Source organism: Protomyctophum parallelum (genome assembly GCF_964188405.1).
Source record: "Protomyctophum parallelum genome assembly, chromosome: 1".
In the NCBI taxonomy this organism is placed as follows: domain Eukaryota; kingdom Metazoa; phylum Chordata; class Actinopteri; order Myctophiformes; family Myctophidae; genus Protomyctophum; species Protomyctophum parallelum.
This window is the reverse complement of record NC_139697.1, coordinates 4,552,132-4,624,220: the sequence shown is the minus strand read 5'-3', so window position 1 is coordinate 4,624,220 and position 72,089 is coordinate 4,552,132. Positions and strand designations below refer to the sequence as shown.

Genomic DNA, 72,089 nt, shown 5'->3' with positions numbered 1-72,089 from the left:
GTAGCTGTGTACCTGTTTGTGATGTCCCTCTGTACCTGTGTGAGCACGAGTGGTGTGCGCATGCGTGAAATTGGAACGAGAGAAGTATGTGACATGGCTGCCACCTGCTGGACGCAAACGATACAGAGAAGAAATTGGAACGATACAGAGAAGAAATTGGAATGATACAAATTGGAACGATACAGAGAACCAATAGACGGGAGTTGCACCACTTGGTTCACACTGGTGTGATTTTGATTTACACACTGCAGCCACATCTAGTTACACGTATCTTTATTTTTACCTAAGTCACGTGATGCAAGGCAGCAGGTATAGATCAACTCCCACTGGAGGAAAAAAGGGGTGGGGGGGGCTCTGGTGATTGACAGCTGTGACAGCCAATCGCCGGGTCAACTCGTGTAATAGTGGAACCGTCATTTCTCATTTCACTTTTAGATATCGGACCTGAGCCCAGAGACATACGGTATAGTGGTTCCGATCCGGCCCCCGGAGTCACTTATTGAAAATGGGAAATGAATGATGCATTTATATAGCACCTGTATCCAATTAAGGTGCTTTACATAGTTTGTGCATTAACATTCACCCCTTCACACTACTGTGGGGCGACTGTGGCTCAAGAGGTAGAGCAGGTCGTCCAATGATCCATGGGTCGGCGGTTCGAATCCCGGCTCCTCCTGTCTACATGTCGAAATGTCCTTGGGCAAGACACTGAACCCCCAATTGCTCCCGATGTGCTGGTTGGTGCCTTGCATGGCTCCGCAATCGGTGTATGAATGTGTGTGTGAATGGGTGAATGTAATGCACAATCTATGTAAAGCGCCTTGGATAAAAGTGCTATATAAATGCACCATTTACCACACACCGATGGCGGAGGAAACCAAGCAAGGCACCAACCTGAACATGGGGAGAAGTTTACAGTTCAGACTCTTGCTCAAGGACACTTTGACACTAACTCTGCATGGGGGAGCCCGGAATTGAACTGGGAACGCCACGGTTGCCATCCATCGGGTCGCATTACCGGCCACTCTACCCCTGAGCCACTGCCCGGCCCGGGTCAGATCCTGGGTCAGATCCTGGGTCAGATCCTGGGTATTTTAGTGTCTTGGGTTTACCGAAAGACCTCTAGCCCATTCTGACTGGGCACCAATTTTGGTGTTAGCATCATGTTATGCTTTAGCTATTTAAAAATAGCAGATCTACAAGCTCATATCGCGCCACCGAGTGGCGCGATATGAGTTTGTAGGTCTGCTATTTTTGAAAAATCGAAGAACGACTGACATTTTTAGAATCTGATCTCAGGTCAGAATGGGTTAATCAGACCAGTGTGTGTCCAGTGGAAACCTCGTATGAATCTGATCTCAGGTCAGAATGGGCTAGATTATACTTTATCCAGCCTGCACGGTTCAGCTCTATTTATTTTATTTGTTTAATTACATTTGACATCACAGTGTAATCACAACACACACCAATGACTTTCTGTAGGACTGGAGACATTGTTTGTGTGACACAGACGCACACACACACACACACGCACACGCACACGCACACACACACACACACACACACACACACACACACACACACACACACACACACACACACACACACACACACACACACACACACACACACACACACACACACACACACACACGATTTAAAGACAGATTGCTGCTCAGTGCTGGCACTGAGTCTCATCCACTTCCCCAGAGAGAGACAGAGAGAGAGAGAGGGGGGGGGGGAGGGGAGGGGGGCAATGAGAGATTGTTGATGATGTCACAGGAAAATAAGTCATTGGCTTTAATATTATCATATTAGATTAGCATTATAGTGTATAGCAGTGGCTCAGCGCCTTTGCCTGATGACCTCAAAAGTCTAATATCTCCCCCGGTCCATATAGCAATATCCATTTGGTCTAGTGACTACTAGTGGTTCAGATATTGGACTTTCATCATGCGGGAGACCCGAGAGTTCGAATCCCGGGCGTTACAGTACATTGGTGCCGTGACATGGGGTTTCCTTGTGGGGAGGAGGTCAAAGGGCAGTGAGTGTAGCAGAGTGGCTCAGAGCCTCTGCCTGATAGCCTCAAAAGTCTAATACAGGGGTCCTCAACTGGCGGACCGCGGTCCACGACCGGACCGCGGACCACCTCTCTGCGGACCCTAGGCAAAAAAATAAAATAAAAATCAGGTCAGGTCAGGTCAGGCCAGCAAAAAAAAAATCTCTCCTAAGCTCAGGCCAGGCCAGCCACAGTCAATTTCAATTCAATTCAGGCAGTGTTGCTGCAGCACAACTACATTGTGTGTCTTATGTTAATGGAGGGAAGAAAAGTTAATAATATAAATAACATCAGATGGTACATTTGAATGTGAAATTGCTGCAAAGGCCCCCAAAATGTCCCCCAAGGGCCCCCAAAATTATGGTGCGTGCTATGCGCGCGCGCAGTGTGATTTGGATTTGGAGTTCCACTCCGGGCCTGCACTCTGCACCCCATTATTGGTTGGTTGGAAGGGGATCTGATTTGTATAAGCTTGGCTTGACCATACTAAACGGGCATAGAGCCCCGCTCTCCGATGGGGCATGAGGCCGGACCTCGGTCTTATTCAAAAAAATATTTGTGGACCTTCATAATTTCTAGTTGAGGACCCCTGGTCTGATATCTCCCCCTGTCCATAGGGATATCACTTTAGTCTAGTGGTTAAGACTTTGGACTTTCATGCGGGAGATGTGAGTTCAAAAACAGGCCGTTACATTAGCGTAGCATTGTCATGTATATGCAGTGGTGTACCACAATGTAGAAATACCCTTTACATTAGCATAGCATTGTCATGTATATGCAGTGGTTTATACCACAATGTAGAAATACCCTTTACATTAGCATAGCATTGTCATGTGTATGCAGTGGTGTACCACAATGTAGAAATACCCTTTACATTAGCATAGCATTGTCATGTATATGCAGTGGTGTACCACAATGTAGAAATACCCTTTTATAAGTCGTATACTTTAATTTAGAACATCTGGTTAACTTCTTCCACCGCTGCCTGTTCAGGAAAGTTGGAGAACTAATTGGTTAACATGCAGGAGTTAAAGGTATATTCAGTGATTTCACTTAATTCAAATATCACTTATTCTTTTGTTTTGTTGTGATAATCCTCCCTACTATAGAGTGTGCTGGCCATATAAGGAGTTCCTCCCTGTCCCCAGTTAACCCCTGGGGGGTCAAAAAACCTTAGGTTTCGTTTTTGACTCTCTATCCTGATTGGACGAAAGGCTGGGTCCCACAGCCAAAAACGAAACCTACGGTTTTTTGAGTGAAATCACTGAATATACCTTTAACATTTCTGAACCATGGAGTGGAGTGGGCACACTTCATTAAATGGATCTTCCTTATAGGCCTGTTGTCAAACTATAACCCTGCAATTAACTAGCCTGATTTAGACTCATCCTAGATGTATTTGATCGATTCTGACATTTTCAATCTGTCAGAATCGATTAAATACATCTACGAGTCTAACTCTTATAGGCTGCAATTAAATTACAAAACTTGGGAGAAAAAAGAGGAACATTTCAAAGAGCGACATTTCTCTCTCATTCTCTGTATTTTCTGTGTACTATCCAATTTCACATACAAATATACACATATACGTGCACATGCATGTGCATGGGTGAGTGTGCACACAGAAACACACACATACACACTCGCTCACACACACACACACACACACACACACACACACACACACACACACACACACACACACGCACGCACACACGCATGCACGCAGGCACACGCACACACACACATACACACACACACACACACACACAGATCGGTTGATAGTGCAGCAGTAAATGTCTTTTTGTCATTTACAATTTCAGCCACACAGCTTGTCAGGTCTAGACATCTGTGTGCGTGCGTGTGTGTGCATGCATTGATCAGTAATGGATAATATTCCAGGAAGATTACAATTATATTATGCTACTCTCTTTGTCTTTGTATGTCTGTCTGTCTCCTCTCTCTCTCTCTCTCTCTCTCTCTCTCTCTCTCTCTCTCTCTCTCTCTCTCTCTCTCTCTCTCTCTCTCTCTCTCTCTCTCAGTCTCTCTGTCTCAGAATCAATTACTAGTGCTGCTAGTTCGTCCATGATTAGAAAGGACGTTGGGTGAATTAATGTAGTTCTTAAAGGGACACTTCACCCTTTTTGCAAAACAATATATGTTAATGACATTTAGAAGATTTAGAACACTGGGGGTCTTTATGTGTGTAAAATGTGGTTTTAGATATTTTAGATTTTAGCAGTGAGCTGCAGTGCACTTCCTTCCTGGACTACAATTTCCGATAATGCTTTGGTGCACTGCTCCTCCTTGTGGATAGGGGGAGGGGCTGTCTTAAGCCAAATTCCAATACCCAAAATATCGGCCACTCGCTCACTCACACTCGATCACTCTATGGGTCATTCCAGCTTGACCCGGAAATGGTCCATTGTTAATTGGTAATTGTTAATGTGCTCCATCGAGGCATGACCAGTGTATGGAACTCCAATCTCCCCCGACAAATCAAACTCAGCTTCTTCTACGCAACAGTGGAGTCTGTTCTCCTATACGGCAGTGAATGCTGGACCCTGAAGCCAACCCTGCAGAAGTCCCTTGACGGGTGCTACAACAGAATGCTTAACATCAGCAAGACTGTACATGTCACTAACAAGACTCTGTATGAGGGATTACCAAGAGTGTGCCAGAAAATAGCAGCCAGGAGAATGAGACTAGCAGGACACTGCCAAAGGCATCAAGAACTGCCAGCCAGCAAACTGGTGCTCTGGGAACCAACACACGGGCATCGATCACGATGCCCGTGTGTCTGCATAGACTCCATATTTGGGCATGCCTGACAAAAATCACCATGGGCATAAAAGGGACACAGTCACAGACATAGTATCTGGGTGGGACATGCATTTCCAACTTGCATCGTTCCAAGTAGGCGAGTGCCCAATGGGCACCGCTGTAGAGGCCCTATGGGTACCACTCTAGTTAATAGTAAACGTTTGGGGGCATGGGGCGGGCGACCTCATCTGATTGTTGTTGTTTGTGTCTCTACAGGCGACAGCCTCCTATTGGACAAAGGATATAGCTTGGATCTAATGGCATCACAGTGACATCACAAGCCACCCTGCCGACATCTACCACACCTGCCGCTCAGACATCTTCTACAATCATACAGCCCCTCCGCGAGAGCAGCAGCGAGGTTAAATATTCTCCCTCCCACCGAACGAACCCCTCACCCCCCACCCCCCCCACCAAGATGGCCGAAGACTTCCTCCTGAGCAGCACAGACCTGTCTGAGCTTTCTTCAGCCTCGTCGTCCTCGTCATCCTCGTCCTTCCTGGCGTCCTTCCCCTTCATCTTCGTCCTGCTCCTCTTCGTGTTCCTGGGTCTGCTGATCGTGCGCTGCTTCCGGATCCTCCTGGACCCGTACCGCAGCATGCCCAGCTCCACCTGGACCGACGAGAAAGACACCTTCGACTACCGGATTAGCTGACAGGCAGCGTGAGAGACAGCTATCATCCCTGACAGACACACACACACACACACACACACGCAAGGAAGCGGAAAGCACAATACTTGTTCCTATACCAACATCCAAACTTTTGTGTCGGAAAGAGAGGTGCGATAAATACTATTTTAACATCATTCAGAACTTTTGACAAAGTCGTATCAAAATGGGGGTCTGTGGCATTGACTTAAACTGTGCCCCTAACACACGGATGTATGAACTGAGTTTAACAAGGTGTTTAAACGAGGTGTTAAAACGAGCTGCTGCTCATTAGGGATGCTGTCTCTCACAGATCAACCTATTCTTTTTTATTGATTCATTGATTAATGCTTTTATTTGTTGAATTTTCTTCTTCACAGTGTCTTAATGACTGTTAGTGACTGAACATGGAATCAATGACAACATAATGACTCAGTGAATCACCCTGGCTGAACACTGAATCACTATGAACACTGAATCACTATGAACACTGAATCACTATGAACACTGAATCACTATGAACACTGAATCACTATGAACACTGAATCACTCTGGCTGAACACTGAATCACTATGAACACTGAATCACTCTGAACACTGAATCACTATGAACACTGAATCACTATGAACACTGAATCTCTATGAACACTGAATCACTATGAACACTGAATCACTATGAACACTGAATCACTATGAACACTGAATCACTATGAACACTGAATCTCTATGAACACTGAATCACTATGAACACTGAATCACTATGAACACTGAATCACTATGAACACTGAATCACTATGAACACTGAATCACCCTGGCTGAACACTGAATCACTATGAACACTGAATCACTATGAACACTGAATCACTATGAACACTGAATCACTATGAACACTGAATCACTATGAACACTGAATCACTATGAACACTGAATCACTATGAACACTGAATCACCCTGGCTGAACACTGAATCACTCTGAACACTGAATCACTATGAACACTGAATCACCCTGGCTGAACACTGAATCACTATGAACACTGAATCACTATGAACACTGAATCACTATGAACACTGAATCACTATGAACACTGAATCACTCTGGCTGAACACTGAATCACTATGAACACTGAATCACTCTGGCTGAACACTGAATCACTATGAACACTGAATCACTCTGGCTGAACACTGAATCACTATGAACACTGAATCACTCTGGCTGAACACTGAATCACTATGAACACTGAATCACTATGAACACTGAATCACTCTGGCTGAACACTGAATCACTATGAACACTGAATCACTATGAACACTGAATCACTCTGGCTGAACACTGAATCACTATGAACACTGAATCACTCTGGCTGAACACTGAATCACTATGAACACTGAATCACTATGAACACTGAATCACTCTGGCTGAACACTGAATCACTATGAACACTGAATCACTCTGGCTGAACACTGAATCACTATGAACACTGAATCACTATGAACACTGAATCACTCTGGCTGAACACTGAATCACTCTGAACACTGAATCACTCTGGCTGAACACTGAATCACTATGAACACTGAATCACTATGAACACTGAATCACTCTGGCTGAACACTGAATCACTATGAACACTGAATCACTATGAACACTGAATCACTATGAACACTGAATCACTATGAACACTGAATCACTATGAACACTGAATCACTATGAACACTGAATCACTATGAACACTGAATCACCCTGGCTGAACACTGAATCACTATGAACACTGAATCACTATGAACACTGAATCACTATGAACACTGAATCACCCTGGCTGAACACTGAATCACTATGAACACTGAATCACTATGAACACTGAATCACTCTGGCTGAACACTGAATCACTATGAACACTGAATCACTATGAACACTGAATCACTATGAACACTGAATCACTCTGGCTGAACACTGAATCACTATGAACACTGAATCACTATGAACACTGAATCACTATGACTGAACACTGAATCACTCTGGCTGAACACTGAATCACTCTGAACACTGAATCACTCTGGCTGAACACTGAATCACTCTGAACACTGAATCACTATGAACACTGAATCACTATGAACACTGAATCACTATGAACACTGAATCACTCTGGCTGAACACTGAATCACTCTGAACACTGAATCACTCTGAACACTGAATCACTATGAACACTGAATCACTCTGAACACTGAATCACTATGAACACTGAATCACTCTGACTGAACACTGAATCACTCTGGCTGAACACTGAATCACTCTGAACACTGAATCACTCTGGCTGAACACTGAATCACTCTGAACACTGAATCACTATGAACACTGAATCACTCTGAACACTGAATCACTATGAACACTGAATCACTCTGGCTGAACACTGAATCACTCTGAACACTGAATCACTCTGGCTGAACACTGAATCACTCTGAACACTGAATCACTCTCACTGAACACTGAATCATTCGGTACAACGGCATGCACCATGGAATAATTAACTGTAACATATAGTCAACGTAGATGGGTTGGGTTAAATACATGTCACTGCACGCACGCACGCACGCACACACACACACACACACACACACACACACACACACACACACACACACACACACACACACACACACACACACACACACACTTGAATTATTTTATTTGGTCCACACTTTAAAAGGAAAATGCATAAGGACACAAACAGTATGGGTGCAGTTATGTTACAATCACAAGCCTATGACACATGTTTGGAATCATGATACAGCATGCAAGAATGTCACTCAGCAGCGTCTCTGATAGCCATATTCGTTCACACGACGGTGCTCAGGACTAGGCTTAGTCTCATATGGTGGCATAGACAGTACAACAGGGACAGTACAACACCTCGCAAGTCCTTCTGCCTCATCCTATGGACACTCCAAGCTGTCGAGAGTTCGAAACGCTCCCACAAACGCTCCCACGCTGTGGGCATGTCCCAGGCTGGACCATCAGAGAGAACGGAGCCGTCTCACACCGCCGCCCGGTGACAACACGCGGCGTCCGCTTGCCGTATGGAAGTTGCAGACTCACCGGGTCTCTCCCGGTGACGCTGCACCCCCCATACTCCCTAGCCGCTCTCATGGGCCTGGAAGTCCACACACCGCTGCCCCGATGGCGGACCGACACACCGTGGGGAAGTCACCGGGTCCACTGCCTCTCCTCCCGGCACCTGTTGTTCACGGGAGGGACCAACAGGCAGCGTAGTAGACTACGTCGCTGGGTACATCTTGACGTGATATCCTGACACACAGCCACCGCCACAGGAGTTGCAGAAGTTCCAAATGCTGTACCCACTACATTAACGATCGTAGTTAGAACGGGTGCGGTTGTTAGATGTTAAAGAACAAGCAAAGTTGGCGTCCACCGGCGTTTCCACCGTGCCGCCATTGCTGCGCGTGCGCACACACACACACACACACACACACACTCCACAGGTGGTGCCAATCACTCAATCAAGCTGTAGGCAGTGTTGACTTTGACAGCAAATCTTGGTTTTAGTTTTAGGCCCAGGCCACACGTATATATGGAGCTTCTCAGCCACACGCAGACGGAGGTTTTTGGAAACGGATTAAATAAGTGAATATTTCCGAAAATATCCGGATCAGTGGAGCTGTGTAGTCATGTGATCAGTGGAGCTGTGTAGTCATGTGATCAGTGGAGCTGTGTAGTCATGTGATCAGTGGAGCTGTGTAGTCATGTGATCAGTGGAGCTGTGTAGTCATGTGATCAGTGGAGCTGTGTAGTCATGCGAAACAGAGCTTTTGAGAAACGATGATATCACCGCTTATTAGGGCATATCATTTTTACTATAATTAGGTGAGAAATGCAGCTTAATTGTGCCTGCATGTGGAAACTCTGATATCTATCCAATTGTTCATGTTTATATATCACTGTTTTAGTCGACTACCGTACATATCATAAGATTTTAGTCTACTAAATCTACAGTCGACTCAACTGTGTTTTGGCGGGCCTTGATGCCGTCGTAATGGCTGATTTTACACTTGCTGAAAATAGCAGATCTGCAAGCTCACAACGCGATGCGAGCTTGCAGATCTGCTATTTTCAGCATACAATCAAGTGTAAAATGACTTGTGTCTTTAACTTACACTGGATCTCTTTTCCACTAGTCCCTTCCAAACATTTTAGTCTAGTTTTTATGTGTTGATGAAATCGTCGTTTATAGTTTATAAGTGAAAAAGAACACAAAATATATTTTTTGTTACACCATCACTGAACACGGGTATATTTTACCCAATATAAAATATTCCATAAATAATATTTCTCATCAAGATATATTGAAGTACAGCAATACATGGCAACTTGACTTACTCTTGTTTAATATTGGTGACAAATTTTGACTGAGTGTCAAAGCAGGGAATCATAGCTTCAAATCGACATATTGGTTGTTCAGTTTGACCCACCAGTTTTGGAGATATGGCTTATAGAGAAATGTCTTGCAGAGAAACAGCGAGTTGAGAAAACAGGCCTAACTGAAAGGTCCACTTCTGTGGTCTTTTAACATTTACACCTATAGCTACATGTTTAAGCATTTATTTCATATTACATGTATTCTGTGGTATAACATTACACCTAGCTACATGTTTAAGCATTTATTTCATTACATGTCTTCTGTGGTCTATAACATTACACCTATAGCTACATGTTTAAGCATTTATTGCATATTTACATGTCTTCTGTGGTCTCTAACATTACACCTATAGCTACATGTTTAAGCATTTATTTCATATTTACATGTCTTCTGTGGACTCTAACATTACACCTATAGCTACATGTTTAAGCATTTATTTCATATTTACATGTCTTCTGTGGTCTATAACATTACACCTATAGCTACATGTTTAAGCATTTATTTCATATTTGCATGTCTTCTGTGGACTCTAACATTACACTGTGACCTAGCTACATGTTTAAGCATGTATTTCATATTTACATTTCAATTTCAGCTCTGGCACTTATTTCAGACATGCTCTAGTATCTGAAGAGTCTGCCTGTGATATGAACTCATTTTGGGGAAAAACTAAAATTTCTCAAATCTGGTCACATTTCATCATGACTTTTCACAGAAAAGCAAAACGATAGATTTAATGAGGGGGGGGGGGGGCAATTATATATTATCATATACTCCACAGAGACAAATATTGCACGTTTTACTACAACAACACGTGATCTAATCTGGCCTCAGCGCTCTGACTCAGACGACACCACGCTGCATAAAGCATATTGATAACCATGACATGATGATTGTCTAACCCATTCTGGCCGGGCACCCATTTTGGTGTCGGCATCATGTCGTGCTTTAGCTATTGAAAAATAGCAGATCTACAAGCTCATATCGCGCCACCGAGTGGCGCGATACGAGCTTGTAGGTCTGCTATTTTTGAAAAATCAAAGACACTTTTAGAATCTGATCTCAGGTCAGAATGGATTCATAATGAAACTGTCAGGATGTAATAGACATTTCTAGAATCTGATCTCAGGTCAGAATGGGCTAATACTGTACGTACAGTATGATATGAGATGCAAGCGTGTTCCTGCTCATTGTGTTCTTCTCATGGTTTCCATAATCTATAGATCTACTGTCATACTGCATATTGTTGTGTTAGCATGTGTTCTCCTTCACCCTTCACCACCTAAAGGCTTCTACATGCCTTAGAGACGGTCGCCCTTTAACCCATTCTGACCTGAGATCAGATTCATACGAGGTTTCCACTGGACACACACTGGTCTGATTAACCCATTCTGACCTGAGATCAGATTCATTCGAGGTTTCCACTGGTCTGATTAACACAAACACACAGCCCAGGGCGGGGCTTAGAATAGTATAAAAAGGGGCTGTCCAAGTACTTTGTTGTATCACTTCAAACCACCACCCGAGGCCAGACGGACACTGAACCACCAGAGAGGATCTCCTGAACACTGAATCCATCCCCACCACCAGAGAGAGAGGATCTCCTGAACACTGAATCCATCCCCACCACCAGAGAGAGAGGATCTCCTGAACACTGAATCCATCCCCACCACCAGAGAGAGAGGATCTCCTGAACACTGAATCCATCCCCACCACCAGAGAGAGAGGATCTCCTGAACACTGAATCCATCCCCACCACCAGAGAGAGAGGATCTCCTGAACACTGAATCCATCCCCACCACCAGAGAGAGAGGATCTCCTGAACACTGAATCCATCCCCACCACCAGAGAGAGAGGATCTCCTGAACACTGAATACATCCCCACCACCAGAGAGAGAGGATCTCCTGAACACTGAATCCATCCCCACCACCAGAGAGAGAGGATCTCCTGAACACTGAATCCATCCCCACCACCAGAGAGAGAGGATCTCCTGAACACTGAATCCATCCCCACCACCAGAGAGAGAGGATCTCCTGAACACTGAATACATCCCCACCACCAGAGAGAGAGGATCTCCTGAACACTGAATCCATCCCCACCACCAGAGAGAGAGGATCTCCTGAACACAGAGGAGCTGATCATGTTCCTGCTTCTCACTCTCCTCGCTGGGTTCGCCCTGGACGGCGGACAGTGTTCATGGACCGTGAAGTATTGTGACGGAGGCTTGGAGGTCAACGGACAGTGCCTCCCGTGTTGGTATTGGATCGGTGCAGAGTTGGACGCCGATGGACATTGCTCGTGTTTCGGAGGCAAAGTGATAACGGGTGAAGTGTGCGAGTGTCCCTATGGCCAAATGGAGGTCGGTGGACAGTGCGTGCCGTGTTCAGATGTGACCGACGCATACATGAACACGAAATATAGATTGTGCGAGTGTCCCACTAACACAATGCTGATCGGTGCACAGTGCGTGCCGTGTTCAAATGTGAACGGCGCATTTATGGCCACGGTATATAGTCTGTGGTGCAAGTGTCCCGGTAACAAAAGGCCGATCGGTACACAGTGCGTGCAGTGTTCAGATGTGCCTGGCGCAGAGCTGGTCATGATTGGCAGTGCACTGTATGTCGATGGATGGTGCCGGTGTCCCGGAGCCACAGTGCTGATCGGTGGAGAGTGCAAGTGTCCCGGAGTCAAAGAGCTGATGGGTGGACAGTGCGAGTGTCCCAAAGGCACGCTGCTGATCCTTGGAGAGTGCAAGTGTACCGGAGGCAAAGAGCTGATCGGTGGAGAGTGCAAGTGTCCCGGAGGCAAAGAGCTGATGGGTGGACAGTGCGAGTGTCCCAAAGGCACGCTGCTGATCCTTGGAGAGTGCAAGTGTACCGGAGGCAAAGAGCTGATCGGTGGAGAGTGCGAGTGTCCCGAAGGCAAACTGATGTTCTATGAACAGTGCGAGCCGTGTTCAAATGTGTACGGCACGGAGGTGGACGCCGTCAATGGACGGTGCGTGTGTCGAGGAGAGGTACAGCTGAGCGGTGAACAGTGCTACCCGTGTCCATATGTGAAGGGCGCAGTGTTGGTCGAAGGACAGTGCGCGTGTCCTGGAGGCAAAGAGCTGAACGACGGACAGTGCGTCTGTCCCAAAGGCAAGCTGCTGATGGGTGGACAGTGCGAGCCGTGTTCAGATGTGAAGGGCGCAGAGTTGGACAATGGACACTGCGTGCCGTGTCTCACGGAGCTCGTGGGTGGAGCGTGCACCGGCAGGTGTCCCCTCGTTGTGGACGGGAAATGCATCCAGAGAAAGTGTCTGGGAGGAGTGCACATCAACGGGAAGTGCTGCGATCTCATCTCTCTTGATGCATGTAGGTATTATTATTATTTGTTTTTAGGTCTATGATGTGAGTTTGTTTGATTTCACACAGCTAGTCTTCATCATTATGGCCTGTGGTCTAAAGTAACTAAGTGCATGTGCTCGAGTACTGTAGCCTACTTAAGTACAATTTTGAGGTACTTGTATTCAGTGGTGGAAAAAATACTCAATTGTTTTACTTAAGTAAGAGTACCTATACTGCAATTTAGAAGTACTTCGTTTAAAGTAAAAGTACGGAATTGAAAATGTAATTGAGTAAAAGTATTGGCATCAAAATGTACTTAAATCTGTTTGCGAGGCCCTTTATTGGCATTGTAGGAATTCAGCAATCCAGTCAAACCCTCTATAGTCAAACCCTCTATAGTCAAACCCTCTATAGTCAAACCCTCTCTAGTCAAACCCTCTATAGTCAAACCCTCTCTAGTCAAACCCTCTATAGTCAAACCCTCTATAGTCAAAGCCTCTATAGTCAAAGCCTCTCTAGTCAAACCCTCTCTAGTCAAACACACAGACTTCATCATGTTTCTGGCCATTGGTGGTGCACATTTCTAATTGTGATTAGCCTACTGATATCTATTACAAATACTCTTAACATTGAGTTTCTACCAGCGGTGAAATGTCCCAAAATAAATATAAAATATAATAATGGTGACACTGATTTGAAGCCCTATAACTAAACCTTGACACATTCTCCCTCCTCGCCTCTCCTGTCTCTCTCTCTCTCTCTCTCTCTCTCTCTCTCTCTCTCTCTCTCTCTCTCTCTCTCAGCTCTGGGCTCTCAGGTTAATATTATAGCGATAACTACTGACCTGCAGTACGGGTACGGTAACATGACGGAAGATGAAAAGAGCATTTGCAACACCATTAGGAATATACATGGAACGAGATGCAGTGAAATGCAGGTAAGGCAAAGCGCAACACACAGTCAGTGGTGGGAAAATCAGATAAAAGTTCTGTACTTTTTACTTTTAAGATGGAGTGCCGTGATTGCACTAATATTTAAAAAATAGTGTGGTGTCACTATATTACCGTTTACTTCATTGGCCCGTTTGACTGTCAAGGGTTTATTCTCCAGGAAGAAGAACCCTAAATACAAAGTTAATACACCATTGCACATAAAAACGACTCCAGGTTGTCTAATGAAGTACTGTCACCTCACAGACACATGCAAAACTGGAAAAATACAAAAATTGTGGCACTCCATCTTTAAGTTAAAAAAATCTGAACTATCCCTTTAATCAACCAGTGTCTTTGGCCACATACAAAAACAATAGTACCTGATGATCATGTTTTAGGGGCGAAAAACCATGGCACTCCATATTTAAGTACAATTGTGAGGTATTTGTAGTTTACTTGAGTATTTCCAATTTCCAATACTTTTACTTCTACTCCACTAACATCTCAGAGCCAAATATTGTACTTTTACTTCACTATATGTTTACTTGAGTTACTGTAGATTTATTTTATTATTATCACAAAACATACGGGAGGACTAACCATTTCAGCCGATCAACAAGCTCGCAATGCAACTCATTGTGAGCTTGTAGATCTGCTATTTTCAAAAGATTGTTTGAAAACTTTGAAAATTTGAAATTATGACTTTCTGCACAATGAGTGAAACCTGTCCACCAGTGACATCATCGATGTGGACTTTCAAGCTAATAGAAATGGCAGGCTTTATATTCCTGAAAAGTTGTTCTCACGATAATACAAATCTAAATATATATATTTTGTAATCTCTGCCTAACGATGATGTCACTGGTGGGACGGGTTTCTGAACCTCCGAAAATGCAGTCAACACAGCCAGGTTAAAGGAGAATTCCATGCTAGAATGCTTTCTTATCTTTCTTACCTTTCTTTGTAGTTGTTACGTCCCCACCAAAGAGGTCCAGGTGTTATTTGTAGTTGTTACGTCCCCACCAAAGAGGTCCAGGTGTTTCTTTGTAGTTGTTACGTCCCCACCAAAGAGGTCCAGGTGTTTCTTTGTAGTTGTTACGTCCCCACCAAAGAGGTCCAGGTGTTTTTTTGTGTAAAAAGTCCTTATTGGCTATTTCCTCTACCATAAGCCCTCAATGAATTGCATTGCATTGAATGGGAATTGAATGGGGCTATGGGGTGTTATGCTAGTTCGCTTATTTCCATTGAAAGAAGTAGTAAAGTGTGCCGCTTAATAATAAATAAATAATATTTACATTATGAAGAGAGGATATATACAAAGAAATTATAATTTTGAGCAATGGAAACACCCCATAGCCCCATTCAATTCCCATTCAATTCAATGCAATTCATTGAGGGCTTATGGTAGGGGAAATAGCCAATAAGGAGCTTTTGCACAAAATAACACCTGGACCTCTTTGGTGGGGACGTAACAACTACAAATAACACCTGGACCTCTTTGGTGGGGACGTAACAACTACAAATAAAGGTAAGAAAGCCTTTTAGTATGGAATTCTCCTTTAATGTGAAGTTGTGAACTATGAACTAAGGCAGACTATGAACCAATGCGTACGTCGTGACGGAGAAGGAATGAAAGGCTTTACGGTGTTGTATGTATGAGGTACATACTAAAAGTTTACCAAAGTTTGACCACCCGAAAGGTGTTATTTTCAAGATGGCCGCCGCCAGTTCTTAAAATACCATTACTCCTCCATTATTCATCCTAGAATTTTTTTTTTGATGTCTAACCCTATGTCTTGGTTATCTAGGAATCCAATTAGCATATATAAATTATATAAAAGTACAATGATATATTAAAGCAATTGTTTATAAGGTTATAACAGTGTAATAGGACATTTCTCTTTTCTATAATGCCGTACTGCTGTATAGGTGAATTCATCACCTATACACAATTCACATTCTGTTGAAGCTTTCAGGAGATTTATTTTGATACCATAACAATAAGGAATATATTCATTATTACTGGGTGGTACTGTCATGTGACATTTGTAAAAGCATGGCTGCCAAGTGATAGACTGCATGGGAATATTACACAAATCATGGAATAAATTTACAGAGAAATGTCTGCCCTTTTTTTGGTAAGGGTGTCTGGCAATAATAATAATACAAATAAGTCCCCTATAAGGGTAGTGTTTCCCAAACTGTGGGCCGGGACAAACATTGTAAAAATAGGCAATCTATAAAAGCTCACAACGCTGAGTGTCTTTGCAGCAAACACACTCAGTCAGTAGAACCAAATGGCCACTTGTCTGGTCTATGGGGAAGATGGACTCCTCAGTGGGGATACAGTGGAGAGAAATGGCCCCTCATGGGCCTAGAGCAGGGGTGTCGAACTCAACTTGGGGCGAGGGCCGCATTGGTCAAAAGGTCACTTGATGGGGGCCACAACCAGTTGCGGACGCACGCTCGATGACTCAGTCAGTCACTGCTATAATATCTATCTATCTATCTATGCTCAGACCCAGCCAGCCAGCCAGCCAGCCACACACATAGTGCTCAGACCCAGCCAGCCAGCCAGCCACACACATAGTGCTCAGACCCAGCCAGCCACACACATAGTGCTCAGACCCAGCCAGCCAGCAAGCCACACACATAGTGCTCAGACCCAGCAAGCCACACACATAGTGCTCAGACCCAGCCAGCCACACACATAGCTCCGTAAGGGAGTGGTTGCACCACTCAAAACATCTTCAAAAAACTGAAGAGGCTACTGGAGATTGGAGAACCTGATTTGGACATGATCTGATGCAGGACAATATTATGTCACTATGACAGAAAGAGAAGATGGGTCTGGCCACATTCATTCACCCCATAATCTCAGTGGAAATTGGGGAATATGTTGACAATAGTCGACACTCGACAGCTCTGCCGATTAATAATCGATTAATTGAACCCACCCCCCATATTAATCAATATCACAACATGGAGGTCTTAGAACTACCACCACAGGGACAGACAAGCCCCAATCTCTCAAGCTCTCAAGTGCCCCATAGCTTTAATGGGACATGTACTGTATGAGCCACCTATACACAATTCACATTCTGTTGAAGCTTTCAGGAGATTTATTTTGATACCATAACAATAAGGAATATATTCATTATTAGTGCCCCATAGCTTTAATGGGACATGTACTGTATGAGCCACCTCGGACATGCATAGAGGAGAAGACCATGAGGGTCTTCTTAACTTTGCTCTTCTGTACTCCAAGTCCCCAGGGAGAAATCCAGTGACACCTCACTCCCCATACTCCCCTGTACCCACCTGAGGGGAACCCTAGGCCCACTAAACTCTAGACCGGACCCCCCTTTACCTTCTCACCCAACCCCACCTATCATACTCCCCTCTGCACCCGGTAGAGACTTAGGTTCTGACTACTCTGCACTAAGAGTAAGTAGAGCGTCGCAGTCCCGCCCCCTCGAGAGAGACGGAGAAGAAATCACCGTTCATTTTGCTCATAGACTTTTCAAAAAGTATTTATTTAAAGACGTTTACGCTGTGGACAAAGCCAACTCTTGTCGTGACAAATCATGATATTAAACACAATGTTTTGGGCCAAACAAAGAATTAGAAAGTAGAAAAGAACAGCAGATTACAACACTTGTTGTTTTTCTTCTTTGTAATTATTTGTTTGGTCCAAAATATTGTGTTTGTTGTCATGATTTGTCACGACAAGAGTTGGCTTTGTACGACGCTTATAATGTCTTTCAATAAATACGTTTCGAAATGTCTATGGGAAAAATGCATTGGGAATTATTTCCTGGGCCTGGCGTCGTCATGAAAGGGGGCGGGACTGCGACGCTCTATAATGCAAGAAATTAGTTTTGGGTGGGGTGTATAATGATGAATTATTTACAGTAGTTTGAGCCAAAGTTTATCCACCAAGCTATCCAAAACGTTTCAATATTGCAATCATGTAGGCTATTATCTATCAACTGACAATATTCTCTGCCACAACCTTCTGAATTACTGAAAATTGTGACTATTAGTTTTGTTGTGTTTTGAGGATATCTTGAAACCTTATTCCAAAAAATATATAAATATTCAGACATTTATTAAATATTTAGTTTAGTTAACTTGAAACTGGTGACTATTTCAGAGGGTTTTAACAGAGTCACAAACACAATATTGGATTTCACAATTATCTAATTGTATCTCTGCAATTTGAACAAGTTCAATGGACTCCTAGACCCCAAAAACATAGGGTTAGACACAAAAAGTACATGTCTAGGATGAATAATGAAGGAGTTAGGCTATTTGAATGGTTTTTAGGCCATCTTGGACGCCATCTTGAAAATAACACCTTTCGGGTGATCAAACTTTGGTAAACTTTTAGTATGTTATTAGGGACATCTAATACTACAAAAATCTGTTGAGAAACCTTTTGTTGCAATTTCTTTAGGGTAAGGTGCTTTTTTTTCATAGATTTACTCGCCTATATAGCAAATAAAGGTTATGGATTAGTTCAGCATTCCAAAAATAAAAAGTATGATTTTTATAGTAATGATTTATATAAAAGTAAAGTCAATTCTTGTCTTTCATATATTTTATTTATTCTATGAATATTTTTCATCACAGGCACCCACTGAGACGACACCCACTGTGACGGCAGCCACTGATACGACAGCCACTGATACGACAGCCACCGATACGACAGCCACCGATACGACAGCCACCGATACGACAGCCACCGATACGACAGCCACCGATACGACAGCCACCGATACGACAGCCACCGATACGACAGCCACCGATACGACAGCCACCGATACGACAGCCACCGATACGACAGCCACCGATACGACAGCCACCGATACGACAGCCACTGAGACGGCAGCCACCGATACGACAGCCACCGATACGACAGCCACCGATACGACAGCCACCGATACGACAGCCACCGATACGACAGCCACCGATACGACAGCCACCGATACGACAGCCACCGATACGACAGCCACCGATACGACAGCCACCGATACGACAGCCACTGAGACGGCAGCCACTGATACGACAGCCACCGATACGACAGCCACCGATACGACAGCCACCGATACGACAGCCACCGATACGACAGCCACCGATACGACAGCCACCGATACGACAGCCACCGATACGACAGCCACCGATACGACAGCCACTGATACGACAGCCACCGATACGACAGCCACCGATACGACAGCCACCGATACGACAGCCACCGATACGACAGCCACCGATACGACAGCCACCGATACGACAGCCACCGATACGACAGCCACCGATACGACAGCCACTGATACGACAGCCACCGATACGACAGCCACCGATACGACAGCCACTGATACGACAGCCACCGATACGACAGCCACCGATACGACAGCCACCGATACGACAGCCACTGAGACGACAGCCACTGATACGACAGCCACCGATACGACAGCCACCGATACGACAGCCACCGATACGACAGCCACCGATACGACAGCCACCGATACGACAGCCACTGATACGACAGCCACCGATACGACAGCCACCGATACGACAGCCACTGATGCGACAGCCACCGATACGACAGCCACTGATACGACAGCCACCGATACGACAGCCACCGATACGACAGCCACCGATACGACAGCCACCGATACGACAGCCACCGATACGACAGCCACCGATACGACAGCCACCGATACGACAGCCACCGATACGACAGCCACTGAGACGGCAGCCACCGATACGACAGCCACCGATACGACAGCCACCGATACGACAGCCACCGATACGACAGCCACCGATACGACAGCCACCGATACGACAGCCACCGATACGACAGCCACCGATACGACAGCCACCGATACGACAGCCACCGATACGACAGCCACTGAGACGGCAGCCACTGATACGACAGCCACCGATACGACAGCCACCGATACGACAGCCACCGATACGACAGCCACCGATACGACAGCCACCGATACGACAGCCACCGATACGACAGCCACCGATACGACAGCCACCGATACGACAGCCACCGATACGACAGCCACCGATACGACAGCCACCGATACGACAGCCACCGATACGACAGCCACCGATACGACAGCCACCGATACGACAGCCACCGATACGACAGCCACCGATACGACAGCCACCGATACGACAGCCACCGATACGACAGCCACCGATACGACAGCCACTGATACGACAGCCACCGATACGACAGCCACCGATACGACAGCCACCGATACGACAGCCACTGAGACGACAGCCACTGATACGACAGCCACCGATACGACAGCCACCGATACGACAGCCACCGATACGACAGCCACCGATACGACAGCCACCGATACGACAGCCACTGTGACGGCAGCCACTGATACGACAGCCACTGTGACGGCAGCCACTGAGACGACAGCCACCGATACGACAGCCACCGATACGACAGCCACTGATACGACAGCCACTGATACGACAGCCACCGATACGACAGCCACCGATACGACAGCCACTGATACGACAGCCACTGTGACGGCAGCCACTGAGACGACAGCCACCGATACGACAGCCACTGATACGACAGCCACTGAGACGACAGCCACTGATACGACAGCCACTGATACGACAGCCACCGATACGACAGCCACCGATACGACAGCCACCGATACGACAGCCACCGATACGACAGCCACTGATACGACAGCCACTGATACGACAGCCACTGATACGACAGCCACTGATACGACAGCCACTGATACGACAGCCACTGATACGACAGCCACTGATACGACAGCCACTGTGACGGCAGCCACCGATACGACAGCCACCGATACGACAGCCACTGATACGACAGCCACTGTGACGGCAGCCACTGAGACGACAGCCACCGAGACGACAGCCACCGATACGACAGCCACCGATACGACAGCCACCGATACGACAGCCACTGAGACGACAGCCACTGATACGACAGCCACTGATACGACAGCCACTGTGACGGCAGCCACTGATACGACAGCCACTGATACGACAGCCACCGATACGACAGCCACCGATACGACAGCCACTGATACGACAGCCACTGATACGACAGCCACTGAGACGACAGCCACTGATACGACAGCCACCGATACGACAGCCACTGATACGACAGCCACTGATACGACAGCCACTGAGACGACAGCCACCGATACGACAGCCACCGATACGACAGCCACTGAGACGACAGCCACCGATACGACAGCCACTGAGACGACAGCCACCGATACGACAGCCACTGATACGACAGCCACCGATACGACAGCCACTGAGACGACAGCCACTGATACGACAGCCACTGAGACGACAGCCACTGATACGACAGCCACTGTGACGGCAGCCACTGAGACGACAGCCACTGATACGACAGCCACCGATACGACAGCCACCGATACGACAGCCACCGATACGACAGCCACCGATACGACAGCCACTGAGACGACAGCCACCGATACGACAGCCACCGATACGACAGCCACCGATACGACAGCCACCGATACGACAGCCACTGAGACGACAGCCACTGATACGACAGCCACCGATACGACAGCCACCGATACGACAGCCACTGAGACGACAGCCACTGATACGACAGCCACCGATACGACAGCCACTGAGACGGCAGCCACCGATACGACAGCCACCGATACGACAGCCACCGATACGACAGCCACTGAGACGACAGCCACCGATACGACAGCCACCGATACGACAGCCACTGATACGACAGCCACCGATACGACAGCCACCGATACGACAGCCACCGATACGACAGCCACTGAGACGACAGCCACCGATACGACAGCCACCGATACGACAGCCACCGATACGACAGCCACCGATACGACAGCCACTGAGACGACAGCCACTGATACGACAGCCACCGATACGACAGCCACCGATACGACAGCCACTGAGACGACAGCCACTGATACGACAGCCACCGATACGACAGCCACTGAGACGGCAGCCACCGATACGACAGCCACCGATACGACAGCCACCGATACGACAGCCACTGAGACGACAGCCACCGATACGACAGCCACCGATACGACAGCCACTGATACGACAGCCACCGATACGACAGCCACCGAGACGACAGCCACCGATACGACAGCCACTGAGACGACAGCCACTGATACGACAGCCACTGAGGGGGGGCGGCGGTGGCTCAGGGGTAGAGTGAGACACTGAACCCCTAATTGCTCCCGATGTGCTAGTTGGTGCCTTGCATGGTTTCCGCTGCCATCGGTGTATGAATGTGTGTGTGTGAATGGGTGAATGTAATGCACAATCTCTGTAAAGCGCCTTGGATAAAGGCGCTATATAAATGCACCATTTACCATTTACCATCTACCACTGAGACGGCAGCCACTGAGACGACAGCCACTGAGACGACAGCCACTGAGACGACAGCCACTGAGTCACTGAGACTGTCCTCCTGAAGCCAGAGAGGGAGTCGACTCAACAACGCCTCCAACCCTCCTGTTCTCCTGAAGCCAGAGAGGGAGTCGACTCAACAACACCTCCAACCCTCCTGTTCTCCTGAAGCCAGAGAGGGAGTCGACTCAACAACACCTCCAACCCTCCTGTTCTCCTGAAGCCAGAGAGGGAGTCGACTCAACAACGCCTCCAACCCTCCTGTTCTCCTGAAGCCAGAGAGGGAGTCGACTCAACAACACCTCCAACCCTCCTGTTCTCCTGAAGCCAGAGAGGGAGTCGACTCAACAACACCTCCAACCCTCCTGTTCTCCTGAAGCCAGAGAGGGAGTCGACTCAACAACACCTCCAACCCTCCTGTTCTCCTGAAGCCAGAGAGGGAGTCGACTCAACAACACCTCCAACCCTCCTGTTCTCCTGAAGCCAGAGAGGGAGTCGACTCAACAACGCCTCCAACCCTCCTGTTCTCCTGAAGCCAGAGAGGGAGTCGACTCAACAACACCTCCAACCCTCCTGTTCTCCTGAAGCCAGAGAGGGAGTCGACTCAACAACACCTCCAACCCTCCTGTTCTCCTGAAGCCAGAGAGGGAGTCGACTCAACAACACCTCCAACCCTCCCCGATAAGTCTTGATGAATTGAATACATATACTGTAGGACCACAACAGTGTTATCCTTTTCTTTTTTAGCATTGTTGTACAGTAACTTCACCGCTGTAGCCTAGTGTTTTGCAAGCTGTTATTAAAGTATTCAACCAATCAAAGCATCCGTCTACCACGTCATAGAATTGATTCCAAGACATCACTGTTGGTTTATATTGAATGGTTATAGGTCGTTGGTTTATTGAATGCTTATATATATATATATATATATATATATATATATATATATATATATATATATATATATATATAATTAATTGCATTTTTATAGCGCTTTTCCAAGTGCTCAAAGCTACGAGCTTGTAGATCTGCTATTTTTCAATAGCGAAAGTATAACATAATGCTTAAAACACCCAAATGAGTTCCCGCCCAGAACATTTTAAGCCTTGTTTAAAGCCAACTCGGACGGTACAAATCATGACAATAAACACAATTCTTTGTTCTTTGTAATTAGAAAGAAGAAAAACAACAAAAAGTGTGTTGTACCCTGCCATTTTCTTCTTCTTTGTAATTGTTTGTTCAGCCCAAACATTTTTTATTATTGTCGTGATGTTGTCACCATCCGAGTTGTCCTTGTCTGAGGCTTACAGGTCTTTAAAGGAGAATTCCATGCTAGAATGCTTTCTTACCTTTCTTTGTAGTTGTTACGTCCCCACCAAAGAGGTCCAGGTGTTATTTGTAGTTACATTATGTCCCCACCAAAGAGGTCCAGGTGTTATTTGTAGTTGTTACGTCCCCACCAAAGAGGTCCAGGTGTTATTTTGTGCAAAAACCCCTTATTGGCTATTTCCCCTACCATAAGCCCTAAATGAATTGCATTGAATTGAATGGTAATTGAATGGGGCTATGGGCTGTTGTGCTAATTCGCTTATTTCCATCGAATTAAGTAGTAAAGTGTGCCGCTTGGGATATTATTTACATTATGAAGAGAGGATATATATACAAAATAATTGTTATTTTGAGCGATGGAAATAAGCTAAGAAAGCCTTCTAGCATGGAATTCTCCTTTAAATACACTATATAGGGCACACAATTTACTATTTAGCAGACGCTAAATAATCTATAGTAACGATAATCCAGAGCGATTTACAGTAAGCAAGAACAACACATGGTAATACATGAAATACATATAAATTGTCATCAATAATCCTAAACAAACTAAGAACCTAATATCTGTATACAGTAGAATATATCGTTAGCCTCATAGGATAAATGCATAAGTCATTTTTTATGATTTTCGGATAATAAGGAAAAACACATTTTCTCGCAAGTATGTAAGAGTTTTTAATGCAGATTTTTACAATGGTTTCCTGAGGGGTTAACAAAATGTTTTTTACAAAAAGATAAACATGAGAGTCATTCCATAACAAAAAAAAGTGACTTAGGCCATTTTCAAGAAAATAATCTGTGACTTAGGCATTTTTTAATACATGTCTACTAAACACCTGGGGGTCTATTAGAGTGATGTTAACTCCATACTAAACACCTGGGGGTCTATTAGAGTAATGTTAACTCCATACTAAACACCTGGGGGTCTATTAGAGTGATGTTAACTCCATACTAAACACCTGGGGGTCTATTAGAGTGATGTTAACTCCATACTAAACACCTGGGGGTCTATTAGAGTGATGTTACCATACTAAACACCTGGGGGTCTATTAGAGTAATGTTAACTCCATACTAAACACCTGGGGGTCTATTAGAGTAATGTTAACTCCATACTAAACACCTGGGGGTCTATTAGAGTGATGTTAACTCCATACTAAACACCTGGGGGTCTATTAGAGTGATGTTAACTCCATACTAAACACCTGGGGGTCTATTAGAGTGATGTTAACTCCATACTAAACACCTGGGGGTCTATTAGAGTGATGTTAACTCCATACTAAACACCTGGGGGTCTATTAGAGTAATGTTAACTCCATACTAAACACCTGGGGGTCTGTTAGAGTAATGTTAACTCCATACAGAACACCTGGGGGTCTATTAGAGTGATGTTAACTCCATACTAAACACCTGGGGGTCTATTAGAGTGATGTTAACTCCATACTAAACACCTGGGGGTCTATTAGAGTGATGTTAACTCCATACTAAACACCTGGGGGTCTATTAGAGTGATGTTAACTCCATACTAAACACCTGGGGGTCTATTAGAGTAATGTTAACTCCATACTAAACACCTGGGGGTCTATTAGAGTAATGTTAACTCCATACTAAACACCTGGGGGTCTATTAGAGTGATGTTAACTCCATACTAAACACCTGGGGGTCTGTTAGAGTAATGTTAACTCCATACTAAACACCTGGGGGTCTGTTAGAGTAATGTTAACTACATACTAAACACCTGGGGGTCTATTAGAGTGATGTTAACTCCATACTAAACACCTGGGGTCTATTAGAGTAATGTTAACTCCATACTAAACACCTGGGGGTCTATTAGAGTAATGTTAACTCCATACTAAACACCTGGGGGTCTGTTAGAGTAATGTTAACTCCATACTAAACACCTGGGGGTCTATTAGAGTAACTGTTGTTTGCTGTGTATGCAATGTAAAAATGCCCAAGTCACACAAAGTGAGTTAGGCGGCAACGTAAAAATGCTCAAATCACACAAGTGACTTAGGCAGATCATCATTTTTGAAGATTGTGAGCTTTGTGATTGGCTGAGGACATAGGCGATGATCCAGAACGATGCAGCAGCCCCAGGAGATCACCTGTATGCAGAAATCTCAATTTCGCCAAAAAATGACTTAGGCATTTATCCTATGAGGCTAACGATATACTGTATGTACAGTGAAGCTATGAGTATAGTATACATTATAGAGTGATATGTGCTAGTCTACATCAGGGGTGGGCAACTGGCGGCCCGGGGGCCATATTCGGCCCCCACCTTCACATAATGCGGTCCACATGTTAATATCAGAATACTGATGTAGTATTGATTTCAGCTGTTTACAATTCCAAACCCGCTTTAATTACTTCATGACTAGTATTAAACGACTAGTACTTAATGACTAGTAATAGTATTAACATGTTATTGTCTTTTTGTGTCCAATGTAGTTTTGTTAACAGTTCATAAAGTTAACATGACTATAACTAAATGCATTTGAAATTCAATAAAAAGGTTAATTTTCAGCATTCCAATTAAAAAAATAGCAAAACATTATTCAGGTTTTCAATTCAAATATAGCAAAAAAATAGCCGATCTACAAGCTCTAAAGCACGTCACATTGCCACGCATTTTGAGCTTGTAGATCGGCTAATTTTGCTACGACAGTAATACGCACTGTGTAGCCCCTCTGGAGTGAGTGTGGAAATATAGTGGCCCTCTCCATCGTCAAAGTTGCCCACCCCTGTTCTACTGTATATACAGTAAACTGATCAATCTAACAAAATGCTAAATTATGAATCTAAATGACATAAGTGTAGCCTTTGCTACGCCTGTAAGGTCGTCGAGGGAATATAAAAGGGGGCGTGTTTTCTTTTATATATATTCATATTTTCCCCCCATAGAAATGTACAAACATAATAAAGGACCACTTCACCACTTTTCAACCTATCTTCATATAATAGGTCCTCACTAATAATCATGAAAGAAATGGCGCAATTATTTTCTACTCGGTCTGTGTCTCATAGGAGGGCTGTGGGCAGTTCAGAAACCGTCCAGTGACATCATCGATGGGGAATACAAGCTAATAGAAACGGCAGGCTTTCTAGTCCTGAAAAGTTGCAATGCGAAAATGGATGCCATCGTTCTCACGATAATGAAAATCTAAACATTTTTGTAAAAAAATCTTGTTTAAAAAATAATCTGCCTAATGATGATGTCACTGGAAGCCCACAGTCCTCCTATGAGACACAGATTGATCGTGCCATTTTATCATGATTATTAGTGAGGACCTATTATATGAAGATAGGTTGAAAAGTGGTGAAGTGGTCCTTTAATGGCAGATTTTTCAGTGGTGCCAGAAAAGCCACACCCACTGCTCTGCTGTTGCACTTGCACTGTAACCTCGACGACCTTACAGGCGTATCAAAGGCTGTCATTTAGATTAATAATGTAGCATTTTGTTAGTGAGAATGTGTTGCAGATGTATGAGTTAGCAATTTATGTAGATGTAGCACATACTGTATCTGCTATTTTTTGGGGGGTGAAAATGTGGCGCAAATCTTTGAATATATATTCTTTCAGAGCACACGTTTTAAATTCAAATCTTTGAATATATATTCTTTCAGAGCACACGTTTTAAATTCAAATCTTTGAATATATATTCTTTCAGAGCACACGTTTTAAATTCAAATCTTTGAATATATATTCTTTCAGAGCACACGTTTTAAATTCAAATCTTTGAATATATATTCTTTCAGAGCACACGTTTTAAATTCAAATCTTTGAATATATATTCTTTCAGAGCACACGTTTTAAATTCAAATCTTTGAATATATATTCGTTCAGAGCTCACGTTTTAAATTCAAATCTTTGAATATATATTCTTTCAGAGCACACGTTTTAAATTCAAATCTTTGAATATATATTCATTCAGAGCACAATCAAGCGTAAAATGACTTGTGTCTTACACTGGATCTCTTTTCCACTAGTCCCTTCCAAACATTTTAGTCTAGTTTTTATGTGTTGATGAAATCGTCGTTTATAGTTTATAAGTGAAAAAGAACACTAAATATATTTTTTGTTACACCATCACTGAACACGGGTATATTTTACCCAATATAAAATATTCCATAAAAAAATATTTCTCATCAAGATATATTGAAGTACAGCAATACATGGCAACTTGACTTACTCTTGTTTAATAGTGGTGACACTGATTTTGACTGAGTGTCAAAGCAGGGAATCATAGCTTCAAATCGACATATTGGTTGTTCAGTTTGACCCACCAGTTTTGGAGATATGGCTTATAGAGAAATGTCTTGCAGAGAAACAGCGAGTTGAGAAAACAGGCCTAACTGAAAGGTCCACTTCTGTGGTCTCTAACATTATACACCTAGCTACATGTTTAAGCATTTATTTCATATTTACATGTCTTCTGTGGTCTCTAACATTACACCTAGCTACATGTTTAAGCATTTATTTCATTACATGTCTTCTGTGGTCTAGCTGTATACCTATATGTGGTTACCCTGGGTAAACATAGTACCTTTCCTTTGATGATATGAAGACTCAAGAGTAAGGTGACAATATGAATGACCTACGTAGACGCACACAATTGATATCCGAGGCATTAGTCTGAATAAAACAATAAAACGCACACACACACACACACACACACACACACACACACACACACACACACACACACACACACACACACACACACACACACACACACACACACACACACACACACACACACACACACACACAGCCAGAACCAGTCCATTGCAGTGCTCCTACAAAGCAGATCGGTCCCTGCTAGTCGTTGCTAAGGAACTAGCGGTTCACTCTCATCATGGTGTCAAAACGATCCAACATTACTGTATAATATTTACTGTCAAAATGACGAGCAAAAGATCAACCCGTACTCACTTCAAGTCCTTTTAGGAACAATTATTATTGCATTATGTACAGTAGGAACAATAGAGAGATGTATTTCTGTGTGAAGCATTAAAGGGACACTTCACCCTTTTTGCAAAAAAAATGTATGTTAATGACGTTTAGAAGCTTTAGATCACTTTCCTGGGGGTATTTATGTGTGTAATATGTGGTTTTAGTTATTTTAGATTGTAGCAGTGAGCCTGTTGTCTCTGATGTCATGGACACTGGTCTCACTACCTTCCTGGACTACAATTCCCATAATTCTTTGGTGCACTGCTCCGCCTTGCGGATAGGGGGAGAGCTGTCTTACTGAGACAACATGTAGTCCAGGAAGGAAGTGAGCCCAGTGTCCATGACATCAGAGACACTGGGCTCACTGCTACAATCTAAAATATCTAAAACCACATATTACACACATAAAGACCCCCAGGAAAGTGTTCTAAAGCTTCTAAACGTCATTAACATATATTTTTTTGCAAAAAGGGTGAAGTGTCCCTTTAAGGTTGCCAACTGATCAAAGTAGGGGACAATGTTGTACCTGATAATCATAACAACAACAACAACAATTATAATAATAATAATAGTAATAATAATAAACAAGGGTTGTAACGATGCCATTTAACAGTGATACGAAATGCATCACGATGCATGGGTGATGAAGCCGATGGACAATACATGTTGCATTGATAAGATACGATTAATTTAATTGAAATCAATACTGTAACTTTAGCCAAAATAAATCAGTGTGAAGCTTGTGTGTGCAGCATTTTTTTTCATTTAAGGGAAAGTTTTATTATTATGGATATAAATTAGCACATTGGCAAATACATAGACATTTCTTTTTTTTTAATTTATATTTTTTTGTCCCACGATTTTGTAACCCATTTTTCACCCCTGTGTCAATCATCCTGTGATCCTGGGCTCTACACACCCTCCACCAACCTAGGGAGAGCAACGGACTTAACTCATGCTTCCTTCATGCCTGAGTGTCCAAGTTGCTCCTTTACACCTGACAGGGGGGAGTTTCCCTGGTTGGACGTAGCGCGTGGAAGGAACACGTTATTCCAACCAGTTCCTTTCCCCTCCATCAGGCGCCCCGGCTGGCCAGGGGGAGGCAGTTTAGAGACCAGTTCCTTTCCCCTCCATCAGGCGCCCCGGCTGGCCAGGGGGAGGCAGTATAGAGACCAGTTCCTTTCCCCTCCATCAGGCGCCCCGGCTGGCCAGGGGGAGGCAGTATAGAGACCAGTTCCTTTCCCCTCCATCAGGCGCCCCGGCTGGCCAGGGGGAGGCAGTATAGAGACGAGTTCCTTTCCCCTCCATCAGGCGCCCCGGCTGGCCAGGGGGAGGCAGTATAGAGACCAGTTCCTTTCCCCTCCATCAGGCGCCCCGGCTGGCCAGGGGGAGGCAGTATAGAGACCAGTTCCTTTCCCCTCCATCAGGCGTCCCGGCTGGCCAGGGGGAGGCAGTTTAGAGACCAGTTCCTTTCCCCTCCATCAGGCGTCCCGGCTGGCCAGGGGGAGGCAGTTTAGAGACCAGTTCCTTTCCCCTCCATCAGGCGTCCCGGCTGGCCAGGGGGAGGCAGTATAGAGACCAGTTCCTTTCCCCTCCATCAGGCGCCCCGGCTGGCCAGGGGGAGGCAGTATAGAGACCAGTTCCTTTCCCCTCCATCAGGCGCCCCGGCTGGCCAGGGGGAGGCAGTATAGAGACCAGTTCCTTTCCCCTCCATCAGGCGCCCCGGCTGGCCAGGGGGAGGCAGTATAGAGACCAGTTCCTTTCCCCTCCATCAGGCGCCCCGGCTGGCCAGGGGGAGGCAGTATAGAGACCAGTTCCTTTCCCCTCCATCAGGCGCCCCGGCTGGCCAGGGGGAGGCAGTATAGAGACCAGTTCCTTTCCCCTCCATCAGGCGCCCCGGCTGGCCAGGGGGAGGCAGTATAGAGACCAGTTCCTTTCCCCTCCATCAGGCGTCCCGGCTGGCCAGGGGGAGGCAGTTTAGAGACCAGTTCCTTTCCCCTCCATCAGGCGTCCCGGCTGGCCAGGGGGAGGCAGTATAGAGACCAGTTCCTTTCCCCTCCATCAGGCGTCCCGGCTGGCCAGGGGGAGGCAGTTTAGAGACCAGTTCCTTTCCCCTCCATCAGGCGTCCCGGCTGGCCAGGGGGAGGCAGTTTAGAGACCAGTTCCTTTCCCCTCCATCAGGCGTCCCGGCTGGCCAGGGGGAGGCAGTTTAGAGACCAGTTCCTTTCCCCTCCATCAGGCGTCCCGGCTGGCCAGGGGGAGGCAGTTTAGAGACCAGTTCCTTTCCCCTCCATCAGGCGTCCCGGCTGGCCAGGGGGAGGCAGTTTTAACATAGACATTTAATATGAACACATAATGGACAAACTTGCACCTTTACAGAACAGAGATTCCACACATTTATCGATCACCAAAGTGTAGCAATAATGTGGATCCTCACATTAAGCCAAACGAGGAGGGTCAAAGGTCAAGTTTACTAAGTATTGAGGATTTATGTATCTGAATTCAACATAATAGAAAACATGTGTAAACAAACTCATGCCAGTGCTGTCGAACAAGTTCAGGATTATGAAATCTATGGAAAAAGTTGAATCTGCAACACAATATAGGTGGGGGGCTGCTTCGAGTTGAATTGCAGTGATATTTTTTATTTTAGTGGATTACTTTCTGATCACTTCTACACGTTCCTGGTAAGACTGTTGTTTTAGTGGATTACTTTCTGATCACTTCTATACACGTTCCTGGTAAGACTGTTGTTTTAGTGGATTACTTTCTGATTACTTCTACATGTACGTTCCTTGGTAGGCTATAGTGCTCGCATTCCTTTTGAAGTTATAAGTGGACCCCTCGCTAATAGTGGCCTTGTGGTTAGAGTGTCCGTCCTGAGACTGGGAGGTTGGGGTTCAATCCCCGGCCGGGTCATACCAAAGACTCTAAAAATGGGACCCATGTGCCTCCCTGCTTGACACTCAGCATCAAGGGTTGGATTGGGGGGTAAGTCCCTGCAGCGACATACTAGTGTCATGTCCAGGGGGTGTACTTGTACATCAAGCTGCCTCACGCTACAGAAACAGGAGATAGGCCCTATGGGCCTCATGGCTCGGCAAGGCTACTAGTACTTACTTACTCTGCTAATAGATTAACAGAAATATGGGTCCATGCCAGAACAGAGAACTGCCAAATGTAGGCTACTTTGATGCGCTGTCTTTGAAATAAAACTGTATTTTTAATGTGTGTGGGGACTGAATACATGCACCACTTTGTTTTGCTTCTCACTGGTTCTCGAATCCTGCTGCGCATTTTCAGAAAGTGCACTTCGTTTGGCAGGTGTGAAGGCTCATTCGAAACCTAATGCGTATCAAAGAACCGTCATTCTACTCCGAGCAAAAACGGGGGTTTCGCTTCGCTTCCAATCGCACTTGATTACGATTCGGTGCAGGTGTGAATGCAATCCGCAGTAAATAAAGGAAATGAACACATGCACGTTATGAGTATAATTCTATCACCATATATTTCACTGTGTAGGCTAGTTTATGAATGGAACACATTGATAAAGGTCCCCCCTGCTGCGTTTCCAATAGAGGGTATTGAATGTGTATAGTAGTGAATGGCACATCGAGTGGCAAAGCAACATGCAAAGTGAGTAGTCACTACCCAGGGCAAGGAAGGACACAACAGCAGCTTCCTTAAGTTTGTCTTTATTCCTCATGTGCAGGGAATTATACACAATAATATCCTTTTACACTACAGGAGAGGCGATCTCTCCACTGTCCAGACAGAGGCTCTCTCCTGAGTGTTTGTGGAGGTGACTGATTTATCCTGTTGTGCCTTGATCAAGTCCATGATGCACCACAGGTGCGCAGCCACACCCATAGCTCTGAGTCCAGTTCTAGTTTGACTCAGGCCAGGTGTGAATGCTTAAATCAGTCATCCTCCCTCTCACAGTGAGTTTAACCTTGTTTAATGTTGTTTCATGCAATCAGATAGGACATTTCTGTCTGGGTGTATATGGGCTGTCAAGGCCAAAAAGTAGTTTTTTGCCACTCAGTACTAGGCATTCCTGCATAAACTTCCGGATTTCATGATGATTTCACACACATACCCTCTATTGCTGCGGATGAGTGTGAAGGAAAACCGCAGCAGAATAAATATGCAAGAATCCCAATTTCTCCGTCCTTTCGCATTGGAGTCTACAGAAGTATTAGGTGGGAATGTGACCAAAATCTTAATTTGTCTTAGAAGTGTATCTACCTAGCCCTGGAACATGACTGCCATGATGATTATCATGACAGTCATGCAGTAACTTTGCCCTGTTTTTTGCGCTCGCTGCATTTACAAGATTTCCGTATATATAAACATTCAGATTTCAAATATAAAGTACTCACAAAGTGTCCCACGGGTGTTAGTTAGTAGCAGCGCCAGCGATTAGAATTGCTGCGTCCCGCGTTGTTTAATAAAAAGCATTTTTGTCCGAGCTCCCCGGCTACTTTTTTCAAACGGGGTTCGTTTGGGAAATCCACAGTTGCACACCGGGAGCGCACTCGCCTATTAGTCTGTATTGGCAGGGCGGTCAGCCTACCTATATCGAACACACCGAGTGCCACCCTCCTCCCGACCGATAGGGGCGCGTAGTTGAAAGCCAATGGCAAAATAACACCTCGGATAAAAATGCTTTTTATTAAACAACGCGGGATGCAGAAATTCTAATCGCTGGAGCTGCTACTAACTAACACCCGTGGGACACTTTGTGAGTACTTTATATTTGAAATGCGAATGTTTATATATTTTCATTCTTTGTAAATGTAGCGTTCGCAAAAACCAGGGTGAAGTTGCATCATGACTCTCGTATGAATACGAGAGTCATGAATCATGGCTAGTATCTACCCATCTTCTTTTCTCTCATGAAAGTGTAACAGCAACAACTGTCTCCTAGACTGAATAATAAAATGATGATAACGATAACAATAATAATAATAATCCAGACTTTCGACTCAGTTCAATTTTTATTCAACCTTTAAATCACTTTTCACAATCTTCTTGGAAGACAACAGCATCTTAATTCCTTTATTCTTATCTTATTTTGGCCAAGGGGGGCTTGGTCCAAAAAGCAAAGCAAAGAAAGACATAATATACTGTTATGGAATGTCTAAATGACGTTTGCTTTATAGTGGATACGCGTCGCTAATTAACCAGCAAACACATCAACTAGCGTCAACTTATACAAAAACAGTGCACAAAACTTTGTGTTTTTCTGAAAGTTCGCCACATACTATTGGTACACTTTAAAATCCTCTGTGCTAGCTTTAAGTCTCGGACTCTGAGTAGTTGACCCCCAAACATTTCTTATTTCGTTATTTTCTATCAATTACACACTTGAATTCATGGAGATTTATTTGTTTTTGTCACATTCCTAAGCCAATAATTTGATGACCGGTGGAGTCTCCGGTCTGGTCATGAAATTATTGGCATGTGAAATGTGACAAAAACATCTTCATGAATTCAAGGCTTGTGTGTAATTGATAGAAAAAATTTATATTTTTTTTGGGTGAACAACTTTAACCTAACACAGGATTTTACTGCATAGATGTGCTCAACAATATCAAATGATGAAATGACAGTCACAGGAGGATAAAACATGGGAACGACATTAAACATAAACAAGTTAACTGGATATATATATACCCATCATGGGAACAATTAACTGTTTGCAAACACATTATGCACTGAAAAAGTTTAATCAATCAATCGATCAAAAAAAAATGACAGTGCGTAGTAGGTGCAGTGCAGTGCATCTTTTATGAAATGATACAGGACCACAATAAAACGTGAGATTTGGACCGTGAATGTGATTTTGCAAACATGTCAGCTCCAGTTCTTTTTTTTTTAACCTTCTAAAATACACTATTCTTTTGTACTTCCTATAGCTTTCCAAACTCTTCTTTTGAAATCGTCATGAACCAAGAGGCTATACGCCGCCCTACAAAGATAAAAGTGCAGTAACTACACCCCCGGGAAAATAGCTAATAATATTGGGTTTAAATATTCAGCCAAATGAGATATCGGACAATAAGTGATATTAGGCTACACTAATTGTAAATATGTTCGTGAGGTAATCGTTCATCCCCCAAAATCTAACGTGACCTTTAATTGGGATACACAAAATAATAAGTCTGTGTATCCAAAAAAACGTAGCTACTACTGCACTTGGGGCTTTGTAGGGCATGACGTTTTAAGTATCTGATATCTTTAAGACGTGTAACAGTGAAACATTAAGAACGTTAAGATATGCTACAGATTATCCCTCAAACGTTGTCACAGGTATGTATTGGCACCGAGTTTTAACCTTATAATAATCAATGCTTTTGATCACGCTCTGCTTGTTTCTTATGATGGATGCAATCTAATGAGGTCCTCATCCTCTGATCCTCAGATAGATGTCTCTAGACCTCTATAGCAGTGGTTCCCAAACTTTTAGCTCAAGACACAACAGAGAAATTAGACGTTTGCCCGAGACCGAAGACTATAGTGAACATAGCTCAGTGTTGTCTATTCATTTATTTTTTATTTCTAATATATAGAATTCTTTGATTTTTTTCCCGTTTATTTCGACATGAAAATACTGGAAACAAGAATACAATTGTTTTTAATTAATGAAATGTTATGCTTTTTGAGTATGTTTTTTTTTTTTTTTTTATGTCCACGATTCCAGTGTTTGGTAAACAGTGCTCTATAGAATTAGCCTATGGAATTAGCTCCAGGACCGTCAAATCTCTGTCCTGTATAGATACAATATTATATCATTATATCATATATATGTCAGGCAGAAACCTCGTATATCCATACTTCAATACATTCTTTCTCTTCACTTAATGCCCTACGTCATCTTCAAGCGAAAGTGATGAGAATAGCCGATCTACAAGCTCACAAGGTGTCGCGATAGCATGCGCCGCGAGCTTGTAGATTGGCTGTTTTAACTATTTCTGAATATTTTCGTTCCGTTTCCTGAAAAGTAACAGTTTTTGAACATACCGTATGAGGTTGAAGACCAGAAGAGAACACAGGGTTTTTCAAGCGGTGGAAAAGTATCACAAGTACATTTTGATGTCAATACATTTTGTAGTTGGAAAATCTTTGATTATTGCTACTTTTACTTAAGTAAAACCGCTGATTATCAGTCTTGCAGGGACGTCACATCAGTGACATTCCGTGTGAATGTAATAGATTACTCTGATCTGATCATGTGGTCACAGCGAGCCCAGATTAGCTGACCTCGTTATCTAGTCGCCCTGTTGATTCCTAACAAGGCCTAACGAGCGATTAGTTACATTAAGACTGATAAGTGATTAGCATGTCAGAAAAGACAACATTCAGCACAGAAAATAAAGAAAATACATTGTATTGTAACACATGAAACTAAAACAAAACTTAAAGCGCAATGCAACTTTGGTAGAGGTTTGTCATGGTGGTGTTACTCCAAATCAGTGCGATATCTTCCAATTAGTTGCTCCGTTGAGGGGAAATCAATAACACCTCTCCTCATTGACTTGCATTGTACACTGAAAGAACTCTTAACCCATTCTGACCTGAGATCAGATTCATACGAGGTTTCCACTGGACACACACTGGGTCTGATTAACCCATTCTGACCTGAGATCAGATTATCTATCTATATATCGGTGGCGCGATATGAGCTTGTAGATCTGCTATTTTTCAATAGCTAAAGCACGACATGATGCCAACACCAAAATGGGTGCCCGGTCAGAATGGATTAAGGTAACTCATTTAGTACATAAACAAACCGATTCTGACAATATATAAAAAGCCGTACCTTGTTTTATGTTGTTCTTGTTTGACTTTGTTTGCATTTGTTTATGTGCTTAAAAAAACAAAATAAAGAGTAACTTTCAGAACTGTTCGCTGTCAATGAGGAAATTTCAATTTCTAATCAACATACACTAGCAACTGAAGATATCTCACTAATATTTAGAGTTACCTCAACGCCAAGGTAACTACTCAACCCAGACCTCTACCCAAGTGCCATTTTGCAGTTACAGTGGTTAAGAGTTTTTTTGGGAGGCAAACAGTGGTTAAAGGCCTTTTTCACTTAAAAACACTTCTGAGGTCATTTTAACGTCTACTTGAATATGTGAAGTTGAAGTTACAATGGGTTTATATAGGAATGGGGTCATGTCTGATGGAATGAATATATCAAATATTGAAACAAGCAACTTAAAAACTATCTGGGGGGGGGGGAAGCACACACAAGCCAGAGTAGACCCTCAGAATGACCCCATACGTATTTTAAAGTGAAAGACCCCCTTTTAAGTTTTCGAGAACCTAGTTAGGGAATGTGTGTGTTCGTGATTCAGGTTGATAGTTGAGCGTGTTTGGCATTTGTCATGGCATGGAGGGCAGGTGGGTATAGTGCCAGCCTGGCCGAGAGGAGGGGAGAGGTGAACAGGTTTCCAGGTCGGCAAATGGTGGTGGTGGTGTGGGGAGGGGAGGGGAGGGGGACAGAGAGAAACCCCTCTTCATGCCAGCTTCAAAAACTGGTCCACTGCGTCTTCTTCCACGGCCTCCGAGAGCATCTCGTAGTCCTGTTGGGAGGAAGAGAGAGAGCAACAGTCGGCTTCAGTTTGTCCAGGGTTGGGACCATGGTCATCACCATGCTGGCTTGTGGTGGACAGTTTTGTCAATTCAATTTCTGCCATGGATATACATACATGCCACTTGACATACGATAATCAGAAACACATACAGAGCTTTCCCTAAATGACAATGGTTAACAGATCTGTAACAAATCCATGTGGTTCCATTTGTACACTCTGGCCCCTTTTCCACCGGTTGGTTCCCACCGGTTCAGTTCTTTTTGGTTTTTAGTCCATGAGCCAGAGCTCCAAAATTGAAACGTTAATTATGAATTGAGTGGGCAAAACCATACCTATATTAGATTGTTATCACCGTGAAACTTCCCCAATTGAGTACTTACATGAAGACAATGATCTATTGTATTAAAAAATATACATTTTTAAATATGCAAATGAGGCATTATGTAGGAAAATATGCAAAATAATCGAAAATATGAAAAAGCTACTACTGTGGAAGGGTTATCATGTATTAATTTACTTGTATTGATCCTATAAACAATTTAATATAGGGTATAGTTTGCCCACCAATTTTGGAGCTCTGGCTCATGGACTAAAAACCAAAAAGAACTGAACCGGTTCCCATTGGGAACCAACCGGTGGAAAAGGGGTCTCTGAGTCAAGTGGGTGCTTGCAAATGAACCACTAGTACCAGTGGACTCGTTATGCCTTAGTGTCGCAGTAAATAAATGTCATGCATATTCTGAAGAAAACCTGCAGACGTGACATTCAGTAATTGTAATCGCGTCATATGATCAAAATTCGCCACGGACACATTTGTTGACCGTACAGACATACTGATGACCCCTGGCTGGGACCATAAACGTTATTAGCGTTTATCATGATGATAAATAACCCATTCTGACCTGAGATCAGATTCATACGAGGTTTCCGCCGGACACACACTGGTCTGATGAACCCATTCTGACCTGAGATCAGATTCTAAAAATGTCAGTCGCTCTTCGATTTTTCAAAAATAGCAGACCTACAAGCTCATATCGCGCCACTCGGTGGCGCGATATGAGCTTGTAGGTCTGCTATTGCGACATGATGCTGACACCAAAATGGGTGCCCGGTCAGAATGGGATAAAAGCTCTCACAGCAATCGTATCGTGGGGATTTTAATTTATCGTGAAATTGTCACTAACACCATGGGATCAAATCGCTTTAGCTGCTTAAACCCTCTATAATCAGCTTACATTGCCTTACAACGTGCTGTGAGCTTGTAGATCTGCTATATAAAAAGGAAAGGAGTTGTAAAAAACCTATTTGTTTGCTTGTTTGTTTTTGCTGTTCAGACAAAACAATGTGATTCCAATCTGGATTAGACCACAAATGAGATTTGGGAACTGAACTGGGCCTTACTGACCCCTGCTGGTCGCTCTGGTGTGTGCAGGCCAGCGTGGCTCGCTTTAGTGCTTTAGCTTTCTGCATGCAGAAAGAGAGGCAGCAAACACTCTGGAGAGGAGATGAATCCCTACAAACAGATTCACCCATGTTGTGCGGGAATGTCCCACACAGAGCATGTGAGCGGAGCGGAGCGGGAGCGGAGCAAGGAGCGGAGCGGGGGGATTTTGACGTGAGCGCGGACCGGGTTTTTAAATGGGTCAGATTGACTTCCGGAGCGAGAACTGTCCTCCGCTCCGAGCCGCTCAGTGCACACGGCACGGCACTGTGCAAGCTTGGCTAGCAGTTTACGTCAATCATTGTCTCTCAAGCAGGCCCAGCACCACGGGGGGGTAAAGGGGATGTTTGCACCCTTAAATCAACCTCTTTGCCTTTGTGCCCCCTCAAAAATCTCAATTGCCCCCTCAGTCATTTCATCCTGGCGCCGGGCCTGCTCTCAGACTCAAGCCCAGCCCCATACGCGTAATCTGCTTCACGGACTGTCCATGAGAATAGACATACAAATCACCAATGCACCGCTCATGGCGTGTCGACAGTTTACATATCTGTTCTTTTGGATTTGGACACATGACAATGGGCTACAACAGAGCATGTGAGCGCGAGCGGAGCGGGTGGATTTTGAAGTGAGCGCTGAGCGAGCGAGGAGCGGCGTGGGGGGAGATGAACGTGAGCGCGGAGCGAGCGTAGAGCGGCGTGGGGGGGAGATGAACGTGAGCGCGGAGCGAGTGTAGAGCGGCGTGGGGGGGAGATGAACGTGAGCGCGGAGCGAGCGTAGAGCGGCGTGGGGGGGGAGATGAACGTGAGCACGGAGCGAGCGTAGAGCGGCGCGGGGGGGAGATGAACGTGAGCGCGGAGCGAGCGTAGAGCGGCGTGGGGGGAGATGAACGTGTAACAAAAGCCGTCGAGAGCGAAGAGCGGAATTATGGGCCGCTCCGCTCCGCTCACATGCTCTGGTCCCACATTATAAGTACTGGATTTGTTCATAACTGAGCAGGATAACGTTGTATGCGTCCCATGGATGGTGGTCAGTTTAATGCATCCTTTCTCAATTATCTGCGTCACTGATGCAGGACACAGACCTACATCACTGAAAGTGCACGTCAACTCAATACTAATACTAAAGTAGAATGTGGGGCTATTTTTACTTCTGACCTGAGATCAGATTCATACGAGGTTTCCGCCGGACACACACTGGTCTGATGAACCCATTCTGACCTGAGATCAGATTCTAAAAATGTCAGTCGCTCTTCGATTTTTCAAAAATAGCAGACCTACAAGCTCGTATCGCGCCACTCGGTGGCGCGATATGAGCTTGTAGGTCTGCTATTTTTAAATAGCTAAAGCATAACATGATGCTGACACTAAAATGGGTGCCCGGTCAGAATGGGTTAACCCTGCAAGACCCAGTGTTGCTTTAGGGCATCATTTATATTTGATCAAAAAATGTTTAAATACCGGTAATTTGTTTTCCTGTTCTTTTTTCACCTAATCACCATCATCATCATTATTGGGTCCTATTGTTTAGTCTTACAATGCCACCACAGATGCATTTCACTGGAAAGTAAGTAAAATGCCTGTAATAACTGTGTTGGTGATCATTAGAATGTCTAGAACATGTACATATGTTATTATTGAGAAATGTAAATCATTTATTATTTATGTAAACAAAACCTCACAAAAACATGCTACAGTCATGCACAAAGCCTATTGTATTCAGGGGGGCAGTCAGACAGATATTTTGTGAAGCCTGAAACTCCTGAAAGTTCATATAATGGCCTGTTGTGGCGCTGTCACTGGACCCAAAAAAACCCATAGCCCCATAGAAGTCCATGTATTTGGGCCCAACTTCACCTAGACTGTATTACCTTAATAAACATGGTCATGAATACTTTCTGCTTCCAGTCACTAGTTTAAAGTCTCATTTCTAATGTCATAATATTCTTTTTGGAAAATTATGGTCCCATTTATTAAAGAAATAACCATAAAGTCGCGTATGTTCTGAGGGGCGTGGCTACCGTTACAGTCTATGATCGGGATTCCCCTCCCACTCGAGTCAAAATAAAAACCAACAGAGAAGAAGGGGGGGAAGTCCCGCCTCGTTGTCTGGGCAGCCAATGGCCAGCTGGACCCAAACGGAGCCAGCCAATGGCCAGCTGGACCCAAACGGAGCCAGCCAATGGCGACTTACAGTGCAGGAATAACAGGCTTCATTTTACGTCCATGTTAGACCCGGGGAACGCTTTGTCCATATTTTTTACAGTCTATGATTGTATTGAATGAAATATGATAGTGAGCGTTTTGTCTTACGCTGCAGTATTGATTCTCACTAAAACCATCGTTTATTTTCATTTAATTTGTGTTCTTACCCCGCAGTATTGGTCCTCGTTGAACAGCTGTGGGGGAATGGCTTTGGGGTTCCCAGACTTGGCTCTCATCTCGTCCCTGATCTCTCCTCCCAGCGAGATGTCGATCAGCTCATACTGGATACTTTTACTCTCCAATATCCTGAGTACCTCGGCCTGCTGAGACTTGATCTGAAATCAATCAATCAATCAATAAATAATAGGACAGTCACGATAAAGTGCATCATGCTACTTTTGTGTTAAAATACGGAGATAAGATTTCAGATTTTTTATTGAAGGGACAGCCCCTTGAGATGCAGCATCTCATACTGTACACAATTACACAAAATATGCAGTACACAGATACATACAGATATACAAATACATACATATATACACAAATAGCTTGCTCACCATCTTCCACCTACACCACCAACCACCACATAATACACAGTGTAGATAAGGTCACAGCGCAAATATCTCAGGGACATAAATGGTTACAGTCAGGTTAGAAGCATAGACAAGTTGAGTCTAGATGTGAATGTAAGGAGGTCCTGAAGCTACTATATGATGAGATGGATCTAAGATATAGAGGGAGGTTGTTCCAATCGAATGGGGCTTTGTAGCAGAAAGAGGTTTCTGCCCGACAGTATAGCGGCCTATGCAATGCGTCCCTCTGGAGTGAGTGTGGAAGTACAGTGGCCCTCTAGTCTACATCATCAAAGTGTCCCACCCCCTGACGTACTATAGGGTTAAGTGCTTTACAGAGACGAACGTAGGAAGCCCTAAGCAGCGGAGGGAGAGAGACATTTCTCCCCTTTGCGTCAACAGTCACCGTGGTACGAAAGTGGTTAAAGGACAACTTTAGTTTTTTTCAACCAAGGTTCATGTTTTAGGTTGTTATTAGAGAAAGTAAAAGATGAGTGTTATTTTTTTTTCATTTGCTGCTTTCTTTCGTTTTAGGGATTTTAGCTGTATTTGACAGGGGGGGCGGGGGCATTCGAGCATGGGGCTAAATATGTATTTTATTACAACATTTTATAGCGATTTATTTTTTAATTATTTACTATAGTCCTAATAAACCCCAGGAAATTTCATCTGGCCACAAAAGATCACGAGTTCTACTGAATGTGTCAAACTGACATATTGAGCCTATAATGACACACAGTGAGGCTTCACCCCAGTAGGCTACCTTCACATTCTGTAGATCCTGTGATTTTTTTGTGGCCAGATGTAATTTCCTGGGGTTTATTAGGACTATAGTAAATAATAAAAAAATAAATCGCCATAATATTTTGTAAAATAATACATATTTAGCCACATGCTCGAATGCCCCCGCCCCCCTATCAAAAACAGCTAAAATCCCTAAAATGAAAGAAAGCAGCAAATGAAAAAAACATAACACTCAACATTTAATTTCTCTAATAACAACCTAAAACATGAACCTTGGTTGAAAAAAACTAAAGTTGTCCTTTAAACAGATTGTGATGCATTATTAACTAATGTTGCTGGGGACCTCCCTCAAGGACCCCCTGCCATGGGTGCTGGTTTACAGGACCCATACACGAGAAATTGAAAATGTACCTTTAAAAAAATGTTTCCCAAACAGTGGCACTAGTCGGGACCCATTTATGGATCACAGACCATTTTGTATCACGACTCGAGTGAAAATCCTATTTTATTTTCCTACATTTAAAAAATATATATACTGTATATATATATATATTTCAAAAGACTATTTTTTTGTAAAATAATTTCATAGTGAAAATAGCCGATCTCCAAACTTGCAACATGGAGTGAAGCGACGCGTTGTGCGCTTGTAGAGCTAGTTTGGCAAACATCTCAACCTGAAACATTTAGAACTCATAGGAGAGGTGAAACTGTCCTGTAAAATGCCACAGCTCGCTTGGTCTTCAACCAGCCAAAATTCTCACATGTCTCCCCCCCTTGTCCATTCCCTCCATTGGCTCCCGGTCGCTGCCCGCACAGAATACAAAACTCTGGCATTCAAAGCAACCAAAGGTATATCTTGCAACGCTCCACACGTCCCAAACTCTTCTCCCTTCTGGCTCCAAAACTATGGAATGCACTTCCCATTACAGTCAGAACTGCAGCCTCACTCCCAATCTTCCGCCGTAGTCTGAAAACCCACCTTTTCAGACGCCATCATGGCCCGTAGCACTTGCCCTAGCCCCTTAGATAGCACTTTATATAGACTTAGATAGCATTTTATACAGACTTATAGCATGTTACGTAGACAGCACTAGAATTGCATTTTATGTAGGCATAGCACTTTATAGTATATAGTATAGTATAGTATAGTATAGTATAGTACTGTACTGTACTGTACTGTAGTATAGTCCGCGACCCCTTGGACTAGGGTGGTCTCAGTTACTAAAAGGGGGCCACCAAATCTTTGTGGGATAGGAAGACTGATTTAAAAACAAAAACAAAAATTTAAATATTTATTAAAACAGTTTAAGAAATCAGAGCCAGGAGGGAAGCACGCACATCTTCTTGTATTCTACAGGTGCTGGACCAAGTATACGTACATGGGAAGGAAGGAGGGAGGTCCGCACACTGTTATGAGCTCCAATTCTTTATTTCAGGTTACAACGTTTCGACCTCTTGGGTCTTCTTCAGGTAATGATCTGACTATGGGTGGTAGGCTGTATATACACAGTGTGATGAGTACATAATTAGTCCCAAGTAGTCGCAGCTGCATTGGTTTTAGTCTGCTACCATGATACACTGACTCCACCTGTTGGACAGTGACTGTCTTGACTGGTGAAAAGTAAAATTGACATGATTGAAAAAAATATAAGATAAATATATATAGTCACAGAGGTTAGGAGGTATTTGATAACCAATGTACTAGTTTGAGATAATAGGGTAGTGTATCAGTAGCTGCAGGGGTACAGGGCAATCAATACTCTGTGGGTGAGCCCCAATGATATTCGTAGGAAACTCATCACATAAAAGCCTAGATGATAGCGATCAACAAACAATATTTAAATCAAACAAGTAGGGTACCGAGATGCAGTACAGAAAAATGGGTTAAGAGCCATAAACGTCAAGACGTCTAATTGCCAATTATGTACCGGATGCCACGGACGACAAGACGTCTTCCCTTCGGGAATTCAAAAATATATATTTGGAAAGTTCCTCTAATCTGGTGTACAGGTGATGACAATGCACATTACATGCATAATAGAATTACAAATTCTCTTTCTCTCTTTATAATGGGAGAATTTGCACTCAAAGCCTAAACTGGTGTCCACCAGGTGGTGCTGAAAGAGTTAACCATTTGAACCCTATAGAATTCTGGGAAGGGCGGACATTTACCAAAATCACACACGTGTGAACTGAGTGGTGCAATTCCCCCCCCCCCCCCCCCTCTCTCTCTCTCTCTATCTCTCTCTCTCATTAGAGTCACTACCTCTCTCACTCTCTCTCATTAGAGTCACTACCCCTCTCACTGTTTCTGGCGCCCCCTACTGCTATTTTTAAGTCACATACTCATGCTCACACACACAGACACACATACTCATGCTCACACACACAGACACACAGACACACAAACACGTACGAGGACATTGCAAGCTGGTTGTAGGAGTGGTTGCACCACTCAAAAACAGCTGATCTACAGGCTCTCAACGCATGACACGTTAAGCGTGTAGATCAGCTACTTTTGGCAAAAATGTTTGATATAGAGGGGAAAAGTCAGTCACAGAGCCAATTAACCCATTCTGACCTGAGATCAGATTCATACGAGGTTTCCACTGGACACACACTGGTCTGATTAACCCATTCTGACCTGAGATCAGATTCTAAAAAATGTCAGTCGTTCTTCGATTTTTACAAAAATAGCAGACCTACAAGCTCGTATGGCGCCACTCGGTGGCGCGATATGAGCTTGTAGATCTGCTATTTTTCAATAGCTAAAGCATAACATGATGCCGACACCAAAATGGGTGCCCGGTCAGAATGGGTTAAAGTTCAAGTTCAAGTCTATATTTTATATATTAATTGAAAAAGTTTAATCTGCAACACAATGCATTGTATATAATATGTAGTGGGGGATCCCTGCTTCACTTCATGCCGCGCTGCAAGCTTGTACATGTGCTATTTAAAAGAAAAAATATATATATGTTAATTCATTTTTACATGAATCTTTTCTTCCGATGGGGGGGGGGGGGGGGGTCCGCGGCCAAATATATATATATATATATCATATCATGTATATATAGCATATAGCGATTTAGAAGGAATTTGTAGAATCGGCCTCAGGTCTTAATGGGTTAACCAAAGTAATCATGAACTTTAACCTACTGGGTTGATATTAGAGGTCAGTGACTGTCTGTGCCTTTGTTTAAACACTAATGTCTCGTTATCTTACCGTGTGGTTTAATGATTGATACTGTACGTCGCATTAGCTCAATGCTATCTGCCAGGAGTGGAAAGCAAGTACAGTAAGTACATTTACTGTAATTAAGTACATTCTGACCGGGCACCCATTTTGGTGTCAGCATCATGTTATGCTTTATCTATTGAAAAATAGCAGATCTACAAGCTCATATCGCGCCACCGAGTGGCGCGATACGAGCTTGTAGGTCTGCCATTTTTGAAAAATCGACTGACATTTTTAGAATCTGATCTCGGGTCAGAATGGGTTCATCAGACCAGTGTGTGTCCAGTGGAAAACCTCGTATGAATCTGATCTCAGGTCAGAATGGGTTAAGTACAATTTTGAGGTATTTGTACCTTAATACTTGAACACATATCCGATTTCCAGTCATTTTTGTCTCCACCAGGCCGAAGGCATGGGGAGAGAGTATGTTTTGCACTCCGTCCGTCCGTCCGTGTGTCCGTCCGTCCGTCCGTTAGAAGCTAATCTCGGCCATCGTTAACCCGGTCGATGCCACATTTTGCACACACACTCCCTGGATGCCAACGATGAACCTCTGCCCCAAAATTTCCAGAACGGCCTGTTATAGCGCCACCAGGAGGCCGCTTTGTGCAAAACAAGTTTTTGCACAGTACACCTACAGATTTTGTCCAAAAATCCCGCAAATCGTTACACAGTATCTCCATAGTCATGTGCTCAAGACGGATGTGTCTGATATTTCATATTCCATCCTAATTGGCTAACATTGGCTTTCAAATTTTGCAGGATTGGCCTGTTTTGAACAAAAAACCTCAAATCATGAACGCAGCGTGCAATTTCACGTGAAATCTTTCACGCACTTTCCTACTAGGCTGAGGAATATAGCCCACCCATTTCACATTGCCCTGTTATAGCGCCACCAACAGGTGGATTGTGCATGCGTGCCATCAACACGGATCTGCACCATTTCCCATATTCCATCCTGATTGGCAAAGATTGGAACAAACAAACAAAAAACATGTTTATATTACTCCTAAATATTCCTATCCTCCTGGTGGAGACCTGTGCCCAGAAGGGCACTTTTTCTAGTTACTTCTACTTTAGTTACTGGTTACTTTGTAGAGTTTGATTATTATTATTACATAACATACAGTAACACCACTTCAGCCCTACTGTATATACATTTAGGCCCTTTGACGATCTACAAGCTCACCACGCGTCACATTGAGCATGTACAGTAGATCTGCTAGGATTTGTATACAGTACATTTGAAACTTGAAACATGAGCCATTTTGCATAATGAGTACTTTTACTTTTGGTACTTTTAATAGGTACATTTTGATGCCAATACTTTTGTGCTTTTACCAAAGTACATTTTGAATTCCGGACTTTTACTTTACGTAAATACGAGTATTTCTATATTGCAGTACTATTTTTTTTTTTTTTTTAAAGATATTTTTTTTGCGGCTTACGCCTTTTATTAGTTTTTGAAGGGACAGACAGTAGGCTGACAGGAAACGGGAGAGAGATGGGGGAAGACATGCAGTAAAGGCCGTGTCGGGCTCGGGAGTCGAACCCGCGGCACACTGCGACTGGATTACCAGTCGGGTGCCCAGACGGTTACGCCACCGCCTGGGCTATTGCAGTACTATTGACACTTTTACTTAACCCATTCTGACCGGGCACCCATTTTGGTGTCGGCATCATGTTATGCTTTAGCTATTGAAAAATAGCAGATCTACAAGCTCATATCGCGCCACCGAGTGGCGCGATACGAGCTTGTAGGTCTGCTATTTTTGAAAAATCGAAGAACGACTGACATTTTTTTAATCTGATCTCAGGTCAGAATGGGTTAATCAGACCCAGTGTGTGTCCAGTGGAAACCTCGTATGAATCTGATCTCAGGTCAGAATGGGTTCGTCAGACCAGTGTGTGTCCAGTGGAAAACCTCGTATGAATCTGATCTCAGGTCAGAATGGGTTAAGTAAAACATGATGTTTGTACTTTTTCCTCCACTGTTATCTGCCAGGGCTGTGTTGAGGAAGTCACCACACCCATGGGCATGGCACTAACGGTATACGCTGGCATTCAGAGGGTACGTGGGAACATGGCACACTATTGTAATAATACATTCTGGCACATATAAGATTAGGGTTGGTCACAATTATTACATAATCATCTATATTCGCAATTATTTTGTCATGACCGTGTTCATGTTGAAAAACAATTATATATATATAAAAAAAAGCAGAAATAGCAGATCTACAAGTTGACAATACGTCACTTTGTGACGCGTTGTAAACTTTCCTTTAAAAGTAAAGAATATATTAAAATGCCAGTTAATTATTGGTATTTTATTTGTCATTTGTCACTTTTATTACGAAGCCTAAAAGACCAACATATATATTTCTATTCATAATGTTCCAATTTCCAATGCCAAAAACACAATTAAATCGATAATCGCAAATTATGTGTGTGACAATTAATCATCAATTTAACCCATTCTGACCGGGCACCCATTTTGGTGTCAGCATCATGTTATGCTTTAGCTATTTAAAAATAGCAGATCTACAAGCTCATATCGCACCACTATACGAGCTTGTAGGTCTGCTATTTTTGAAAAATCGAAGAGCGACTGACATTTTTTAGAATCTGATCTCAGGTCAGAATGGGTTCATCAGACCAGTGTGTGTCCGGCGGAAACCTCGTATGAATCTGATCTCAGGTCAGAATGGGTTAAATGTGTAATCGTGACAGCCCTACATAAGATTATTGCGATACATTTCCATGTGTAGTCAACAGTGGTTACTCATGTGCTGTACTTACTGTAAGTACAATTTGAGATACTTTACTCGAGTGTTTAAATACTTTACAAGTACTTCTACTCCACTAACAGCTAAGAAAAGGTTTATTGAACATTTTACTCCACTATTTTCTTTTAACGACTTTAGTTCCTATTTATTTTTGTAGATTGTAATAAGATTATTAATACAAACAAACATACTGGACTCATAGGCCTACTTGCAAGTATAGTGTTTCATAATATATTGTGGTATTATTGCAAGCTGAGTTCTTCTTTCCATGACTGGTCATAGTACTCATATGATCTCAATGGATTCCACATAATTGATGCCACATGTTTGTTACACACACACACACACACACACACACACACACACACACACACACACACAAACTGCAGTGTTTTTCCCCCTCTCAAACACAGTCTGCTTTCTGCTTGTAGCTCACCATTGAAACCAGAAACACACATAGTTTCGCAGACCACTCAGATATATCATGTTTTAATGTAGCCTGGCTATAAATACAGTATTCACTTGGAATACATGGATGTTACCCGTTATATCGGGTTCTTTGTGTTTCGTAATATTCCATATAGACTAATAAATACGTGTTTTAAATCTGGGTGTCACTGTTATTTCCTCGTTTCCATTGGGTGTAATACGGGCTTTCGCCGGTTGAAACAGCGCCACAGTACAGCATTGAGGATACGTCGGTGATATTCATGCAGTCACAGGCGGGATTAGAACACTTCTTTATTAGACCACGGAACATTACCGAGCATAAAGGGCCCGTACGGTCGGGTAACGTCCGTTGCTTTAAGGTTGGTCCTTTAAAATGTATTTTTACTTCGTCTGTGGACTGAGTATATAGGCCTGACGTACAAATGAATATATGGGGGGTTTCGAGTAAGACTGACAGAGATGCACAAACAAACAACACAAACAAACAAACAACACAAACAAACGTTCTAGTCTTAAGGTCCAAAGCTAGATGTCATAATCATATTTTAATAAATAGATTATGTCAGTGAAATATAGTAAACACATCCTCTTAATGGAAGCGATATCAGCTGCCACCAGACTCACATAATGCTACAATAATATGCTACTTCTTATCCATATATACAATGACATAATTACAAATGTTTCTAACTTCTAAATGCTGCTGGAGCACCATTAATATTGAAACAACCAGACCGTGAGAGAAAGGCTATTGCTATCTTGCATAGATGTAGGAAATCATATCTCAGACCCAATCGCGGAACAAAACAACATGACTTCCCCTTCCTTTTCCTGGATGCTGGATGGACCTGCTGGCCTCAGATCAGTGTGAGTGTGTTCTGCACCAACTTACAGACCATGCAGGGTAGGCTACTATATAAAGCATGATGCGATCTATCATTTAACGATACATTATAATGATATCTTTCTACAACAATAAAGGCAGTGGTCATGGTCAGCTGTGTATATGCATGCAGTGTTCAAGGCACTGAGGCAGGCCAAGCATTTAGAATAGCCTACTGTAGGGCATTCATTCAAGCTGGGTGTGTCTGTAGGCTATAGGCTTCAATAGAAGATGTGATCACAAGCTGATCAGAATCAATAAGTGCGTTCATAAGTGTGCACTCACCTCTCTGCTGGCAGTAACGGTGGTGTAGTAGATTTTGATTCCCATGGTCTTGTTTATTTTTTACGCAGGGTTTTGTTGTGGATGTTTGTGTCGCTAAACACACAGCAGCTCCTCTCTGTCTCTCTTTCTCTCTGACTCTACTAAACCAACGCTGGCTGCGTACATTTAAAGAGACAGTACCATTAAATGTGGGTGACCAAACGGCCAGCGACGGTCCCTGAAAATGGTTGCGGGCTTGCATCTTTCTTTCTTTCTTTAAGGGACTTTTTTGATTGATTGAAATATTTATTAACAGTTTGCAGAATTTACAGTACATTTCAAGCACAAACTCAATACAAAGACTGTTAACTGTGAGTGGACGACCCAATTAAGCATTATATACACTTGTTTACAACAGGGTCCACATTGTTCAATTCATCAAAAAGACCAAGAAGTCACGAAGTGACTTTGGTCACTTATTGTTTCTTCTTCTTTGGCATGGGGGGTGAGGTCAACATATGGAATTAATTCTGTACTGGCCATATATGGTGCGTGTCTTGAGTGTACAGGGTTTGATGAGGTCAGAATCAGATCAACATAGACTGTCAGAACATGTCAGCTCCATATATGGAGATATAAGGGTGGCAGCGGGGGGGGGGAGTGTCTTGAGTGTACAGGGTTTGATGAGGTCAGATCAACATAGAATGTCAGAACATGTCAGCTCCATATATGGAGATCTAAGGGTGGCAGCGGGGGGGGGGGGGGAGTGTCTTGAGTGTACAGGGTTTGATGAGGTCAGATCAACATAGAATGTCAGAACATGTCTAAGACACATGTCTAAGACACAACACATAGATCTAAGGGTGGCAGCGGGGGGGAGTGTCAGGGTTTGATGAGGTCTGTATATGGAGCGTGTCATTGAGTGTACAGGGTTTGATGAGGTCAGATCATCATATGGAATGTCAGAACAGGTCAGCACCATATATGGAGATCTAAGGGTGGCAGCGGGGGCAGTGTCTTGAGTGTACAGGGTTTGATGAGGGTCCAAGTAGGGCGGGGGCTTAACTTTCGGGCCTGTTGAGAACTCTACTAATAACTTTGTGGTGGGGCTGTCTAGAGTTTGAATGGACAGGTTTCAGTCAAAAGACATCTGAGAACACTGGATTCTAGGTAATGATCCATTGTATGTTCTCCATGTATGGCTATCCAGGGTTTGAGGTCAGTGTCGTGATTTTTATATAGCTTAGACAGCCATATATGGTGGCGTGACGTGTCACGAGGCGTGATGTCACGAGGCGTGACCATATATGGAGGCGTGACACGACACACTGACGGGAAAATCTGGTTTTCATAGTATTTATGTGGAATGTTATATTTGATTTGACTGTCTTGCATAACACAGTGAGTTCCCAACCTTTTCTGAATCAATTCAGGGGCAGGGTAACCTGACGCTGCCAGATCCAAGAAGCTTGCTACACAAATTTGTTTCACAGCATATTGGGATCTGGGATCGCGGAAGCAAATTCAATGACGGGGCTGTTCCTTTTTTTCAACATACTTGTTAGATGATTGGATGGGACCGTCTGTCTATCACCGTGTGGGCGTGCAAACACAACCAATCATATTGACGTGTCTATATAGCTTCACATCCGGTTTCGCACATATCCCGCCCTTAGCTCACGCTGATTGGTTCGGAACGGATTTCTGTCAGCTCAACTCCCTGAGAGATCCCAGATGAGTGCTGTGTTGGGGAACATGGTTACCCAATACCGCCCCAATCTGGCAGCGTCAGGTTAGGGGCAGGGGCCCTCTTGAAAATCTCAAAAACATTGAGCTCAATGTGGTCAGATGCAAAACATGAATATTATTTTATCATTAAAATCTCAGTGTTTTGCTAATTATTTGGGGGACCTCCGAACTTGAGGGTCCCTCAAGTCCCTCAAGTTGGGAGGGACCGGGTCATACTAAAGACTAAAGACTCGGCTTTAACCTGAGATCAGATTCATACGAGGTTTCCGCTGGACACACACTGGTCTGATTAACCAAATTCTGACCTGAGATCAAATTCTAAAAAAATGTCAGTCGTTCTTCGATTTTTCAAAAATAGCAGACCTACAAGCTCGTATCGCGCCACTCGGTGGCGCGCTATGAGCTTGTAGATCTGCTATTTTTCAATAGCTAAAGCACGACATGATGCCAACACCAAAATGGGTGCCCGTTCAGAATGGGTCAAAAGATAGATTGGGGTGGTAAGTCCTTGCGACATAGGATCCTGTCCAGTACCAGAGGGTGTACTCAAACAGGAGATAGGCTCCTGCCCCCTATGGGCCCCAATAGGCTCCTGCCCCCTATGGGCCCCATGGCTCTGCAAGGCTTACTTACTCACTTTTCCTAAAGTTGGGCCCCAACCCCCATGCAGGTAGAGAACCAGGGGTCATCGCCATGCTGGCTTATAGTGGACATTTTTGTCAAAATTCATTTTTTTGCCAAGGAAATATAAAATTAGTGGACAGTAATATTACCAAAAACACAATAATGAGCTAGCCCTGAATGACCATAACAGGTCTCGTAACTCTGAGTGTTTACAGACCTTATGTACACTCTCAGAGTTAAGGGAGTGTCTTGCGAATAAAACATTTAAACAACCACTAGTACTTGTTGTTCTCCAAATATGCCATGGTGTCATACTAAATAAGGTTTAATTAGACATATTCTGAAGAAAACATACTCCAAGAGTCTTCTTAACATTCAGTAAGTGGGTGCTATGAATATGATCAAAAATAAGAACATAATGGTCATGGGCAAAACATGGAATTTTGCCACAGACAAGACCAAGTCTTTGCCACGGACACATTTGTCTGTGTACGGACCATAGACTGTAAAAAAATATGGACAAAGCGTTCCCCGGGTCTAACATGGACGTAAAATGAAGCCTGTTATTCCTGCACTGTAAGTCGCCATCTTTCTAGATCCGTTTGGGCCCAGCTGGCCATTGGCTGGCTCCGTTTGGGTCCAGCTGGCCATTGGCTGGCTCCGTTTTGGCCCAGCTGGCCATTGGCTGGCCCAGACAACGAGGCGGGACTTCCCCCCTTCTTCTCCGTTGGTTTTTATTTTGACTCGAGTGGGAGGGGAATCCCGATCATAGACTGTAACGGTAGCCACGCCCCTCAGAACATGCGTGACTTTATGGTCATTTTTTTAATAAATGGGACCATAATTTTCCAAAAAGAATATTATGTAATAATAGTAATGAGACTTTAAACTAGTGACTGGAAGCAGAAAGTATTCATGACCATGTTTATTAAGGTAATACAGTCTAGGTGAAGTTGGGCCCAAATACATGGGCTATGGGTTTTTTTGGGTCCAGTGACAGCGTCACAACAGGCCATTATATGAACTTTCAGGAGTTTCAGGCTTCACAAAATATCTGTCTGACTGCCCCCCTGGTACGGACATATTGATGACCCTTGTTGAGAACCGCTAGCATAATCACTGTAAGACTAGTTCAAAGAAGAGACCCTTGTTTGGCCCCTTGGCCTTATACTGTACGTACTGTATAGCTAGTACTCCTGAATACTCCGATGTAAAGGCACCATTTTGTTGGGAAGACATCATGGTCACTAGAATAGTGCGCACCAGGAATAGTGTGCAGTACTATAGGCCTCAGAGGACTGGGCAGTGGGCACTAGAGAAATGTGGGCACCAATACAGATAGGCACCAGACCTTAGGCAAGACTGGGCACCTTTTAGAAAAATATGAAGCGGGCCCTAACCTTAATCCTATCCCTAACCTCAGTAAATGTATGCCTAAACCTAGTTTGGGGCGACTGTGGCTCAAGAGGTAGAGCAGGTCGTCCAATGATCCATGGGCCGGCGGTTCGAATCCCGGCTCCTCCTGTCTACATGTCGAAGTGTCCTTGGGCAAGACACTGGACCCCAAATTGCTCCCGATGTGCTGGTTGGTACCTTGCATGGCTTCCGCTGCCATTGGTGTATGAATGTGTGTGTGAATGGGTGAATGTAATGCACAATCTCTGTAAAGCGCCTTGGATAAAAGGCACTATATAAATGCACCATTTACCATTTATACTAAATAAGGTTTAGAGACATATTCTGAAGAAAACATATACTCCAAGAGTCTTAACATTCAGTAAGTGGGTGCTATGAATATGATCAAAATAAGAACATAATGGTCATGGGTAAAACATGGAATTTTGCCACAGACAAGACCAAGTCTTTGCCACGGACACATTTGTCTGTGTACGGTACGGACATATTGATGACCCTTGTTGAGAACCGCTAGCTTAATCACTGTAAGACTAGTTCAAAGAAGAGACCCTTGTTTGGCCCCTTGGCCTTATACGTACTGTATAGCTAGTTGTAAGGATTGGTAGAGGCGTTCTTCGTCACAGGAGCGGAAAGTGCTGACCTGCCGGTGTAATGGGATGATTAGGTCTTTGGCGATATCTTTGGCTAAATGGGCAAGTTAAGTTATTAAGATGCAAAGCTTAGTTTTAGATTCTCAACAGACTATTAATGAAATGATAATCGGACAGAGAACTAGTGCTGGCGAAATGCCTTATAAAGGGGTGGGGTGACGTCACGACTAGGTAGGCGTGACGTCAACCCTGACACTAGTACTCCTGAATACTCCGATGTAAAGGCACCATTTTGTTGGGAAGACATGGTCACTATAGAATAGTGCGCACCAGGAATAGTGTGCAGTACTATAGGCCTCAGAGGACTGGGCACCAGAGAAATGTGGGCACCAATACAGATAGGCACCAGACCTTGCAAGACTGGGCACCTTTTAGTAAAATATGAAGCGGCCTAACCTTAATCCTATCCCTAACCTCAGTAAATGTATGCCTAAACCTAGTTTGGGGCGACTGTGGCTCAAGAGGTAGAGCAGGTCGTCCAATGATCCCTAGTGGGTCGGCGGTTCGAATCCCGGCTCCTCCTGTCTACATGTCGAAGTGTCCTTGGGCAAGACACTGAACCCCAAATTGCTCCCGATGTGCTGGTTGGTACCTTGCATGGCTTCCGCTGCAATCGGTGTATGAATGTGTGTATGAATGGGTGAATGTAATGCACAATCTATGTAAAGCGCCTTGGATAAAGGCGCTATATAAATGCACCATTTACCATTTACCATTTTAGTTTTAACCTCACAGAATATGCCTAACCTTAACCTCAAACTATAAAGGTTGTTGGAGTTCAAAGTATTCCTGTGTTGGTGCCTAGATTTCCCCTATAGTGCCCATTCTTCTGAGGTAATAGAATAATCCAGAATAATTTGGTGCCCACTTTTCCTATTACCTTCTATGACTATGCATTTGTCATGTCGGTCAGAATTATCTTATGTTCAAAACTCGTACTTTTCAGGAAACGTAGAAAAGATGTATTTACTAGTTATTTAGTCTTGTTAACACTGTTCACTGGTTAATAGATTCATTGCGCGTGACTTTTATTGTGGACGGAGAAACAGGTCCATTGTTTCTCTGCAGGAAGCAGAGAATGTGGGACGGCGTCCAATATTATTGTGCTGAATCAGCTTTTTTATTGAGGAACTGAGGCGTGAGGCACATGACTTACTGTACTATGAATACTCTACCAGTCTGCACACTGTATGCCTGCTCACTTCATGCAGTGGACAGTCATCTAAGTAATGCATTTCTGAGTACTGTACTTAAATATATGTTTTGAGTATCTGTACATTTTAATTGTTCATTCATCCATCCATCCATCCATTCATTCATTCATGTGTTTGTTTTAAGATTAGGACTTACACTCTACCAATATTTAAAAGACAAAATATTGTACATTTCTAGGAAGGGACCATGAAATATCCACTTAGTTCTGTTTCAAATATAGTGAAAATTGATATTTGACCTTATTTGTTTATTTTAGGGGAAACACTTTTTCTATTCAAAAAAATATATATGTTAAATCTGCACTATGCAACTTTCCTCTTCTAGCCCGGATGTGAACCATTGACCATTACCATTGCGCTAATAGAGCCCGCCTGCTTGCTCAGCCTAAGGGGATAAATTGAATCTGAGTCAAAAGTTGTGTCAGATGTGTCTAGGTGAGACATGATCTAAATGTCTCAATAGAAGAGCAGGGAGACGAAATACAACCACCCCAATTCTATTGAATACTCTACCGTACAGATTGGACCAAATTACATTTTATTGTGCCACTTTAGGGGGTAATTCCTCACGTTAATGCATTAATGCATTGATCAAATGCATTAATGCATTGATCAAATGCATTAATGCATTGATAAAAAGCAAGTACTTCAGGTCTTTCCAAAAGACAGAAAATGTGACACTGCAACTTTCAGTAATATTTGACCAGGAGTATTCTTTGACTCAAGTACTAGGTTGGTTTCCAACTTTCCACCATTGCTTAGTTAAATATGGTATATCTCTGCTTCTTCTGACTGTCCAACATGAAGTTGACTTAATGTCCACTTGAGGGCAGTATCGGACCAAACTTCACTTTGGACGCATGTGATCAACTTATTTTAACATCCAGTGCTGGAAGATGTACTCGGTTAAACTAATTTGACTTATGTACAAAAGTATTGGCATCAAAATATACTTAAAATACCACAATATGCCTCTGAGATAAAGTGAAGTAGGCCAGATAAAGTATAAACACAATGGAAATACTCAAGTAAAGTAGCAGTACCTCAAATTTGTACTTGAGTACGGTGTTATGATTTATGACCTCTGCTTCCTGACTCAGTGACAAAACATGTATCTGCATGAGCATAAATAACCATGGCATGATGACTGTTCACTACTGTATCGGAGGTACTGACTGTATGTGCAATATGATATGAGATGCATGCTAGTTCCTGCTCATTCTGTTATCTTTGTTTCCATAATCTGCTAGGGACGTCATAGATCCACTGTTCTTACTGTATATATTTCTGTGTGTGTAATAAACGTAAGAAGTTATTCCGCGACTCGACGGATCCTCACCTCACCCATCACTCCAAGGTTTAGATGGAGACTTCTAGAGACCTTATAGATGGTCACCCAAATCACAACATATACAGTACTTGTGTAGGCTATAAATGTACCTACGTACTTTCCAAAACTGATAACAGCTACAGTTCACTTCAGACAGGATGTAGATTAGAGTTTCTGTGATCAACCAAAAAAAACACACACTAACGGTGGTGTTGATTGCATTAAAAAAAAACTCCTTTATTTTGCTTACTGGATTCTATTTCAAATATGACCTATATTTATTACATTTGTTTTTTTTTACAATATAGCCTAGCTACTTCATAACATTACAACTAAATAAATTACAAATCAATTGAATACAATTTCCAGATTGTCCAAATTGTTCGGTACAGCTTGCACAGTCACATCAATGAAGTATTTGGACAGAAGGCCTGCATGTTACTGTAACTGTATTGAATAACTATCTGGGGAGAATATGTATATATACATACATGTGCATTTATGTAGTACACTCTCCTCACACATGTTGAAACCTACTGGCAGAATGGGTGTTTACTTAGGGATCACCATGGCAACCTGCAAGTGAGTATAGGAGCCAATCAGAGTTAGTGTTGGGTGTTGCTTGCGTCAGAGTCCAACACACATACAAAAGGGAAAGATTAGAAACTCCAACAGCTGGACAAAGCGGAGGTGATTAGAAACTCCAAACAGATAGACAGACAAAGCAGGGGTGGAATTATGTGCTTATGTATTATTTACCTACAGTATAAGTAAAAGTAGCAATACCTTATGTATGTGTATTGGCATCAAACTATACTTAAATTACCAAGATTAAAATAGCTGCCAAGTGGCCGCCAGTGCGCACACGGAATCATAGTGTGAATCTGCCCTAAATCACCAGGATTAGAAGGACAATATCAGAGTCACCAGAAGCAGGGATGTGTGTCTATCAATGTTTTCGATTAATCATTAGGACAATATCAGTCACCAGAAGCAGGGATGTGTGGTTTAGATGAGTAGCATTTAGGACAATATCAATCACCTCACCAGAACCAGCAGAAGCAGGGAGTCAGGGACGTGTGTTTTCAATGTGTCTTCATTAGGACAATATCAGTCACCAGAAGCAGGGATGTGTGGTTTAGATGAGTAGCATTAGGACAATATCAATCACCTCACCAGAACCAGCAGAAGCAGGACGTGTGTTTTCAATGTGTCTTCATTAGGACAATATCAGTCACCAGAAGCAGGGATGTGTGTGTTGTTGATGAGTAACATTCATTAGACGAACCGTAATTAGAAGCAGATACACAGGTAATGTTGTAGCAGATAGACAGGCATACTGTATGTTGTATGTGGGCAGCGGTGGTTCAGCGGTAGAGTGCCTGGATGGTAACCGTAAGGTTGCCAGTTCGAACCCGGGCTCCCCCAGAGTTACTGTCGAAGTGTCCTTGAGCAAGACACTGAACCCCTAATTGCTCCCGATGTGCTAGTTGGTGCCTTGCATGGTTTCCGCTGCCATCGGTGTATGAATGTGTGTGTGAATGGGTAAATGTAATGCACAATCTCTGTAAAGCGCCTTGGATAAAGGCGCTATATAAATGCACCATTTACCATTTTTAGATGAGTAGCATTAGGACAATATCAATCACCTCACCAGAACCAGCAGAAGCAGGGACGTGTGTTTTCAATGTGTCTTCATTAGGACAATATCAGTCACCAGAAGCAGGTTTGTGTGTGTTGTTGATGAGTAACATTCATTAGACGAACCGTAATTAGAAGCAGATACACAGGTAATGTTGTAGCAGATAGACAGGCATACTGTATGTTGTATGTAGCAGATAGACAGGTAATGTTGTAGCAGATAGACAGGCATACTGTATGTTGTATGTAGCAGATAGACAGGTAATGTTGCAGCAGATATAGACAGGTGAAAAACTGGTAGGCCTACTGTAGGTGATTTGTAAAACTACAGAATGGTGAAATGCCAATTTGAAGTCCTCTGTGTATTTAGCACAATATTCACTTGAGTGAATGTCGTAATCTGACTGGTGTAAAGCTTAAGTGAATTGGAGGTCACTTTGAGGTCACATTCTCACCGGTGAGACTAGACTCGGTAGATTCGGTATAGACTTGATGCGAATGGGCGGAGAAGATTGGGATTCTTACATATTTCATTTAGTGCGGTTTGCCTTCACACTGGCTGTGTCAAGCGCAGCAAGGAAACGCAAGCAGGGACTTTTATCAATGTATTCAATTCATAAACTATAGCCTACACAGTTAAATCTATGGCGTTAAAATTATACTCATAACGTGCATGTTTCGTGCCTTCGGGGACTGGACCTCTCTCTCTCTCTCTCTCTCTCTCTCTCTCCCCCTCTGCACGCATTGTTGCTTTGGGCATAGAGGCACAGCACAGAAAGAAAAAGACCCTGGCCTAAGTCTCCACACAGTGACAGCACTCCATGTTTACGGCACGCACAGACAGACAGACAGACAGAATATTCTCCTTAAGCAATTGATTAATGCACTCGTCATTTCGACCATGGGCTTCGGTCTTCTCATTCGACCACGTCTATCCACAGAAACGGGACATCTTTGCACCTCCGTCTCCAACTGTGTTTAGCTCCTCCTCAACCGCCACATTGTTTGCTTCATTTCCTTTATTTGATGCAGATATTGCATCAAATTTGAGAGCACGTTTAGTTTCCCCACAATAACAGCTCTTGTAAAGAGGTGTCCGCTCAACCATTATGGATTTGTGGGGCTTAAGTGGTTACTTTTCTAGAAAAAGTCACAGCTGAATGTACGAAACTCTTAATTACGTTACAACCAGTTATTAAAATACATACAGACTTTCTATAAAATACATATACATATAGTAGTATTAGCCCTCTAGTGTCTAGCATTTTGCTATTATAGAAAAATATAATTTTAGGTGAAGGATGCAAATCTGTAGTGGGAAAAGCTAGTCCAACTTTGAAAGCTACTGTGAGAGAATTCACACAAAATACAAATGTACAAAATTAGCATTAAAGTTACAGGCATCTATATCACATAGACGTAATATGAATAAGCTAGTTCAGTGACTCTCAAACTTTTTCATTGCAAGGACCCCATTTTGTATCACTTGATGTTAAAGGATAATTCCATGCTAGAATGCTTTCTTATCTTTCTTACCTTTCTTTGTAGTTGTTACGTCCCCACCAAAGAGGTCCAGGTGTTTTGTTTGTGCAAAAACTCCTTATTGGCTATTTTCCCTACCATAAGCCCTCAATGAATTGCATTGCATTGAATGGGAATTGAATGGGGCTATGGGGTGTTATGCTAGTTCGCTTATTTCCATCGAAAGAAGTAGTAAAGTGTGCCGCTTGGGATATTATTTCCATTATGAAGAGAGGATATATACAAAGAAATTCTAATTTTGAGCGATGGAAATAAGCGAATTAGCACAACACCCCATAGCCCCATTCAATTCCCATTCAATGCAATGCAATTCATTTAGGGCTTATGGTAGGGGAAATAGCCAATAAGGAGCTTTTGCACAAAATAACACCTGGACCTCTTTGATGGGGACGTAAAAACTACAAAGAAAGTTAAGAAAGCCTTTTAGTATGGAATTCTCCTTTAAATATCTCTATATTCTGATAGTAAGCATCATTGCTATAGAGTGTTTGTTCATGTTCAGTCGGGTCTACCAGTCTCTCAACATTTAGCAAACTGAAATTGCATTTTTAGGTCAGGGATACCGATTGTATCCAATCAGGAGAGGAACTCATAACATATAATACAAGATAAACTGAAAGTGAAATTGAAAGTGGAACACTATCAAATCGATGCTCATAAATGGGCACTTTCTCCTGATTGATGTATTCTCTGTTTATTGAAGAGCTGGAGAGACGGGGAGACTTCTGTTACTGAACAAACCCTCTATAATCTGAATATAACTACCTTTCAACCAATAAATATCACTTACAGTACCTTTTGTGAGAGTCTACAGGCCAGTGCGCTTGGTTCCATTCGTACACTCACACAGTTACAGACCCGTACAGGTCCATAATTTGGACCCAAAGTGATCCCCAGACCCCACGGCGCTGAACAACAGTGAGCATCGTACCACAGTCTTGCAATTCCCCTCACTTGGTTTTGACCTTGTCGTCCAGCACTCGTTTGACCTTGCCGATCATGAAGGTCGCGATGAGCGCGCACGCCACCACCGTTGCGGCGTACAAAACGACGAGGACGGCCGCCTGGTCATCGGCGTGGAGACGGGTGTAGATCGCCCGGCGTCCGGTGTAGTCCAGGTAGGAGGCGTGTATCTGACACATGGTACACAGAACCAGCAGCACGTGGAACAACTGGTGACCCTGACCTGCAGCCGTGGACAACAAAGTGCATAATATAGTATTCAAGTGTTTTCAAATCAGATAAAAGTGCAATATATATATATATATATTGCTGTGTAGAATATTAAAATGAAAATCTGAAATGTATTTTTATTTTAACCCATTCTGACCTGAGATCAGATTCATACGAGGTTTCCACTGGACACACACTGGTCTGATTAACCCATTCTGACCTGAGATCAGATTCTAAAAATGTCAGTCGTTCTTCGATTTTTCAAAAATAGTGGCAGTCTAAGTATAAGACTGCCTACAATATTGTCACTGCTGTATTGTAAGAGAATGCTCATAAGCTGAAGGATGATGAGGCCCATGCTTTGCTCTGGATCGCATTAATATCTTGAACTGAAAAATAGCCGATCTACAAGCTCACAATGAGTTGCGATCTGATATTTTCTGCGAAAGGTTTCCCCACAATACGGATGATGGGTCAGTGTCTCAGTCAGAGGAGGGCTGTGGGTAGTTCAGAAGCCTGCTTAGTCAGTGATAGAGAGGACCAATATAGGAACCCATTTTGGTGTTAGCATCATGTTATGCTTTAACTATTGAAAAATAGCAGATCTACAAGCTCATAGCGCGCCACCGAGTGGCGCGATACGAGCTTGTAGATCTGCTATTTTTAAATAGCTAAAGCATAACGTGATGCTGACACCAAAATGGGTGCCCGGTCAGAATGGGTTAAATGACACGTTAGCTTATAGATCTTTTCACTCTAATTTAAATATGGCTAAAGTGGTTAATACTTGTCCTCCTCTTCCTATACAGACAGTAGTGGAATCAACTCAACAGTACCATATTTATATTTGAAATGTAGTGAAAGTCCTCAGCTTGCTATTAAAGAAAATAAACACAAAACAAAAAATTCAGACCTATGAAATCGCAGCGACCGGGGAAGCAGCGCTCCGGCAGTGGGTTGGTGAAGAAGAACGCACACAGCAGGAAAAAACTAATTTGTCCGAAGTGGAAGAGCAGGGCGGGGTCTTGTTGGTGGTGGGCGTGGTCTTGGTGGGCGTGGTCTTGGTGGGCGTGGTCTTGGTGGCGTGGTGCGTTCCAGGAGTTTAGGAGCCGTTGGAACACGGGACTGGTGTCCCACACGTACGCCAATGCAGACGGAACCACCTGCCCCACCTAGTGGAAGAAAGTATGACTTTTATTATTTTTACTAAAAACCTCACCTCTACCAGTGGTTAATGGATATATTATCATCAGAATTCGGAAGAAGAAAAAAGAAAATGGCTACTCTGGAATTCTCCTTTAAAGGTATATTCAGTGATTTCACTTAATTCAAATATCACTTATTTTTTTGTTTTGTTGTGATAATCCTCCCTACTATAGAGTGTGCTGGCCATATAAGGAGTTCCTCCCTGTCCCCAGTTAACCCCTGGGGGTCAAAAAACCATAGGTTTCGTTTTTGACTCTCTATCCTGATTGGACGAAAGGCTGGGTCCCACAGCCAAAAACGAAACCTAAGGTTTTTTGAGTGAAATCACTGAATATACCTTTAAAGGAGCACTTCAACCATTTTAAACCTATGTTCATATAATTGGTCCTCTCTATCACTGACTAAGCAGGCTTCTGAACTACCCACAGCCCTCCTCTGGCTGAGACACTGACCCACCATCCGTATTGTGGGGAAACCTTTCGCAGAAAATATCAGATTGCGACTCATTGTGAGCTTGTAGATCGGCTATTTTTCAGTTAAAGATATTAATGCGATCCAGAGCAAAGCATGGGCCTCATCATCCTTCGGCTTATGAGCATTCTCTTACAATACAGCAGTGACAATATTGTAGGCAGTCTTATACTTAGACCCTCCTCAATAATGTGTGCAAAAACAATTACAAATACAATAGATCGATTAAAAGTCTAATCATGTAGACTAGATCCGAGATCCACATGTGGAACGATGTGGACTTGATGTGGATCTCAGGCTTCATCCAGCCAAAGTCAACTATGAAGTACCTATTACGTACAAGACCCAGGGCAAACAGAATGAAGTACCTATTACGTACAAGACCCAGGGCAAACAGAATGAAGTACCTATTACGTACAAGACCCAGGGCAAACAGAATGAAGTACCTATTACGTACAAGACCCAGGGCAAACAGAATGAAGTACCTATTACGTACAAGACCCAGGGCAAACAGAATGAAGTACCTATTACGTACAAGACCCAGGGCAAACAGAATGAAGTACCTATTACGTACAAGACCCAGGGCAAACAGAATGAAGTACCTATTACGTACAAGACCCAGGGCAAACAGAATGAAGTACCTATTACGTACAAGACCCAGGGCAAACAGAATGAAGTACCTATTACGTACAAGACCCAGGGCAAACAGAATGAAGTACCTATTACGTACAAGACCCAGGGCAAACAGAATGAAGTACCTATTACATACAAGACCCAGGGCAAACAGAATGAAGTACCTATTACGTACAAGACCCAGGGCAAACAGAACTAAGTACCTATTACGTACAAGACCCAGGGAAAACAGAATGAAGTACCTATTACGTACAAGACCCAGGGCAAACAGAATGAAGTACCTATTACGTACAAGACCCAGGGCAAACAGAATGAAGTACCTATTACATACAAGACCCAGGGCAAACAGAATGAAGTACCTATTACGTACAAGACCCAGGGCAAACAGAATGAAGTACCTATTACGTACAAGACCCAGGGCAAACAGAATTAACCTATTACGTACAAGACCCAGGGCAAACAGAATGAAGTACCTATTACGTACAAGACCCAGGGCAAACAGAATTAACCTATTACGTACAAGACCCAGGGCAAACAGAATGAAGTACCTATTACGTACAAGACCCAGGGCAAACAGAATTAAGTACCTATTACGTACAAGACCCAGGGCAAACAGAATTAACCTATTACGTACAAGACCCAGGGCAAACAGAATGAAGTACCTATTACGTACAAGACCCAGGGCAAACAGAATGAAGTACCTATTACGTACAAGACCCAGGGCGAACAGAATGAAGTACCTATTAGGTACAAGACCCAGGGCAAACAGAACTAAGTACCTATTACGTACAAGACCCAGGGCGAACAGAATGAAGTACCTATTACGTACAAGACCCAGGGCAAACAGAATGAAGTACCTATTACGTACAAGACCCAGGGCAAACAGAATGAAGTACCTATTACGTACAAGACCCAGGGCAAACAGAATGAAGTACCTATTACGTACAAGACCCAGGGCAAACAGAATGAAGTACCTATTACGTACAAGACCCAGGGCAAACAGAATGAAGTACCTATTACGTACAAGACCCAGGGCAAACAGAATGAAGTACCTATTACGTACAAGACCCAGGGCAAACAGAATGAAGTACCTATTACGTACAAGACCCAGGGCAAACAGAATTAATTACGTACAAGACCCAGGGCAAACAGAATGAAGTACCTATTACGTACAAGACCCAGGGCAAACAGAATGAAGTACCTATTACGTACAAGACCCAGGGCAAACAGAATGAAGTACCTACAAGACCCAGGGCAAACAGAATGAAGTACCTATTACGTACAAGACCCAGGGCAAACAGAATGAAGTACCTATTACGTACAAGACCCAGGGCAAACAGAATGAAGTACCTACAAGACCCAGGGCAAACAGAATGAAGTACCTATTACGTACAAGACCCAGGGCAAACAGAATGAAGTACCTACAAGACCCAGGGCAAACAGAATGAAGTACCTATTACGTACAAGACCCAGGGCAAACAGAATGAAGTACCTACAAGACCCAGGGCAAACAGAATGAAGTACCTATTACGTACAAGACCCAGGGCAAACAGAATGAAGTACCTATTACGTACAAGACCCAGGGCAAACAGAATGAAGTACCTATTACGTACAAGACCCAGGGCAAACAGAATGAAGTACCTATTACGTACAAGACCCAGGGCAAACAGAATTAATTACGTACAAGACCCAGGGCAAACAGAATGAAGTACCTATTACGTACAAGACCCAGGGCAAACAGAATGAAGTACCTATTACGTACAAGACCCAGGGCAAACAGAATGAAGTACCTATTACGTACAAGACCCAGGGCAAACAGAATGAAGTACCTACAAGACCCAGGGCAAACAGAATGAAGTACCTATTACGTACAAGACCCAGGGCAAACAGAATGAAGTACCTATTACGTACAAGACCCAGGGCAAACAGAATGAAGTACCTACAAGACCCAGGGCAAACAGAATGAAGTACCTATTACGTACAAGACCCAGGGCAAACAGAATGAAGTACCTACAAGACCCAGGGCAAACAGAATGAAGTACCTATTACGTACAAGACCCAGGGCAAACAGAATGAAGTACCTACAAGACCCAGGGCAAACAGAATGAAGTACCTATTACGTACAAGACCCAGGGCAAACAGAATGAAGTACCTATTACGTACAAGACCCAGGGCAAACAGAATGAAGTACCTATTACGTACAAGACCCAGGGCAAACAGAATGAAGTACCTATTACGTACAAGACCCAGGGCAAACAGAATGAAGTACCTATTACGTACAAGACCCAGGGCAAACAGAATGAAGTACCTATTACGTACAAGACCCAGGGCAAACAGAATTAACCTATTACGTACAAGACCCAGGGCAAACAGAATTAACCTATTACGTACAAGACCCATGCAGGGCAAATAGAAAAGTCACTCGTATAGAGGAACTCTGTGGAACTCCGCTTAAGAACGTATGGGATTTAAACTATAGGGCATTAAGCAACTAGTCGACTAGTTTACTAGTCGGCTAGTAAATCCACTAGTCGACCTTGCTGGTACTAGTTGACTAGTTGATAAGAAAAAAGAAAACAAACGTTTATTTCCTTTATTTTTTCCCCCCGATTTTGTAGGCATCAAAATCAGGTAGATGATAGTTATAGTCACCAATGTACAAATATTTATTTCCAAAAAAATATATATACTGTATAATATGTTATCGTGGGGAAAGCAAAGCTACGTGACATGTTGTGAGCTTGTTGATCTAGTATTAACCACAATAAGTAATGCTGGGGTCAAAGTGGTTCATGTCCACTTGAGAGTAAGTAACAGTACTTGCAGTGGCGTGCACAGACATTTAGAGGGGCAGGTGCTCAAGTGAAAAAAAGGGCACCTTGTGCAGCGCATTTTGGTGCTTAAGCTATTGAAAAATAGCAGATCTACAAGCTCATAGCGCGCCACCGAGTGGCGCGCTACGAGCGGCGCGCTACGAGCTTGTAGGTCTGCTATTTTATTTATTTATCGAAGAACCAGTGCACTGACATAGAAACATAGCTTTAGATTGTGGGGGCGTAAATAATATAGTAGAAGCGTTTTTTATCAAGATTTGATCAATGTCACCGCATGGTCCACACACTACAAATTAAGAAAAAAAAAGAAACCTTTTTTTTCTTCTTTTTTTTTTTAAGAGCACATTGCCAAAAAGGGCAGGGGGTGCTCTAGCACCCCCTAGTGTCTATCTGTGCACGCCACTGAGTACTTGAGTAAAAGCACTTATTGACACCCACCTTGCGCACCCACGGCGGCAGGCTGTGGTTGCGGTACTTTCCGTAGCAGCAGCCCAGGCAGCTCAGGCAGCAGAGGGCGCTGGCGGCCGGCATGAAGACGTCCACGACGCGCCGGTGCCAGCTCTCCTCTACGGCGTAGTAGAAATGCACCACCGCACTGCCGTACTGGGAACCACAACCAGGATGACTGCATTAACATTAATCACATTTGGGGGGGGGGGGGGTTCATCTGTAACTTAATACATTTTAAATGCTATCTTTTGTTAAGTTTTCAATACTTACCATTTCAGTCCTGGACCTGACAAATAATATATATATATATATATAACTAAAACTAATGCTAAAACTATTAAAAAACGAACTAAAACTATTAGTATAAAAAATAAAATAAAAAATAAATAGATCCATCAAATCCACGCTAAAAAAACGACCTAATTGAAATATTCAAAACTACCGGTAATTAAAACTAAAATGAAATGAAAAAAAAATCATCTGTAACTGAATACATTTTAAATGCTATCTTTTGTTAAGTTTTCAATACTTACCTTTTCAGTCCTGGACCTGAAGATAATATATATATAATATATAAAGTAAAACTAAAACTAATGCTAAAACTATAAAAAAAAAACGAACTAAAACTATTAGTATTTTTCAAAAAATAAAAACTAAATAGATCGATCAAATCCACGCTAAAAACGACCTAATTGAAATATTCAAAACTACCGGTAGTTAAAAAACTAAAATGAAATGAAAAAAAAAAAAAATCCCAAACTATCACAACGTTGTTGTTGTATACCTGGTACTGAGCCACGCCCACATAGTCCAGGAAGAAGAACATGTAGTGGCACAGCTCCGACTTGCCCGCCAGGAGGTGGGCAGTGACGCTGCACGCCATATAGCCCCCCGAGGACGCCAGGAGGATCGCCAGCGGCCACGAGTGGGCGTCCGCGAAGAAGTCCACCGTCTCTGCGAGGTGGCGCAGCCTGAGGGCCACCGCCAGCAGCCCGATCAGGTGGCTCCAGATGTTGAGGGTCTCGTTGTGGCGCTGGAACAGCGACAGGAAGTAGTAGCGCCACCGCCGGTGGAGCGGGCGGTACCCGCCGTGGATGTGGCGCTCCCGGAAGAACGGCGGCACCTCGGTGTCCGGCAGCGTACCGGGCATGGAGGAGGAGGGCACCGCCTCGGTCAGCATGCGGGGCACCTGCCTCACCTGCCAAATGTGCATTTCCCCCATTAGGGCTGTATTTTGCGTGTCTTAAGTACCAGGTCTTATTCCCTAACTTGAGTAAACTAAAGACCTGGAGGCGTGATCAATGCTCTTTGGCCACTCAGAATAGCCAAATGGCATTGATCACGCCTGAGGATCACTGGTTTAAACAACATTAGGAGAAAAGCCCAAATAACCACTTTAGAAACAAGAAAAGCAACCAGACCCACGTCTAATCGTTATGCGCTGAGTGTTTTTAGGTCAAGGGGCTTAATAGCAAATTGCGCAAAGCGAAAATAATTAACATATGGACACTCCCACAATGCTAAAATATTCAGGAACGCCGTATGCCATATGTGTGTGCGTTCAACACGGGCCGATATACCTTTCATAATACGATTGTGCGCAGAGCGAGGGCAATTTATGTATTACCCCATTGTAAAACGGTTCTTCAAAATGGCACCCTTAGGGGTCGATTTAGGACTTCTATGTTACTTACTTCTATATTACTAATCTAATTACAGTATTATGATCTGGGGGCGTGTAGTATGTCATATTGCAATTTTGGGCATGTTAAGAAGCGCTTTTGACACCCCGCGGAGTGCGCAAAACGGCCTTGAATTAGTCATGGGTGTGTTTAAGGCGTGTTTGAGACGTACCCAATCAACATGTCCGTACTATTCTCTTTACCAGTCAGCTGATGTCACATACGGAATGCGCACTTTGGGGGTCGTGGTATGACATTTCTTCAGGCTGGCACCATAGAAGACATGACATGCCTTTGTCACATTTGGGTTAATTATTCCTATTGCACTGCATGCTGTCACCTTTATGCCTCAAAAGAACAGACCCACCTTTCAGATCGGAATGGAATTGCGAGTAGATAGCAGCATATTGGCAAATTGCCAATCCATGCGTAATTAATTAATTCGATAACGATAGAACCATGTACCATACAGCGAATGAAAGCAAGATTCATAAGGAATATGGAGATTTTTACATTTAATAAAACGGTTGAGAAATGAGAGAACCATGAGTGTTTATAGGCTAATATCAACGTTTTTTTATGAAAGACCAAACGGGCTGTGAACTTGAAGAGCTCAATCACCATCCCGACACGGAAGAAATATAGCCTAGTGCATGCATGTATATGCACTGTTGCACTTGCACACAGTAGCCTACACACGCTCTTTATTTGTTTCTATTGAAAAACACCAGTAAAATAACGTTTATTATATTTTATTTCATTCAAGTCACGACGAAGGAATGAGTTGAATGCGATGGTATGGTCTTCGCTGAGTTCGCTCGTAGCATTTTATTGAAGAAGACTTGAATCGGGTGTGATACAGCATATGAAAGCACATTTCCCACGGATTATGGAGATGTTTTTATTTATTTTTAAGGTTGAGAAATGAAAGAATTATGGCCGTTTCTAATCTCAACATTTTTTTTTAAAAGACGCAAAACTGCCATGTCTCATAGAAACAAGTAAATAGGTCTATAAAAATAAGCGCATATAACAGGGGTCTGTAACCTATTTTAAATGAAGTGCCATGTTTTTATTTTCTAAATAGTGAGTCTGCCATATCCAGATTAATTTGAATGACACCACATTAAAATAAAAAAACATATTTTGATTGTCCACAAATATAAAGTTCTTCCTTCTTTTTAAATATGTTCTTGCACATTGTTATAATGATCATTATATATCCCCCTGCAGTCAGAGTTCATAGTTTTAATGAATGAATGTGATGCATTGTGAGCTGGTATAGATCTGCTATTTTCAAAAGTAATCTTTTTATTAAATTTTTGGATTAGCTGTCCTTAGTTGGGCAAATGCATTCATCTGGGGATCCTTGACATGGGAATGTGCTGTGTGACGATCACTGGTTTAAACAACATTAGGAGAAAAGCCCAAATAACCACTTTAGAAACAAGAAAAGCAACCACACAAAGCAACTTTACAGAAAAATAAGCCGCTTATAATAAACAGACATGGCAACACTCTACCAGCCTTCCAGAGCCGCTCAAGTGTCAAATCAAACAGTGCTTTTTGCGTTTATGAGGTGGTCAGACCCACGTCTAATCGTTATGCGCTGAGTGTCTTTAGGTCAAGGGGCTTAATAGCAAATTGCGCAAAGCGAGAATAATTAACATATGGACACTCCCACAATGCTAAAATATTCAGGGACGCGGTATGCCAAATGTGTGTGCGTTCAACACGGGCCGAGTGCGTTCAACACGGGCCGATATGCCTTTCATAATACGAATGTGCGCAGAGCGAGGCCAATTTATGTATCACGACCTGGTAAACTGCACCTTCAAAATCGACCTGTTAGTCTCTTATTATAGATAGGCCTATAGCAACTACACTTGCAATTTCCCAGAATTGCACCTTACTAGTTTTAATTAGCTTTTTTACTTTTAGTATTTGGTTATTTATTGGTTTTATGAGTTTTTATTTATTTATTATTGTTAATAGTCAGGTGCGAGATTGGACACGGTCATAAAGCAAATAATAGCGCTTTTCTAGGTAATCAAAGTCGCTTTACAATACAAAGATTTTTTTATTTTATTTTTTTGGAAAAACTATGGGCCGGATCTACCAGGGGCCGGATCTGCCCAGGGGCCCTTGGACATCAGGGGGCCCTAAAAAAAACAGAATTGTACTAGAAAAAGTGCCCTTCTGGGCACAGGTCTCCACCAGGATAGGAATGTAGGACATTGCAGCTTGCCTTCATCTGGTGGTTGGATAAAAGGGCAACAAAAGTAAACTAGTGGGAATGTGCGTGCACAATTTCACGGAAATCACGCAATGTGTTCATGATTTGCAGCATTTTGTTTGAAACTGAGCACTCCTGTGAACTTTGGAAGCCAATCTTAACCAATCAGGATGGAGTCTGAGAAATCTGAAAGACCCGTTTCGTTGAATGGCTCTAGAGAGACTGTGTACCAATTTGCGCGATGTTTGGACAAAATCTGTAGGTGTACTGTGCAAAAACTTGTTTTGCACAAAGCGGCCTCCTGGTGGCGCTATAACAGGCCGTTCTGGAAATTGGAGGCAGAGGTTCATCGTTGGCATCCAGGGAGTGTGTGTGCAAAATTTGGCATCGACCAGGTTAACGGTGCCGGAGATTAGCTGCTCACGGACACACACACACACACACACACGGACGGACGGACGGACACACGGACGGACGGACGGAGTGCAAAACATACTCTCCCCCCATGCCTTCGGCCTGGTGGAGACAATAAATTATGTCTAAAACCAAAGGTCAAAATGTGTGTTTCATTGTTGGTGAGAATGCAGCTGGAAAGTGTCGTTTTGTGTAAAGCAGCAACAATGCGCTAGATGGATGATGTTTATGGTGAGTTGGGCTCACTGGGCCGTGTGAGGTCAGGTGACAGGTGGAGAAGGTGTGAGGTCAGGTGTGAGGTCATGTCACGTGTGAGGTCAGGTGACAGGTCAGGTGGAGAAGTGATCTTGATGGAATACAAGACGTGCGTCCGCCATCCGGCATTGCTTTGTTTACATTCAGAATATAACTATATATATTCATAATAACTATATAATAATAACTATCTAATAACTCTTGTTACCTGCTGAACATTGATGAAGAGACGGCTGATTCTCTCCATGAAGATTGTAGCCATGATGGAGAGCAGGAGGAGGAGGGGCCCCTAGCTGAGGCCAGGGGCCAGTTGCCTGCTGGAGGGGCCGAAGGAATGGGGGAGGGGTGTAGGAAGGGCCCCTGGGGGCCAGTCGACTGCTGGAGGGGCCGAAGGAATGGGGGAGGGGTGTATAGGA

General features: G+C 43.4%; 2 protein-coding genes across 3 annotated transcripts in view; both read right to left on the bottom strand.

Annotated features, from left to right (window-relative positions):
* Positions 1–35,658: 35,658 nt before the first annotated feature.
* On the bottom strand, positions 35,659–50,330 carry LOC310863582 (SH3 domain-binding glutamic acid-rich-like protein 3). Its single transcript, XM_083772031.1, has 4 exons — positions 50,175–50,330; positions 41,381–41,548; positions 36,741–37,559; positions 35,659–36,540 (listed from the first exon to the last, which is right to left on the bottom strand). Exons 1-3 carry the CDS (start codon positions 50,217–50,219, stop codon positions 37,494–37,496), a joined length of 279 nt encoding a protein of 92 aa, XP_083628157.1. The 5' UTR covers positions 50,220–50,330; the 3' UTR covers positions 35,659–36,540; positions 36,741–37,493.
* Positions 50,331–61,206: 10,876 nt separating this feature from the next.
* LOC310860477 (membrane progestin receptor alpha-B-like) overlaps positions 61,207–72,089 on the bottom strand; it is a 14,222-nt gene continuing 3,339 nt past the window's right edge. The window contains exons 2-6 of one of the 2 annotated variants that reach the window (XM_083767419.1): positions 71,882–72,051; positions 67,871–68,284; positions 67,075–67,239; positions 62,406–62,664; positions 61,207–61,505 (exon numbers count right to left, since the gene is read on the bottom strand). In XM_083767419.1, coding sequence (XP_083623545.1) covers positions 61,270–61,505; positions 62,406–62,664; positions 67,075–67,239; positions 67,871–68,284; positions 71,882–71,935 — 1,128 coding nt within the window. In that variant the 5' untranslated portion in view covers positions 71,936–72,051 and the 3' untranslated portion in view covers positions 61,207–61,269. The remainder of the gene's footprint in view (positions 61,506–62,405; positions 62,665–67,074; positions 67,240–67,870; positions 68,285–71,881; positions 72,052–72,089) is intronic. The other variant, XM_083767420.1, reaches the window with a different exon arrangement.

Coding starts and splice junctions, on each gene's coding strand:
- LOC310863582 (XM_083772031.1), bottom strand. CDS start 50,219: ATGGGAATCAAAATCTACTACACCACCGTTACTGCCAGCAGAGAG. Junction 41,549..50,174: donor CCGTTACTGCCAGCAGAGAG/GTGAGTGCACAC, acceptor GATTGATTTCAG/ATCAAGTCTCAGCAGGCCGA. Junction 37,560..41,380: donor ACGAGGACCAATACTGCGGG/GTAAGAACACAA, acceptor TCCTCCCAACAG/GACTACGAGATGCTCTCGGA.